The following is a 72,089-nucleotide window of genomic DNA, read 5'->3' on the forward strand; positions in this document are numbered from 1 at the left end:
ATTTTTTTACGTTCAAATTAATTAGAAATGCAAAATAAGTTTACTAGTAATATAATATTATAAATCTTTCCGAGAATTAATACTTGCATCGGAAAAGTTGTAATGGAAAAGTTGAAAATTATCGCTGATCTACGAAAAGCAATGAAATAAGAGATATTAATGGTAAATTTAGAGTCGAAACTAACTTTGAAAAATTGAATACCGTCTTCTTAAAAGATATCAACATATTAACTAATTAAGGAAAAATCATTCCTACTTATAAAAATTTTGTTTCTTTTTGTAAAAGTTTAATATGATAATATAAAATATTTTAAATGTTAAAATAAGTAAAGTAAAATATATTTTTATATATTTTTGTAATATATTTCGCAACGTTAAATGATCAAAATCAAACAAATTACGTTTGGAAATATTTAATTATGTGGATTGAACTTTACTCATACATTTATAATAAAATGAACATAGTTATTCATTTTTAATTTTTTTTTTTTACGCAATGAGCAAAGATATCAAGTACTTTGTTGTTATGGTTCTAGCTGCTTCACAAGTTCTGGAAATGATAAAATAGACCAACGCCAGCGAAAAGTCTAATCTTTCATAATTATTTTATAGTTGAAAGCTTATCAAGCTTTATGCCTGGATGGATGCTTATATATAAGTATAACTGCCAAAATGAAATGAGATCGCAAAGTGATATTTACACACCTGCGTGCTGCAATTTTGATGTATTTAAATGTCCTATAAAAGCATATAAATGTTTATAATCTAATTATCAATTACAAATGGAATTCTACAATTTATCCATGTAATAGTCCTTTCTTATTGTACGCATCCTCTAATACATACACAGTATCTTTAATCTTGATGGATTTCGTATGTCCGTGTGTGTAGGTGTGTGCGCGCGCGCGCGCTCGTGTCTGTATGAACGCGCGCACGTGTGTATATGATAGCAGTTACAGAAATACCACATAATATGTTTCATGGTTTCGATTCTTGTAAATCGAATAAAATAGCATAAGATTTTCTGTAGAATATTAAGGAGATGTGAAGCTGCTCGTGCACTGCATACAGCATTTTTCACTGGAAGAATTTTTCTTCCAATATGTCGACTCCAGATTTATTTGAATTGTTCTCGTTTAGAAAATTAAAACCGAATGACATATCCCTTAACACAGCACGCCGGTAACCACGATATACAACAGATCCAAGGTTCCTTTATCTGAGATTAAGGTCTGCTTTCTTTGTTTCCAAACTTCTTTACATGGCGTTACATTCTTAAGATTCTTTATAAGTTACAAAGCACAGAAACGCTACATGGATTATAAAAGTGTAATAGTTTAATTTATATAATCTTGAACATTTTAAATCTGTTTTCGTTGCATTGCTTGTTGTATATGTTTATCACTTGGCGCTGAACCAACTACTACTGCCATTATCTCTTTCTAAAATTTGGAAAATCCACCAGTTCTAACGAAACCTTGCTTAGATTGCAAATGTGTTTTTACTGTATGCAGCAGAAATGAAATTACATTGGCAGAAGTACCAGCTAGTTCTCCACGCCTATTTGAAACAACATTAAATCACCTTGTTAAACAATAATATATTAAATGTGAATTGGACTTTTAAATTTGAATTTATAAACATATAACAAATAAATATGTTTTTCTTACTATTTCTATCTTTATACTTTCAGTGATTTACTATGTGCTGTGATTTGATATATTGACTGCTTGATTGTAATTTACAACGAACCTTGAGTATCAAACACTATCTTTACTCTTGGTACGAGTGGATAGATCTTCGTTTTATATTCTTATATCGCATTGATTATGAAAGTATATGATATCGTTTCTATGCAGTTATGCATAAATTCAATTCCGCGTAATGCTCTAAAAAGCATCCAAGATAACAAACGGCAAAATTGTGGCGACACCATACCGACACTATATTGTCACTTCGGAGGAGTGTCAGTTGATCCGTAACCATCTGTGACTGGATTCGTTAGTTAAAATGTGAGAACGTGTAACCAGCACGTTCTAGACTAATATAAAACGCCGTAAGAATCGCGCAGCGCCAGCACCATCGTGAAACACGTGTCATCGCTCAATTCATGAATCTTCTCAGCAATGACGTTGGGTCATATTTGGTAATGGGGAATCTGTGGTTTCATACACATTAAAACCGTTAGATGTCACTAGATGTTCAACATATGAGTATTGACAGACATTTTGATAGTTGTTTTCCAATATTTATAGTTATTGAGAGAGTCATATATATTTCTTTCAACCTGTCATAAACTAAAAATATTATTTATAAAATGAAATATTACTTATAAAATAAAAATGCATGCTGTTGCGTCCCTAGCATCATCTTGTGCAGTTTCTTAAGTAACATGTTGTCATCGTATTTAATATAGCCCTCAATTGCATGAATTTGTAACGATGAATTGAGAAAAATACATATAAAATAAATGTATATATTTTTATGATAAAGTAATTAACGACTTTATCGAAAAAATCGCCGTATTGAGCTAGTTTGTAGAAAATAATTAAATCGAGTTCTTACATCTTTATTTCGTGCCGGTGTATCTATTTTGGAATCAAAGTAAATAAATTGCTTGGTTTAGTCATTTTTCATATTCGCTTATAATTTTTATGGAATCAGTTTTCCCATTAGTAAATATCAGCCTACGCCACTAGCACGCATGTAGCTATGGTCAGCTGATAGTGTCATTGCCACGACCGTGTAGCCCGTGTGCTATATCGCGGTGCATTAATAGTGCCGTGATACGCGTGTCGCCACAGTACTGAGAGTATGCCGTTACGAGAGCTGAGTAGGGGCATTGTCTTTGCACAGTTCTGCCACGGAATTCGTTCCATCTGTTGACCTTGGCGTGCCAATCGCTGGTTGTTTGGGATATTGTAGTGCATGAGGCAGACTTGTTTTCTATCATCGTCAAGGAGGTGGATTTTCACTCCCCCTTTTTGAATTTTGTTAATTACTGTTTGGAATTTTTGCCGGTTCTGTATCTCTATGTCCACATTATGGATTCTACTTACGTATGATATTTTGGTCTTCTACTTTTGTTACATGTAACATTATATATGTAATGCACTTTTGTTATTGAATGCTCAAATTTGTAATCCCCAGATTCTTTAGTGAATAAAAGAAGAAAAACCTTAAATCCAAGGGATATTATCCAAGGCCCTGCGAAGATATGACCGCTGCCATCGTCCATGGAGACGCATAGGATGGTTTTTAGGTGTGAGAAGGACCTCCTCCCCCCCTGAACACACTAAAAGAGAAGTTCAAGAGTGCAGCGGACCTGCAGGTGAGTCGTGGAAAGCGCGGCGCGCGATACGCACCGCAGTTCAAATGATCAGGAGGACACCCCCCCCCCCCCCCCTTAGAGGCACCCGAGGGGGCGAGAAGAGAAGATCCCCGAAATCCACCGATCGATGCCCCGAACAATACCGAAGCGTACAGCCTATCCCACCAAGGAGCCCTAAGGAGGATCTAGGTGATCCGAGGACCACCAGTGGATTCATTGAGCGAGCGAGTTAGCAAGCGACGAGCCGGATTTGATAAACTAGCGGTTTTGAGAACGAGAGAAAGTAAATCAGAGAGAGAGAGAGAGGGGGGGGGAGAGAGAAAGAGAGAGAGAGGGAATCAGCATTCAGGAGCCTAAAAAAGAGAGCGTGAGTCCATATACACTAAAGCGTCCCGTTTTTCCTGCCGCATTTTTGATATTATGTATTGTATTTTATATCATATAACGGGTGGTGATCCCCGGTCATTCGTGGCGTACCGCGTAACAGTTAGTAGTCCTTATTAGTAATTCCGCGTTGAGGCAATATAAAAAGAAGTGGTGAGTTCAGTATCCCGCAAACCGAATTTGCGCTTTCGTCTAGACGTAGTCGAAAGAAGGAGAATTTCGAAGTTTCGAGGGTTGTTCTGTCCCGGGTTTCCCCGGGTTGCGTAGTCCATTAGTTTTTGCTACTTCCTGAGTAGCTGGCGCCCAAAAAGTCCCAGCCTCGCAGCTTCGAAATACCCCCTGGTTAGGCAATTATCTTGTTCTTTTACTTTGCGTTGGCGAATCCGCGGAAAGTGTAAGCACGCGCATATTTTGTACACCTACCTAACACCGGATTAAAACTGTTATATACCCCTTATTACTGGTATAATTACCCCTTCTTGCGAATTGTAACGGTCACAATATTAAACATCGTAATATTAAATTTAACTTTGTTCATCATTGCTGATATAAAATTACACAGTACAAGGGGCCCATCCGTTGATGAAAATAGTTTTTTTGTAAGTGTAGGTATGTTGGACATTTGATGGTTACCTTCATTTTTTGAAATGAATTGGTATGTTCATTTTTCCGTAATACGATAGACCATTTTAAATGCATTTTCACTGTGAATAAACACTGTTCGAAGGGCATTTTAATGTTTTGGAGGATAAGTTAAACATGATAAGATTAGTATTGAAAAATCGGTTCGATTACGTTTGGTTAGGCTGTTCTTTGTGTCGTCCGTTTCAAGGTAAGTTCTCAGTTTCTCAGCTCTACGTTTAAAGCTAAGTGTGTTCCATATATCTATGTAAAGTGATGGTCTCTATCAGTTGTGACGCCAACCTATATACAGTATGTCAAGGAAGCTCGAAGGGGTTAGTTATCCAAATGCTTTAAGATGTAAAACGTACTTTAATCTAAAGCGATCTATCGTTACAAGGTATCCGCTGACGTACAACTTTTCACGGACTCGCGAACGCAAAAATAATCACCGAAACGGAGGGTATTTCGAAACTCCGAGTCTTAGTTTCTTAGGCGTCAGTTGCACAGAAGGCAGCAAAGAAATAGTCTACACGAGCCCAGGAAATCCGGGGCGGAACAATCCTCGAAACTTCGAAATGCTCCTCCTCTCGACTACGCCTAGCCGAATACACACACTCGAGTCGTGGGATACTGAAGTCACGGCTTCATTATTTATGGCCTTGACGTGGGTTTAACTAACAAGAGCTACGGGAAATTACGTAACACGCCGCAAATCACCGTGGACCGCCGTCCACTTCTCGATATAAGATACAATATACAATATGCGATACAAGAAATGCAGCATGAAAATGGGACGCTTTAGCGAATAAGCTCTCGCCATCGCGTTGCATGGATAAATAGAATCCACATTCTTTTGAAATGCAGAATCACATAGGCATAATGGAACGCATAGAAAATACTGCTTACTTACTATGAAACGCTGAAATGAGTTGCGCCATCGCATTGCATACTGCACTGGAACTCTATTGCATTGACAAGCAGTCCCATTAAAGCGCCATCTAGTTGCATGGAACTGTGGACTTCACACTCTAACGAAGTATAATATCACATAAGCATAGTGCTATGCATAGAGGATTCCATCTTACTTATATTCAACAGCTCAAATGAGATGTCCCATTGCATTACATGGAGCATCAGAAATCTACTGCTTTGTCGCGCAGACACTATAAAGCGCCATCTAGTTGCATAGAACTGTAGAATTCACATTCCTTCAAATTGAAGAAGCAGACAGGCATAACTCAATGCATAGAAGAATACAGCTTACTTACTTTGGAACGATGGAGTGGGCTGCGAAATCGCAGTACATCGAGCATTAGAACTCCATCGCTTTGAATCGTAGACACATTGTGCCCCCCCCCCCCCCTGTTGCACGGAACTGTAGAATTTACATACTTTTGAAGAGTAAAAGCACATAAGCATAATGAGATCTACGGAGCATGAAAATCTACTGACATACATCGAAGCACTGGGACTCTATTGCTTCGAAAAGCAGACATCTTAAAACACTATCCCTCTGCAAGGGAGTGTAGGGTTCACATTCTTTGAAGTGTAGAAGAGATCAACATAACGCGTTGAATTGAATATTACATCTAACATTAAACATTGAAGTGAGAAGCGATATCGAGTTTTATGAAACATTAGGACACTATAGCTTCGAAATGTATACATCTAGGGTCGCTATTCCGTTCCAAAGAAGTGTGGGAATTACATTCCTTTGAAGCGTTGACGGAATATACATAACGCGTTGCATTGGACATTACATCTTACATGAGACATAGACATAAGATGCGATATTACGATCTATGAAGCACCAGAACTCTATTCCTTCCATACCTAGATATCTACAAACGCTATTCCGTAGCAAGGAAGTGTGGGATTTACATTCTTTTGAAGTGCGGACGATGTATACATAACACTTCGCAAATAATATTATATCTTATCATAAAATATAGAAATGAGATTCGATATCGCGCTTAAAGAAGCAGTACAACTCTATTTCTTCGATACGTAGACATATGGAAACGCATTTCCTTGCAAGAAGGTGTGGCATTTATATTCTTTTGAAGTCCAGACGAGGTAAACATAACACTTCGCAAAAAGAAAATTATATCTTATCATAAAACATAGAAATGGGATGCGATATCGCGTTTTAAGAAGCAATACAACTCCATTGCTCCGATACGTAGACATCTGGAACCGCTGCTTTCTAGCAAGGAAATGTGGTATTTACATTCATTTGAAGCTTAGGCGAGGTATACATAACACTTCGCAAAGAATATTATATCTTATCATGAAACATAGAAATGAGATGCGATATCGCGTTTTAAGAAGCATTAGAACTCTATTGCTTCGATATGTAGACAACTAGAAACGCTGTACCGTTGCAAGGAAGTGTGTCATTTACATTTTTTTGTAGTGTAGACGAGATATGCATAACACGTTGCATTGATATTACTGTGACGTCCGTCTAACAATGCGGTGCCTTCTGCACCCCCGGCAAAGGGGCGCACACCGCCGGCCGCGATTGCAGAGGCTAGCATACCGACACAAGGTAACACAGAGCGATTGCCGAGCTATGGCAACCACACTCGCACCAGTGGTGTTGGACCACATGATCATGTCACGACGCGTACCTGCCACAAAGACCATTGCACGTACTATGAAGAGGAGTCCGTCCTTACGCACCCGTATCCGTACTTTACATACTGTTATAATTAAAACTATGCAAATCCTCGATTTTAAGCACACTGCACTCGATGTACAAACAGGACACAGCACTCACAAGCTAGCATATGGCATCTTATGTGTAATCCTAATTTTAGGAGCGTATTTAACGAAAATAGGAAATAAGCAGAGGGCCCGAGCGAGCGTCAGACGCTCGTCGCTCACATCGAACGCGCACGACCGTCCATCCCACTCCGCGGGACGACCGTCCGCCCCACTTTGGGGTCGAGTGACTCGCGCGCGACGCGACCTAAGGATGTCGCGGATCCGCGATCTGAGATTCAGTCTACTACGGGCCTCGTTGCAAGCTGATCATTAGACAGCTTCGATGCTTGCGGGCTATTATCCGCCTCAATCAGAAGTGTTTCTACTTCCATTCTAATTTTCAAATTCAATTCAATTCATCGAGTTTAGTTCTAGTTCCAATTCTAAACAATTAAACCTACTTTTAATTTAGTATTAGGGAAAGTACAGTGTAAGCTTAGGATTAATACAATATATACTTTGATTTTACCTCATAACTACAAGTTCAGTTATTGATAACCTCCTTTAACTTCATTCTTAACCTACGAGTTCTTCCACGAGTCAATGTGTGGGCATTCTACATTCATTCTAATCGTTAGTCGATCATTGGTAATCAGCTGGTTAGAGCGGACCGCCGCTTAGCTTCGCTGACACATACGTGAGACTCAGTGCAAATAACGTCGACATTTCACTCTCTGAACCGACAGGCTAGAGCGGATCGCCGCTTACCCGAGTCGTATCCAGTCTGCTGAAATTAGACGCGAATGTGCAGCAATCCGAAACAAAAGGCTCGACGTGTGGAAAGGAAGAATTTCCTACGCCGTCTCGTACGTGAATACGTGGGCATCGAAGCCTTATCGTCGCTTTGTTCATCCGCGAGCATCACCGAGGCTTCTCAACGTTCTACGCCGCCAACCTCATCCGGTCCAGGGCAGCCGAACATCCCCGAATCTCCACAACCCTGGGCACTCATCCTTTTGGACATTCAGCCTCGCAGTCCTTACACAGAATCGATTCCAGATTGCGATCCACGGAAGCAGAGATACCTGAGGAAAGAATATTGATTTGTTCGCTATTAAGACGACAAAGGTTGGATTTTTCCACACTTATCGCGTCCACCGTGCTCGTAAAAGCGGTCGATGTCCCACGGAAGCAACCCTGCATTAGTCGCAATTAAGCTAGCCGTTTCCGCGAATTGGCTGCGTATCGTCTCCGAGTAAAGCGGAAATATTCCACCTCTGTGACGAGACAGTTGACGTCTAGAAACGCTATTCCGTAGCAAGGAAGAGTGACATTTAAATTCCATTGAGGTGTAGCCGAGATATACAATACGCGCTGCATTGAATATTACATCTAATCATGAAGCATAGAAATGAGATGAGATATCGCGTTTTATGATAAAATACAATATTCATTGCGAAGTGTTATGTATACCTCGTCTACACTTGAAAAGAATGTAAATACTACACATACTTGCTAGGAAATACGTTTCCAGATGTCTAAGTATCGAAGCAATAGAGTAGTAATGCTTCTTAAAACGCGATATCGCAACGCAGTTCTATGTTTCATGATAAGATATAATATTCATTGCGAAGTGTTATGTATGCCTCATCTACTCTTCAGAAGAATGTAAATGCCACACTTCCTTGCAAGGAAATAGCGTGTCCCGATGTCTACGTATCGAAGCAATAGAGCCGTAGCCTTGACATCCTTCTCCCGACCGGCGATTTCTAAAATTAATCCGCCGGTCCTAGACTTTTTGGGGCGGACACTTTCCCCCCCACATCCGACAACTTCACCCTCTGTCTGGCAGCTACCATGACGTCCCTGTACGTCGACTTGCTGCCAGGCAGGAGGGTTAATGCAACGGCCACGGTTCGCGGCAGCCGCCCCAACCTCGGCTTCTCCTCCATCTTCTTCTGCATCTAGGCCTTTAGTGGTGGGGCTGGGGTCGACTTGGCCTTTTTGGCCGCTCTTGCGGCCTTTGTGCCCACCACCTGGGCCCAAGTACCTTCCTTTGCGGCACCCGATGTTGAAGCAGATGGCACGGGTGCCGCTACTGCTAGACTTTTTACTGTCTGGCGCGCCTTTTCCAGCCTCTTTGATACCCCGGCTGGGGCATTTTTTACTGCTGGAGTGGTTTTTTGTGGCTGAACTAGTGATGTCCCAGCCCGCTTATCTCCCTCCATCTTCCTCTGCTTCGTTTTCTTCTTGCTGCGCTCTGTGGCCAGTATTGAAGTGGCTTTCAAGGGATCGAGATCCTTTCTCAGGGCTGGAAGGAGCTCCCTGCGGAGCTCCTCCATTTTTCTGGTAATTTGGTCCGCCACCATATCAATTATGGCGAGCCCAGATTCCACCTCAGGTGCCGGGGCACCTTTGTGGGGGAAGGGCGGGGGTAGATTCCCTCCATTCTTCACAGGCGAGGCTGGTGTTCTCCTCGCGCGGCTCTCGAACTCCAAGTCCGCCATCACAGCTGCAGGCGGGCTTGGAGATCGTTTCTCCAACAAATTTAGTCTGCATTGCAGGCGCTTTTTCTGCACTTGCAATGCCTCCAGCTCTGCTTTTAAAAGCGATATATCGATATATTGCTGCCGCCCTCGAAATTCTTGCAGCAACCCTAAGGTCGCGCTGTATCGTCCCTTTAAGATTCTTACTCTTGGCCGCAGCCAACTCTATCTTGTCGGTTTCGCCCATGCGCCGAGGTCAGCCAGCGGCTTATTTTTCGCCAGCTGGACGAACTCGTCCATTTCCGGCACAGGGTTTGTAGACTTCCCTGGAGGTGGTGGGACCCCTGTGCCTTGGTGGATCTCGAGCTCGAGATCCACTAATTCGGCCTGTCTTTGCGCTTCCACGTAGGCCCGCTTGGCCTCAGCGAGACCTACATACTCCCCAGTTGTTGGGGGTCGTCCTTGTTTTTTCGACTTGGGGCAAGGCCTCTCAATCGAAAAAGTGGATCGCACTGATCCAATGGACGTATCCGAATCGTAGGATGCGTCCCCCGATTCGTCAACGGCGCCTTCCTGCTGAGCACTAAGTGCCCTGTCAGAGACACTGACTTGTCTCGACCCGCTAGCAATTCGGACCCTGTTGGGTCCCGCCTTCTCCTCGTGTACCCCCCTAAACCCCGGTTTTTTGAAATAAGAAAAAGACTCCATACTGTTCCCACGAGTGTGGTCGGAAGAGGACTGGGCGTGCCCCCTCGCCACGTACCGCAGCTTGAGGCTAGGGACTTTTTATAGAGGTTTATCCCCTCGCGGGCCGGCCAATGAAGGCAAGCCCCCCGCTCCGGTGAGACATGACCACCGGTTTTACGGTATTACGACAGGGGCAACACCACCCCTGCCGAGCTATGGGATCCCGGGGACGCATCCCCCCGTACCACGTCCAGAACTGGCGGTGGCTCCTGGGAGGTAGAACCAACCCCCCCCCCCCCTTGGGAGGAACCTAACCTAACCTAACCTAACCTTTTTTCTTACGCGGGGAAATCCATCATGGATACCCCGGAGTCCTGGGGGGGACTCCGGGGTTATGCCGGACTCCTACCGGCTATAAACCCCACAGTGGTCACCATTGGCGCTCCTGGGAGGGAACCGGGATCTCAAAATGAACGCTACCGGTTCCCTCCCAGCGCCAAGATCCCCATGCGGCACTTGTACAATGCCAAGTGCAGCATGGGGTCTCCAACACTTGGAGAAACATCTCCTCGACGACTCCAGGGCCACGCTGGAGTCGCCGCCACCACGGGGGAAGCTGCGTGCAATGACCATGACAGGCCCCCACCTGTCATGGTCTGCAACTTCCCCCCGGACGACTTCCCGCGCAAAGACATGGGGTATGACCACACCGAAGTGTGGTTTTCCCCCCGCGGGAAGTCGTCCATCATCTCGCGTCGCAAATGCGATAAAATTAAAACGTGTTGGAGGGGCTTATGGAGGCTCCCCCAGCCGTCAAGGTGGACGACGATTACGGATCGAGTCGCTCACGAGCCCTCTCGGCGTCCTCCTTGATCTTTATGACGGCCTCGCAGAAGGCCGTCATCGCCCGCCACGACCTCTGGTCCACCACCATCCGCTTGACGACGGTTGGCAGGGACAAGGTCGTGGCCTATAACTGCCCGGAGATCACAACGCAGCATCTCCCACGCTGGACACCACTCCAGCGTGTGCTGCGCCGTGTCTCCGGGTCCGTCACAATGGTGACATCCTCCCGTGACTTCCCTGCCGATCCGACGCAGGTACTCACCGAAGCATCCATGCCCGGTGAGCACCTGCATGGTCCGGAAGGTAAGCCGGCCATGGCTGCGGTCTACCCATCTTGACAAGATGGGCAGAACCGCCCGGCGGTCCTATGACTTCCGTGGCGGGAGTTGAGTAGCTCCCACCACGTATTCAAAACAGACCGCCGAGCTTGGAGCTTGAGCGCCTCTCTCACTAACTCTGGCGGGGCCGAGTAATCCTGGCGACCGCGTAGCTGCCTATAAACATAGGCATCCGCAGCCGCCAGGAGCTCTAACGGTGGTAGCCCCGCCAGAGTTGTCGCCGCCTCATAGGACACCGTGCGGTATCCCCTGATGACTCTGATGGCTAGCCGCCGCCAAACACTTCGCAGCAATTGCTTGCTGCGACGGCTGACCATCAGATCGTCTGCCCACACTGGAGCCCCGTATAGGGCCATGCTCGCACGATGCCCGCATAAAGGCGACGAACCCTCCCGTCTGGACCTCCCAGGTTGGGCAAAAGACGGCCGAGATTAGCCGCCATACGTTCCAACCTGGGGGCCAGTAGCGAGAAATGGCGCTCAAAACTCCAAGAGCCGTCCAGGTGGAGCCCGAGATACTTTATCCCGTCTACCACCTGGATGCCGACGTTACCTATCCGGACCAGAGGCTGGGCTAGTGACCGCTCCCCGCAAGAACGGAGGCGGCGGTTATGGTCGAGGAACCACATTGCCTCCGTCTTTTGAGGTGCTAATTCCAGACCCAGACTCCGGACCCGGGAAGCCACGAGGGCTAATCCCGCCTCGGCGCGTCGGACGATCCTCCCCGGTGTACTCCCACAGGCAATCAGCATCGTGTCGTCTGCATAGCAGACGATGCTGACGCCTGTGGGGAGGAGGATACGCAGAGCCGTGTCATACCCCAGGTTCCATAACAATGGTCTCAACACAGACCCCTGGGGTATGCCGCGGCTGATCTCCCTCCGATGGTGGATACCATATCGCCCCATGTACTCGATACACCTGCCGCGCAGGTACGACCCGATCGCCACCCACAGGTACATGGGGACTCGATGCGATTCGAGTCCCCCTGCGGATGGCCTCCCAGGAGAGGGTATTAAATGCATTGTTAATATCTAAAGATATGACTAATGCTAACCCTCCCCTGGAAGTGGCCAAGCCCGTAAGGGAGCGTCCACCGTGGACCGCCCACCCCTAAAGCCGAACTGGCACTCGGCCAGATCGGGTCCATCACGCGACAGGTGTTTGGAGAGGCGGTAAGCCACGATGCGTTCGTAGAGCTTCCTCACCTCATCCAGGAGCACAATGGGCCGGTATGCGGAGGGAGACTCCGCGTCCCGGCCCTCCTTCTTCAGGAGGACCAGGCGTCCAAAACGCCACCGAGGTGGGAAGGTCCCCGTCCTCAAAACAGCGGTAAAAAGCCGCCGAAGACGGGGACCGAGGACGCTAAGGGCCATCGCCAACGCGCGGCCCGGGATACCATCAGGACCCGGTGCCGTATTCCGGTCCCTGAGGCATTGTACAGCCCCGGCCAACTCCTCCTCGGACACCTCCAGCTCGGTGGACCAGTCACACTGGTCCACCTGCCTCGGAAAGGTGGCCAGCTCGTCCCCAAATGGGAACAACGTGCCGACCACCCTCCCGAGGACTTGGGGGTCCAACGTCTCCGTTATTGGAGGCGCCCATGATCTAAGTTTGCCGACCGCAAACTTATATTGGCGGCCCCACGGATCCTGATCCAGGGAGCGGAGGAGTCCGTCCCAAGCGTCAGCTTTGGCCCTCCTGATGGCCTGCTGCAGTTGAACTGTCAAATGACGGTATTCAGCATACAACAGTGCCGTTCGCGCCTCGTCGCGATGTCTTCGTTGGCGAGACCTCGCGTACTGGCGTCGGGCTGCAGCGCAGTTGTCCCGTAATTCTGCGATTGCAGCCGACCACCAGTACACGGGCCGCCGAGGCGGAGGCCTGGCACGAGGCATGGCGGTATTACACACCGCAACCATAGCCTCGTGAAACCACTCGGCCTCCGCCTCCACATCCACGACGGGCCGGTCGACGGCTCCGACCAGGCCACGGCGAGAACGGCCGCCATCAGGGCGTCCTCATCCAGGGCTTTGATAGCCCACCTACGTTGCTGTCTTTGTTGGTGGGGGTACGGGCGGTTAGGGGTGGTGACGGAGATCTCTATCCGAATGTACCAATGATCGGATAGGGTCTCCGTCTGCTCGTCCGCGAGCCGCCCCGTAACACGGCGTACGGCACCAGAGGAAGCCCATGAAACGTCCACGGCACTTACACCTTGGTACCGCACGCACGTACTGGCCGACCCCCGATTAAGCAATCGGAGATCAAGGCCAGCAGTCCAGGCCGTGGGCACGGCGGGCGTGGTTGATGTTCGCCTGGAGGACACGAGCACGGGTTAAGGCTAGTCCGTCCTCGTGGCCTCCCCCTGGCTCGTGCCCTCCATCAGCGCCGTCGCAAACGCGGCGCTCTCCTCCACTTGTCTAGGGGGAGCAGATGCCCCCCCCCCCCCCTTCTCCACCTCCACCACAGTCACTTCCTTGGTGGTGGTGGGTACCTTGGCGGCAACATGTCTCACCCTACGGGTGGGAGGTTTACATAGTGGCCCTCCCAGCCGATGGTTAGCCGGCCGCCCCATATCTACACATGCAATGGGGGGCAGCCGCCGAACATTGTCCCGCCCGGTGGCTGGGGGCACCACATTTATAGCAGTGGTTCCCACGGTCCACATCAGCAGTGCATCACTGCCTCACGTGACCTCTTTCGAGGCAGCGATAGCACTGCTGCGGGCCGGCTGGGAGGGCCACGACTCTAACGTCTGACCATTCCACCCTCAGATGCCCTGCCACAGCCACTTTACGTGCGGCTGTAGCCAGGGTATTGCACCTAGAGGGTGCCGAGTCCGAACGGTGAGGAACGTATGTTACCTGTCCTCACCTCGCTAACTCGGCATCCGCCTGCCGCCGCCAAGGCTTCAGCCACCTCCATAGGGGTGACTGATTCGTCCAGCCCGCTGACCCTTAGGTCAGCACGTTTCTGCGGGCAGGAGACCTTGACAGCAAAATCTGTCAAGGCCCATGCCAGCTTGGCCGCTAACATTTCGGCCTTGTCTGCTTTGCTCGCCCCGGGAATTTCTAATAAAAGGCCCCCGGTTTGGGCACGTCTTGGCCGTACAGAAGCTATGCCTGGCTCTTGTAGGCTCACGCGCTGCCTAGCCGCTCGCATTAGCTCCTGGTAGGTGCTGACGCTGGTAGGCAACAGCGTCAGCACCACCGCAGCAGCACGAGGGGGACGCCCTAGCTGCTGCCTCACGGACGGGCCGCTGTCCCTTTGCAGCAGGGCCTCGATCCGTTCGGGCAGGGGGCCCAGTTGGCTGAGCGGGAGGTTGCGGCTGCTTAGCCGCCTGACGTGCCTTCCGCTCGACCACCTGGGCCCACGTCCCCTCCTTAGCCCCTTCCTTCTGGGGAGGACCACGCGGCGGGGGTGGTGCGCCCCGCACACCGGCACCAGCCTTTGGCTGGGGTCTACTCCTGTTCGGTTGGGGGTCTGCTTCGGAGGGGGGAGAGGTTGCTCCCCGCCTTTTCAGCCTTCTTCTTCTTCTTCTTCTTCTTCTTCTTCTTCTTTCTCTTCTACCCCCCCCCCCCCCCTCAGAAAATTGAGGAGGAGAAGAAGGAGGAACGGACCCCCTTGGGGGCCCCAATTCTTGGCGAAAAGCCCCCATCTTCGCGTCGATCAGCACCTCCAACATGGAGCTAATACGCCTCATGTCGGGGCTCCCAGGTCCCCCCACAACACCTCCAATCGGTGAAAGAGGCTGAGTGAAGCCCGGGTGCTGGACAATCGCGGCGGGGGCATCCCCCGCACCGGAGTCGGCATCCGTTCCAACTCCGCCACCCGAGCCCTCAAGGCGTTATTTTCGGCCTCCAGAGCCGAAATACGCGTCGACAGGCCGTCTATTACGGCCTTGTCCTCCTGCATTGCTGGGGGGGGGGGCTCCCGTCGCTGCTGAAGCACCTGGACCAGAGCCAGAAGTTGACGGGAGTCCTCCCGCAAACGGCGGATGAATCCACCCTTGATGTTCGTGGATTTTGCTGCGATCCACTCTATATCGTTCGCTACTATGTAGGCCTTGCGCCCTAACGTAGCAGCGTCCTCTTTCCTGAACCTCCGGGCATAGTCGGCCACCTCGGGGATAGGATTTGCCGACTTGCCCGGAAGGGGGGGGGGGGAGGCTCCTTCGGGTCATGGCTAAGAAACTCGGACTCATACTTGAGCCTGAGTCTGGCTTCCTCCACCCGGAGGAGGTGCTCTTTCGCTTGAGCCAACACCATATAATCCCCCATAGTGGGTGGGGGGGTGGCCCCTCCTCTCGCGGTGCTCCCCCAACTGCATGAGGATCATCGAGTGTGTCGGCGGGGGGGGGGGGGGAGATAAGTCTCCGCGGAGTCACTCTCTTCCCCCTCGCGGCCTGATAGAGCCGACGGCGACCCTAATGGACACCGACGAGGCCCGAGATCGGCTGGGCTCGCCGGTGTCCCCCTCTCCCGCCCCCAAAGGGGCTATCTCTTCTGCCGGGACGAGGGACGCGCAGCAAGGCGCTCCCTCCTCTCGGACAGGGCCTCCAATCTCCTACGTCTCTCGGCGGTGAGTCGAAGGTGCGGTACTGACACCGCCTCACTTCGGATCACCTCCGGGAGTGCCTTCGGGGCTCCGTCTCCTCCTTTCCCTCTCCATCACTACCCCCCTTCCCTGTTTTTTAAATAAAGGCATCCATACTGGTCCCACGAGTGGGTCGGAAAAAACGTCACTCCCGGCAGAGCCGCCATACCGGAGGAAGGCTAAAAAACCCCGGGGGGCGCCAGGTACCCCGGGGTTGGTCCGCTATAGACCGATGCACCCACCGGCCACACCCAGCCGCAAGGACTGGGCGCGCCCCCTCACCGCGGACCACAGCTTGGGGCAGGGACTTTTTATAGAGGTTTATCCCCTCGCGGGCCGGCCAATAAAGGCAAGGCCCCCGCTCCGGTGAAACATGACCGGTTTACGGTAATAACGACAGGGGTCACACCACCCTTGCCGAGCTATGGGGTCCCTTTTTTTTTTAACGCAGGGAAATCCATGGTTATGTCGGACTTTTACCGACTAAAACCCTGCGGTGGTCTCTCTGCACGTCGCGGAAGATAGCCGGGAACTCTTTCGAACACTTCTAGTTATCCCCCTGTGCCCAGATCAGAGATCTTCGATCTTAAATTCGCTCTTTTTGAGCTCGTCCTTTTAAAAGGGATCTGCCGCAACCACCACGGTCGATGCCCTCGTCTAAACGAGCGTTAAGTGGCACGTGCTTGACCCAAATCTTACGCGTACCTCGCTCGCTAGACGGTCCTTGTTTATGGCCCCCCGTCGTAACACGTCTAGACGGAGGGTAGCCAAGGGTTGTCCTCTTCTTTTTGATGTTGTTTTCTTCGGCACGTGAATTCCAATTACGAAATTTATCTATTCGTAATTGTATTGAATCCGCTTGCGTTGTCTCCTTTTCTTCCTTCGTTTCCTCCGTTATTATCTTCTCGCCCGTGGCGAGGAGATGGACGGTGGCGACGAAGTTTCGCTCCCCGGTGGGTACTTTGGAGCGACTTTCACCTCGGAGAAGTGAAAGTCCCCTACCTTGAAGCGAAACGTGGCAAACGTCCACGATGCCGACCACGTAAGACTCGTCGAGCAGGGAGCGTACGCTCCCTTTCACGCTCGGCGTCTTCCTTCGCAGCCATAAATCTGTCGCGAAATAAAATTGTAGCCCGCCAGCATCTCTCGCTTTCCAGCATTTTTGGAAGAATGCTATTCAGCGAGAGATCCGCACCAATCTCCGCCACAAGGGCATGACGCAACGTTTTCCACACTGGACAAAATTCCAATATGTGTTGCGCCGTGTCTTCCTGTTCCCCACAATGGAAACACGTAGCCGTGGCCTCTTTCCCAATCTTTTGCAGGTACTGTGCGAAGCATCCGTGCCCCATCAGTACCTGCGTGGATCTGAAGGTCAGTTGTCCTTTTCTTTCTTCAACCCACTTTTCCAGAATGGGAATTATCGCCCCCACGGCCCTGTGAGCGGACGCTGGGGCGAGCTTTTCTTTCCATTTTGAGAAAGTGAAGCGTCTGGCTTCCTTTCTCAATTCATCTCTCGTTGGAGCGGTTTGGTCTTCTTGCGCCAGGTATTCGAGGGGCACGAGGCCCGCCAACAGCGTTGCCGCGTCGTAAAATATCGTGCGATATCCTCTCACGACGCAGATCGCGATTCTTCTCCACGCACTTCGCAGGAGTTGTAGGCTTCTTCTCCCCCTGCAAAGTGCGTCGCTCCACACCGGGGTTCCGTAGAGAGCGATACTTTTCACGACGGCGGCGTAAAGTTTTCTGACTTTCTCGTCAGGACCGTTCATATTCGGCATGATGCGGCTCAGATAATTTGCCGCAGCATCCAGTCGAACGGCCTGACGAGCGAAATGGCGGTCGAACGTCCATTTATCGTCGAGGAGCACTCCGAAATAACTCATCTCGCTCCCGACTTTAACTTGCGTTGGACCGATGGTAACCATTTCCTTTCCTCCACTCGGATCTCTTCTTTTTCCTTCAAAGCAGAGGATTTCCGTTTTCTCCGGCGCCATTTGAAGCCCCAGTTCTTCCATCTTCTTGGCTACGGCCGCTACGGCGATTTCCGCCCGGCAGATTGCACGCTTCCGGTTCGTTTCTATCGCCAATACCAGAGTATCATCCGCGTAGCACGTGAGATGAACTCCTAGCGGCATTGGCGATTTTAAGACCGCGTTGTAACCAATGTTCCACAGGAGGGGACCGAGAACAGATCCCTGTAGAACTCCGCGGCTTATTTCCTTCTTAACGAAACCGTTGCGACTTTCGAAGGTTATCGCTCGCTTGCTCAGGTAGTTTTCCACGACCCTTCGCAGGTATCGTGGAAACCTGTGTTCTTCGAGCGCTCTTCAAATCGCTTTCCACTCGAGGGAGTTGAAGGCGTTCTTTATATCTAAAGAAATCGCAACTGCGCCTCCCCCTTCTTTGATCGCATTCTCCGCGAGACATTTTACTTTTTGTATCGCGTCGATAGTCGATCTTCCTTCTCTGAAGCCATATTGGTTTTCATCTAGATCCGGTCCGACTCGCGATAGATGCTCGACGAGACGGTCGTGAACTATTCTTTCGAATAATTTTCCGACTTCGTCGAGCAAGACTATAGGTCTATATGCGGACGGAGAATCTTCGGGTTTTCCCGGCTTCTTGAGGTGGCCCAATCTGCCGGTTTTCCAACTTGTGGGCAGCATCCCGGTCTTCAAACACGTCGAGAAGAATTTCCGAATTCTTGTGCCGAGGATGCTGTACGCCATGGACCACGCACGGCCTGGGATTCCGTCTGGACCGGGCGCGGTATTCTTCTTTGTCATACACTTTATGGCGCGGAACATTTCCTCTTCCGAAACTTCGTATTCCTGCGACCAGATGTTCGGGTCATTCGCCGATGTATTAATCGTTGAATTTTGTATTCTGGTCGCCGACGTTGGATCTTCCGACGGGAAGAGCGTGTCGACGACTCTTTCCAGGAGCGAAGTTTCCATAGTTTCCGTCATTGGGGGCGTCCATGGTCGTAATTTATTCATTACTATCTTGTAAGGGCGCCCCCATGGATCCTCGCGCAGCGTTTGAAGAAGCCCGTCCCAGGCTCGTGCTTTCGATGTTTTAATAGCAGCTTGTAGCTCTATTTTCTTCTCTTTATAGATTTCGTAGAGCTGCTGTCTTCTTTCCGGAATGGAATTTCGCCGTCTCCGGTATCTCGTGTAATTTCTCCGTGCGATCGCCGTGTCCGCACGGAGTCTCGAGATTTCGTCGCTCCACCAATAGACGGGATTAGGAGGAGGATTTGATTTTAATTTCGGCATGCTAGCGTTGCATGCCGAGGTCAACGTCCTCGTAAACCATTCCGCCTCACTCTCTACTGTGGCCTCTTCGGTCGTTTCGTCCGGCCAGGTAGTCGCGAGGGTCACTACCATAAAAGCATCTTCGTCCATGCGTTTCAGCCACCATTTATTTTGATTTTTGGTCGCTGATCTTCTTTCTTGAATCTTCGATACGCTGATCCTTACATAAAGGTGATCCGATAAGGTCTCAGTCGTATCTACGATCCACTTCGTGACTCTACGAGCTGCGGCGCCATTCGCGAACGAGAGGTCGACCTTACTCTCGCCCTGCTGACGCACGCATGTACTGGCGTTTCCGTGATTTAGTAACTTTAAATTTGCAGAAGCTGCCCAGTCCATCGTAGAGTGGCCGCGTTGGTTCGTTCTCGAGGAGTTCCAGAGCGTTCAGTGCGCGTTGAAATCTCCTAAGACGAACGTTGGTAGGTGGGCGTGGCGTCTTACCACCCCTCCCACTTCATCCAAAAGCTGGTCGAAATCTGGCAACGACCAGCTCGGCGGCGCCTACAATTCGATTACGACGCAATCGGACCACGAAACGGCGGTAAATCCTCGCCCTTGCGCGATGAGCGTGATCGGCCGGATGCGTGTCGGCGTCGCCTGGATGATCGCGACCTTTCCTTCCGTATCGCTTATCCACGACGGCTTGTCGTGGATAAAATACGGCTCGGATGCCACCACTAACTCGACCACGCCGCTTTGTAGGCTCTCGATCATTAAATCTTGAGCTCTTGCGGCGTGATTCAAGTTAATTTGGAGCATTTGTGTAGTTTCCTTTTAGTTTCCGCGGGTTTGTTCGTCGCAGATTTCTTCACTTTCTTCTTCGTCGTGGATTTATTTTTCTCGACGACAGGTCTTGCAGGGAGAACTCTCAATTTCCCCGTCTTCTTAGCGGACGGTGCCGGTTGGCACGCCTTTCCACCAAGTTTGTGTTCGGCCTGGCATCCCGCGGCCTTGCATACAGGGCAGTTGGCGGTCTTCACCTTGCACTCCGCAGAGCGGTGTCCCGTTTCTCCGCACCTGTAACAGGCCTCGCGCCTGTCTTCGGCTTTCGTACATTTAGCAAGTACGTGGGGTTCCAGAACCTGGGTGTCCAGGAAGTACCCATCCCCACCTCCTCGTGGTGGAACCTGGGCGCCGGGCTTGCCCGGTGGCTAACGGGGCTCTGGGGCTACCATACCCAAATCGAATTCGTTTAAGACTCGGAGGTTTGGTGCATCATCGATTGCCCAAAATAGTCCGAATCCTTTTCGTAGAGCAAACATGAATTGACTGAGCAGGCAGTCTGGAGCATCTATAAATTTGGCCAAACTGATGCTTAATATTCAAAAAGGGTCAGAGTGAGCGTGTTCGCGTACACGTAGCGAGTCCGCCTCTCCGAGGTTCCCCGTGGGTACTCCGGCGGTTAGGATTCGTCCTCTCCGACGGAGTAGCTGAAGGACTCGTCCGGTGGGACAGGCGCCCTGGCACATCTGGATTTTTCCATCGCCCCTTTCAGTGACATGGCGTAACTGATTGGTAGAGGGCTGTCTACTGAGCATATACCCGTATGGGTGAGGTGGCACATCGGACCCCGTCCTGGGGCGAGATAAACAATTAGCAAGTACGTGCGGGTTCCAGAACCTGGGTGTCCAGGAAGTACCCATCCCCATCTCCTCATGGTGGAACCTGGGCGCCGGGCTTGCCCGGTGGCTAACGGGGCTCTGGGGCTATCGAATTATACCCGGACTCGGAGGTTTGGTGCATTATCGACTGCCCAAAATAGTCCGAATCCATTCGTACAGTAAAATTGAATAGACTGAGCAGGCAGTCTGGTGCATCTATAAATTTGGCTAAACTGATGCACAATAATTCAAAAAGGGTCAGAGTGAGCGTGTTCGCGTACACGTAGCGAGTTCGCTTCCCTGAGGTTCCCCGTGGGTACTCCGGCGGTTAGGATTCGTCCTCTCCGACGGAGTAGCTGAAGGACTCGCCCGCTGGGAAAGGCGCCGCGGCACATCTGGATTTTTCCATCGCCCCTTTCAGTGACATGGCGTAACTGGTTGGTAAAGGGCTGTTCTACTGTGCTTGTACCCGTATGGGTGAGGTGGCAAATCGGACCCCGTCCTGGGGCGAGATTAACAATTGGTTAGCAAGTACGTGCCCTACCTCCCAGCATTTAAAACAAATTAATTGGCGTTCTTCTAACGCCTCCACTTTCACCGACGTCCAGCCAATCTTGAGCTTTCCGTCGGTTATTTTCTTTGCCGCGGCAATGGGGCATTCCATTATAAGGTGTCCCAGACCTGTGTAGCCGATTTTCTTCCGCCCGGCGCGGATGTCTTCTTTTCGGCAGCCTCCTCCTGCGGCAATCGCCTCCACGACTTCGTTTGTCGTCAGCGAGTCTTCGATGCGATACACTCGCATGCCGACTCGCTTCAGCGGTAGTGTGATTTTCACCTCCTTGGGGGTGAAAATCCAGCGTAATTTGACGGGCAGCGCGTCCGCTTTTCCGTCTCGGTCCTCTCCCGTCACTTCCAGAATGAGGGCTCCTGTGAGGGCTTTCCTCGCCCTTACTTCGTCGATTCCGATGTCCTTCAGGCTAATCAGCCTTTTGGCCGTCGCCATAACGTCCGCGTATGTGCCGGCGCTCCCTTGCGGAAGGGCAAGCGTCACGGTGGCCGTCGAAGGATTCTTCGGCATTTTTACTTCCTTCTTTTGATGTTTGTCTTCCTGTGCCTTTTGCGTGTTTTTGCCGCCTTGTACAGGCGCCTCCACTTTCTTCGGCGCGTCTTTCTTCGTATTATCGGCCTTTTTGGCCTTTCTGCCGAGGACTTGAGTCCACGGCGTTTCTTTAGCGGTGTTATCCGCAACATTGATACTAGTTGCGGATTTTCCAGCGCTTTGGGCCGCCTCCCTGGCGACCTGGTCTTCTTGAATCTTCTCCATCCTCTTCTGGATGGAGGAAGTTTCTTGGCGCGCGGTTTGTTTTCTTGCCGCCGCCTCGTCGCTCTTGTTTGCTGGCGGGAGCGTTTTCTTCGATTTTTCCGCCGTTTTTCCAGCTTTCTTCTTCCGTGCGGCTCCTTGAGATGCGGAGCTTTCCCCGCAGGAGATTACCGTCGACTCCGTTGGCGGGAGAGTCGTCTCTTTGGGCGCGAATCGGGCTTCCGCTCGCGCCCAGAAATCGTTCAGCCGGTCGCTCACCAGCTCACCGATTTTCTCCATAAGGACGCTCAAGTCTGCGTCCTTTCGCGGTGACTTCCTTGCTGCGATCGGCGAGGAGGATCTTCTCGACAATGGTTCTTCCAACGCGGCGGGGCGCTCTCTCAGCCGCGTATTCTCCTCCTCTATTTCCTGGAGACGAATCCGATATACATTCGACTCCGTGTCATCGCTTCGTAATGGGCGCTTTGCACGCTGCACCACTTCAGTCGTCGCTCCGCATAGTATACGCGCGGCGATCCGCATTTGCCGCTTGATCGTCCCGTTCAATTGGGACGATTTCGCGGCCGCCGTCTCCACCTGGTTTGCGGCTTTTAACGCGCCAGCCGCTATATCCGGGGTGGGCATTCTTCTCGCCTCTTCATCGTATTCCTCCTGCGGAGGAATAGGGTTTGTCGATCTTCCAGAGGGCGGCGGGACGCACTCGCCATAGAGAAGCTCTCTCTCCAGAGCTATCTCTGCCTCTTTCTCAATTTCAAGCCTAACGGCTCTTTTGGCCTCGGCTAGGCCGATGTACTCCCCCGTTGTGGGGGGTCGCCCCCTCTTCGCCGATGATCGGGATGACGTTCCTGATGAGACTGTCAGGATGGACGTCACCGACGTATCGGTCTCCTCTCCCGAATCCTGGGAGATGCGTCGCTTCGTCTTTGTACGTCGTGGGAGAGGTGTCCTCTCCTGCTTCATCTCCTGGTAGTCCCGGGGGTGGATCCATCCATCTGCATCTATAACAGGGCCACTGGGGCCTGTCCTCTCCCCCTCACTCGCCGCGGTCGCGTAACTGAGCGAGGCCATGCTTGGCGCGCCAAGCAAGGCGTCGCGCGTTTTGAATTACGCGAGAACGGTCGCGCACACGGATATTTCTCCCGAGAGAAAATCAATCCGCGCACTATCGATCGCTCCCGTGTGGAAAAACCGCACTTTCCACCGGATAGTTCGCACTTAGTGTATTATCGCTCGCGCACACACAAGCACGTATCGTCTTTGTTTAGCGCACGGCCGGCCGTATAAATCCGAGTCTCTCTCACTCTCGGACCGGCCGGCTCACTCTGTCTCTCTCGCACACTGCGCTTCCTTTCTCTCTTTCTCTCTCTCTCTCTCTCTCTCTCTCTCTCTCACACACACACACACACGCTGCACTCGGTCAGAATTTCTAGAAAGTTCTAGAACTTACCGTTGCCGCGTGGTTCCCTCCGCTGAACTCGGGGTGGCGCCACCTCCGTCCGCGTTCAACGAGCGTTTTCTTCCTTTTTTGTTGTTTCTTCCCCGCGTGAGGTTGAAACAACGTTTAAATGAACACTATTAAATGTTCATCGGCACTGTGTGTGTTAAAATTCGCTCGAAAGGGGCGAAGAAAGCCTCTCTAAATGGTCCACCCCGCACGGGCGTCGTCGACGCCTCGGGCCAGGCTTGGCCCGGTGTGACTGAGTGCCCCGGGTGCGTCAAACCCGATACCACGACCTGACAAATGCCGAGTCGTGGCCCCTGAGGCATAACGGCCACCATCATGGCCCGCAGGCGCGGCGAAGGGTTCTTAGAAGTGACTTACACCCGAAGGTGGAAGCCCCCCCCTCTCCCGTGAGGAGGAACGGGGCAAACGTCTACGACGCCGACCCCGTAGGCGACGTCGAGCCCGCAGGGATTGCTTCCTAACCCGCTCGGCGGCCTCCTTCGCGACCATGACCTCCTCGCAAAAGGAGATCATGGCCTGCCAGACGCTCCCGCGACCAAGCATCCCCGAAAGGATACTCCGCAAAGAGAGGTCCGGACACACCTTCGCCGCTAACACCCGACGCGGCACCTCCCAGGCTGGACACTCCTGGAGAGTGTGCCGCGCCGAGTCCTCCGCGGCGCCACAATGGTGGCACCGCGCGGTTGCCTCGCGTCCGATTCGGCACAGGTACTGACCGAAACAACCATGTCCGGTCAGCACCTGTGTGGCTCGGAATGTGAGCCGTCCGCTGCTACGATCCACCCATCTATCCAGGATGGGCAGGACCGCCCCGACGGTCCAATGGTCGCTGTGACGGGACAAGACCTCCCGCCATTTGAACATTGTGGACCGCCGGGCCTGGAGCCTTAGCTCGTCCCGACATATTGTCTCCCCTGGCGGGGTAGAGTCCTGACGCTCGAGACGAAGACGCCTGTAAACGTAGGCGTCTTCGAGCGCCAGGTACTCCAGAGGTGGTAAACCCGCCAGGGTGGTGGCCGCCTCGTAGGACACTGTAGAAGTGTGAAGTTTCTCCGACTCGCTGACAAGGCGTCAGCCCAAACAGGGGTACCGTACAGTGCCACGCTCTTAATAACCCCACAATAGAGGCGGCGCACCCGCTCGTCCGGACCGCAAAGGTTGGGCATAATGCGACTCAAATGAATCGTAAGTTTGCCCAACCTGGCGGTCAAGCGGACGAAATGCGGGACGAAACTCCAGGAGGCGTCCAGGTAGACACCAAGATATTTAATATATTGGGCCACCTGGACGTCGGACGACCCGATTACGAGGACGGAAACAGACCATTTCCGTCTTCTGAGGGGACAACTCCAACCCCATGCTCCGAATCCGCAAGGCGATGGCCGCAACGGCGACCTCCGCTCGACGGATGGTCCTCCCCAAGTCCCTGCCGGTGGCTAGGACCATGGACCCGATACGGCTCCGCAGCGACGACCAACTCAACCATGCCACCGCAGAGACCTTGAACCTGGAAATTGGTCTGGATGATGTGACCGTGAGGAGGCGTGAACGTTAGGCCGTGTCCATGGCCTCCCCCCGGCCAACATCATCCGTGTGAGAGGGTTCATCAGCCCGCTCAAACTTATCCCCAGTCTCCATAAATGCAGATACTCCCACGTTGGAGGATGATGCGGCCGCACCAACACCCGCTGGATCCTCCCACGTTGGGGGGTGATGCGGTCGCACCACCCCCGCTGGAACAACCCGCGATGGAGGGTGATGCTGATGCACCACCCCCGCCGGAACATCCCGCGACGGAGGGTGATGCTGATTCATCACCCCCGCTGGAACATCCCGCGGTGGAGGGTGATGCGGTTGCACCACCCCCGCTGGAACGTCCCACGTTGGAGGGTGGTGCAGCTTCACCACCCCCTCAATGGACACTGAGAACCTTGCTCTTCTTTTCTCCAGGCTTTACTACCTCCTGCGCAGCCGACGACGGCTGCGCACCCTTGCCGCTTCGGCGGGACTTAGGCGGGGAGCACGACTTGCCCCCCGTTCTGTGGTCCGCGGGCCGCCCAGCCACTTTATAGATGAGGCAGGCAGGGGCGGCCGCGGTGCAAAGGCCCGCCTGGTGGCCGGTCTCACCACACCTGTAACACAGGTGAGACCGAACCACCTTCGCACTGCACCGCTGCTGGACATGACCCAACTCCCAGCAGCGGTAGCACTGCTCCGGGCGGAGTTTTAAAACCATAACGCGGGCATTAGCTCAACCCACCCGAATGCGGCCGGCAGCGACCACTTTCTTGGCCGCTGCCAGGGGGCACTGCACCCAAAGGGTGCCGAGCCCTCTAGGTGAAGACCGGATTATTCCAGTCTTCAGGTCTTCCACTCGGCACCCTCCGGTGCCGGCAATTGCCTCGGCCACCTCAACAGGGGTGACCGACTCGTCCAGGCCGAGCACGCGATGATCCGCCGCTTACTCGGCCTGGACACCGTAACGCCGTCGCCGGCAAACGCCTGCATCAGCCTATCAGCTGACCCCCATCACCAGCATCTCCTGCTAGGACCTGCAATAGACAGTTTCCACAGGTCTACGTATCGAAGCAATAGAGTTCTAATGCTTCTTCAAACGCGATATCGCATCTCATTTCTATGTCTCATGATAAGATATAATATTCATTGCGAAGTGTCATGTATACCTCGTATTCACTTCAAATGAATGTAATTGCGACTCTTCCTTGCTAGGAAGTTGCGTATGCATATGTCTCCGTATGGAAGCAATAGAGATCTAATGCTTTTTAATCCGCGATATCACATCTCATTTCAATGTTTCATGATAAGATATAATATTCATAGTGGAGACATAAGTATACCTCGTATTCACTTCAAATGCATGTAAATGCTACACTTCCTGGCTAGGAAATAGCGTTTGCAGATGTATAGGTATCGTAGCAATAGAGTTCTAATGCTTCTTAGAACGCGATATCGCAACCCATTCCTATGATTCATGATTAGATATAATATTCATTGCGAAATGTCACTTGTACCTCGCATTCACTTCAAAAGAAAGTAAATACGACACATCCTTGCTAGGAAGTAACGTATTCAGATGTCTACGTATCGAAGCAATAGTGTTCTAATGCTTCTTAAATCGCGATATCGCATCACATTTTGATGTTTCGTGATAAGATATAATATTCATTGGGGAGTGTTATGTATACCTCAAATTCACTCCAAGAGAATGTAAATGGGACACTTCCTTGCTAGGAAATAGATTTTGCATATGTCTAGTTATCGTAGCAATAGGGTTCTAACGCTTCTTAAAACGCGATATCGCAACTCAATCCTATGTTTCATGATAAGATATAATATTCATTGCGAAATGTCACTTATACCTCGCATTCACTTCAAAAGAAAGTAAATGCGACACTGCCTTGCTAGGAAATAGATTTTGCATGTGTCTACATATCGTAGCAATAGAGTTCTAATGCTTCTTAAAACGCGATATCGCAACCCATTTCTATGTTGCATGATAAGATATAATATTCATTGCAGAGTGTCATGAATACCTCGTGTTCACTTCAAAAGAATGTAAATGCGACACTTCCTTGCTAGGAAATAGCGTACGCAGATGTCTACGTTTCGAAGCAATAGAGATCTAATGCTTCTTAAAACGCGATATCGCATTTCATTTCTATGTTTCCTGAAATGACATAACATTCATTGCGGAATGTAAATGCGACACGTCCTTGCTAGGAAATAGCGTTTGCAGATATCTACGTATCGAAGCAATAGAGTTCCAATGCTTCCGAAAACGAGATATCGCATCACATTTCTATGTTTCATGATAAGATATAATATTCATTGCGAAGTGATATGTATACCTCGTCAACACTTCAGATGAATGTAAATGGGACACTTCCTTTCTAGGAAATAGCGTACCCAGATGTCTACGCATCGAAGCAACAGAGTTCTAATGCTTTTTAAATCGCGATATCGCATCACATTTCTATGTTTCATGATAAGATATAATATTCATTGCGAAGTGATATGTATACCTTGTATACACTTCAAATGGATGTAAATGCGACACTTTCTTGCTAGGAAATAGCGTTTGCAGATGTCTACGTATCGTAGCAATAGAGTTCTAATGCTTCTTCAATCGCCATAGCGCATCTCATTTCTATGTTTCATGATAAGATATAATATTCACTACGAAGTGTCATGTATACCTCGTATTCAGTTCAAAAGAATGTAAATGCGACATTTCCTTGCTAGGAAATAGCGTTTGCAGATGTCTACGTGTCGAAGAAATAGAGTTCTAATGCTTCGTACAACGCGATATCGCATCTCATTTCTATGTTTCATGATAAGATATAATATTCATTACGAAGTGTATACCTCGTATTCACTTCAAAAGTATGTAATACTTGTAATACTTCCGTGCTTGGAAGTAGCGTTTGTAGATGTCTACGTATCGTAGCAATAGAATTCTAGTGCTTCTTAAATCGCGATATCGCATCTCATTTCTATGTTTCACGATAAGATATAATATTCATTGCGAAGTGTCATGTATACCTCGTATTCACTTCAAAAAAGTGTAAATGCTACACTTCCTTGCTAGGAAATAGCGTTTCCAGATATCTACGTATCGAAACAATAGAGTTCAAGTGCTTCTTAAGACGCGATATCGCATCTCATTTCGATGTTTCATGATAAGATATAATATTCATAGCGAAGAGTCATGTATACCTCGCATACACTTCAGGTGAATGTAAATGCGACACTTCCTTGCTAGGAAATAGCGTTGGCAGATGGAGTTCTAATGCTTCTTAAAACGAGATATAGCATCTGATTTCTATGTTTCATGATGAGATATAATATTCATTGCGAAATGTCATGTATACCTAGCATACACATCAAAAGAATGTAAATGCGGTACTTCCTTGCTAGGAAGTAGCGTTGGCAGATGTCTACGTATCGATGCAGTAGATTTCTAATGCTTCTTAAAACGCGATATCGCATCTCATTTCGATGTTTCATGATAAGACATAATATTCATAGCGAAGAGTCATGTATACCTCGCATACACTTCAGGTGAATGTAAATGCGACACTTCCTTGCTGGGAAATGGCGTTGGCAAATGTCTACGTATCGAAGAAATGGAGTTCTAATGCTTCTTAAAACGAGATATAGCATCTGATTTCTATGTTTCATGATGAGATATAATATTCATTGCGAAGTGTCATGTATACCTCGTATTCACGTCAAAAGAATGTAAATGCGACACTTACGTGCTAGGAAATATTGTTTGCAGATGTCTCCGTGTCGAAGCAATAGAGTTCTAAAACTTCTTAAAACGTGGCATCGCATCTCATTTCTATGTTTCATGATATGATATAATATCCATTGCGAAGTGTCATGTATACCTCGGATACGCATCAAATGAATGTAAATGCGACACTTCGTTGCTAGGAAATAGCGTTTGCAGATTTCTACGTATCGTAGCAATAGAGTTCTAATGCTCCTTAAAACGCGATATCGCATCTCATTTCTATGTTTCATAATAGGACATAATATTCATTGCGAAGTGTTTTGTATACCTCATCTACACTTCAAATGAATGTAAATGCGACAATTCCTTGCTAGGAAGTAGCGTTTCCAGATGCCTACGTTTCGAAGCAGTAGAGTTCTAGTACTTCACAAAACGCGATATAGCATCGTTTTTCTATGTCTCATGCTAAGATGTAATATTCAATGCTACGCGTTATGTATATCTCGTCTACACTTCAGAAGAATGTAAAGCCCACACTTCTCTGCTACGGAATAGCGTATCTAGATGTCTGTTTCGAAGCAATACAGCTCTAATTCTTCATAAAACGCGATATCGCATTTCATTTGTATGTTTCATGATAAGATGTTATATCAATGCAACGCGCTATGCATATCTCGTCTACACTACAAAGGAATGTAAATGCTTCACTACCTTGCTATGGAATAGCGTTTCTAGATATTTAGATATCGTAGCAATAATGTTCTAATTATTCTTAAAACGCGGTATCCCTTCTCATTTATGTATCTCATGCTAAGATGTAATATTCAATGAAACGCGTTATATCTATCTCGTCAACATTTCAAATGAATGTGAAGCCCGCACTTTCTAGCTAAGGAATTGCGTTTCTAGCAGTCTACGTACCGAAACACTGGAGTTCTAATTCTTCATAAAAAGCGATATCGCATATGATTTTTATGTTTCATGATAAGATTTAATTTCAATGTAACGCGTTATGTATATCTCTTCAACATTTCAAAAGAATATAAAGCCCACACGTTCTTGCTACGGAATAGTGTTTCTAGTTGTCTACATATCGAAGTCCCAAAATAAAAGAGTTCCAATGCTCCATGCAATGCGATGGGTCATCCCAATTCAGCGTTTCGAATTAAGTAAGCTGCAATCTTCTATGCATAGCATTACGCTTTTCTGCTTCCACACCTGCAAGGAATGTGAATTCTACAGTTCCATGCAAAAGCATGACACTTCAAAGGTTCTTCGCGTCAAAGTAGTAGAGGTCTAATGCTCCATGCCATGCGATAGTGCATCTCATTTCAACGTTTCAAATTAAGTAGGTTGGAATGTTCTATGAATAGCATTATGCTCACCTGCTGCCACAAGTCGAAGGAATGAGAATAATACTGTTCCATGCAACGGAATGACGCTTCATAATGTCTGCGTGTCATTGCAATAGGGTTCTAATGCTCCATGCAATGCAAAGGCGCATCTCATTCTAACATCCAAAGTAACTATGCTGTAATCTTCAATGCGTAGCAGTATGCATATCTGCTTCAAAACTGTATAGGTATGTGAATTCTACAGATCGGTGCAACAGGATGGTGATTAAAAGTGTCTACCTCTGAAGGTAATAGAGGTCGAATGCCAATGCAATGTGATGGCGCACCTCATTTCAACTTTTCAAAGTAATTAATCTGAAACTTCATTGCACAGCATTATGCCAATCTGCCTCTAGAATTCAAAGGAATGTAAATTGTACACTCCCATGCAAGGGGTTGGCGCTTCATAGTATCTGCATATCAGAGCAATAACCGTTCCATCTACCGTTCAAGCGACTGTATACTTCACATTTCCTTAAAGTGTAGAAGCAGATAAGCATAATGCGATGCATAGATCGTTACTGCTTACATTCTTCGTAAAGTCGAAAGGCATCATATTGCATGGAGCAATAAAACCCCATTGCGTTGCATTGAAGACACTGCAAGACGCCACCTCATTGCAGGCAACTGTCGAATTCACATTCTGTTGAAGTGCTGTAGCAGGTATGTATAATGCGACGCATAGAGCATTTCAACCTAATTACTTTGAAACGTTCAAATTATATGCGTCATAGCGATGCATAATACATTAGAACGATACTCGTTGAAAACGCAGACACTGAAACACCATCTCGTTGCAAGGAACTGTAGATTTCACTTTCTTTTGAAGTATAGAAGCAGATCGGCATATTGCTGTGCATAGGAGATTGCAGCCTACTAATTTGGAAGCTTTGAAATAAGATGCGTCATCGCATTGCATGAAGCATTAGTACTCTATTGCTTTAACATGCAGACATTATGAATGAAATTGTAGAATTCGCATTCGTTTGGAGTGTAGTAGAAAATATGCATAATGCAATGCATAGAACGTTAGTGCTTACTTATTTTGTAACGTTGAAATGAGATGCGTCACCGCATTGCATGGAGCATTGCAACTCTATTGCTCTGAAACGTAAACACGATGAAAGGCCATTCCGTTGCAGGAATTGTAGCATTTACATTATTCTGAAATGTAGAAGCAGGTAAGCTTAATGCGATGTTTAGAATATTACAACATAATTGCTTTGAAGCGTGAAACTGAGACGCACCATCTTGTTGCACACAATATTTTTTATTACTTACGATGAATTATAATACCGACATGCTCCATCTTCTTGCAAGAAAACTTCCCAGCCGTTCACATTGACACGTAGACACTCAAATGCGACAACCCTTTTCGTGGAAATTTAGACATTCCTTTGAAACTTAGGACTGTGAAGCTGCATCGCGTTGCATGGAAATTTAGAAAGTGCTTACTATGAAACGTAGAAATGAGGAGCGCCATCATGTTGCATAGAACTTTGCATCTTACGTACTTTGAATCGCCTATACTGATAGGGACCATCACTTTACATAGATATATAGAAAACACATAGCTTTAAACGTTGAACTCAGAATTTGAGAACTTACTTTGAAATGTTGATAGCGAGGAGGTCTATCTGATTTCATTGAACTTCAGAACTTTCTTACTATGAAACGCAGGCAAATAAGGGCCATCGCGTTGCTTAAAACTTTAGAAGTTGCTTACTTCTCTCGTACTTTTAGAAGAATTTTTGATAAACCACTTACATTTCACGTTTTCAATATTTTTGTATGTATGCGAGGTGTAATCGTTTAAGTTCTTAAATGATTACTTAGTGTTGATTATTATTTAGTAACTCGGTTAAAAACGTGACTGCATAAGATTTAATCAATATGTTTATAAGCCTGTCATTTATGCAGTTATTTGTTCGTCACTTATTGCTCAAACGGCAAAGATTCTGACCATTTCAAATGGTTAACTTTCATCAATTTTCTTAAAAATTAAAACACCGTCCAACTGTTTGTATTAAAGACTGTAATTAAAGTTTTCAAAATATTTTACCTCTTATAGATCCATTCTGTTATTGAAATTGAATGTTTGATTTTTCTAACTCCTGTTTAGAACACCTTTTTATTGGAATGTTCAAGTATTTTTTATGTTAGTAATTATTGAAAATGTTTTGCTTGGTTCTCTAATTTAATATTTAGAGTTTCCTGATGAATATTTTTTATCGTTGTAAACTATATAGTTGCAATTAAAATTCTTTATGAAATAATAATAACAGAGAGGTATGTATTTTATCTTACTATTTATAAAGAAATATTAAGACTTGTTTACAATCTAATGGAATTTAATTACCTTTTTTTATTCAAATTCACAATGATAATCCTCCATAGTTCAACAATTTAGTGAGTTGTCCTCAGGAATCCGCAGCTCAGTACTTATAAAATGGACGACAAACGAACAGCCTAACCAAACGTAATCAAATCGATTTTTCAATACTAATGGTATCATGTTTAACTTATCTTGCAAACTATTCAAATGGCCTTCGAACAGTGTCTATTCACTTCCTTCCACCATTGTTTACAATACGTATGTTTCATTTACTACCAATCCGTAAGTATTATCGCCTTCCTTTACTTTTTCTAACCTTCAATGGCTTCATATTACAGGTCTTTGAACACGTTTTAAAATGCTCTATCGTATTACGGAAGCATAAACATATTAGTTCGTTTTAAAAAATGAAGGTAACCTTCAAATTTCCAACATACTTCCAACTCCCATTTCTACTGTGCAATTTTATATCAGCAAAAATTTATATGAAATTTATAGTTTCAAGGATATTTGAGGTGCTAATTATTTCTGCCCACCCTGCATATTGTTATGGATGTGTCCAACAAGGCAACGATGAACAAAGTTAAATTTAATATTACGATGTTTAATATATTTGTTTTTCTGTAATTTAGCCAAGAAACAGAGTTCACGATGTTGGAAGATGAATGTATTTGCCTTAGAATGATAAGAGCCGACGATATTGAAAGTAGAATATTTCTTTACTCTGCTGACCGAATCAATGGAAACGCTAAGTAATGTGTGTGCCTTTCGAAACAGTCAGATGCAAATTACGATACAACGTTTCGAAGAAATGGTACGTGTCACTCTTTTTTAACACGTTCACGACGGGGCGAAAATCTACTTTTTTTTGAGCGCACATTTCTTGCATCAAGCACTTATTTTTTTTAACGACTAATTTTCTGAAAGCGCGTGACCCACGAGTAGGTCACGCCGCCCCACGGAACAGTCAAGTGTGACCCACCGTTGGGTCACGCCACCTCACGGAACAGTCAAGTGTGATCCACCGGTGGGTCACCCCGGCGTGAACGTGTTAATTTCAGTTTTTTTAATCAAAGGAAATTTGATTGAAATATCCGCAAAATTTAAGGACAAAAAAGTTATTATAAACTTATGCAACATATATGATGGTGATAAAGGATAAGTATGTGGAACTGAGAATAGAAGAAGAGAATAGAATTGGACCGAAATGGATATAAAACAGGAATTTATATCTATACGTTCTATTCTATGCAAAAGCAAATATTTCAAAGAAAAAAAATGTATTACTTACAAATTACTTATGTTCGTAGGGATCTCACTAATTCAGACTTCTCGTCTTGCAGAACTAATCATTTATTTAACATGGAAAGGGGTCGAGGAATAGTAAAAGGTTTCCATATTTCATAGCCTTATTTGATACGTCAATTGGATCACGTAAAATATCGGACACTAATTCCATCTACATCTTTAGAACTTAAATATATAATTGCAACAACATATTTAATACCGTCTTAATAGCATGTTTCTAATTATTTACATCTATGCCTAATAAATATATGTTAATCAAACAAGCTGCTTTACCAAAGAGTAAAAGAATCTGAGGATTACAAATTTGAGCATTACATAACAAAAGTGCAATCCATATATAATGTTACATGTAGCAAAATATGAAGACCAAAAAGATCATACATAAGTTGAATCCACAATGCGGACATAGAGATACGTAAAAGGCAAAAAATCCAAACAATAATTAGCAAAGTTCAAAAAGGGAGGAATGAAAATTTATCTCCTTGACGATAATAAGAAACAGGTCTGCCTCATGCACTACAATCTCTCAAACATCCAGCGATTGGCACGTCAATGACAACGGATGGAACAAATTCCGCGGTAGAACTGTGCTAATACACTGCACCTACTCAGTCTCGTAACGGCATACCCTTAGTACTGGGGCGACACTCGTAACACGGCACTATTAATGCACCGCGATATAGCACACGGGCTACATGGCCATGGCAATTACACTATTAGCTCACCATAGCTACACGCGTGGTAGTGGCGTAGACTGACATTTACGAATGGGGATGCTGTTTCTATAAAAATTATAAACGAATATGAAAAATGACCAAACTAAGCAAGTTATTTATTTTGATTCCAAAATAGATACACCGGCACGAAACAAAGATACAAGAACTCGATTTTATTATTTTCTATAAACTAGCTCGATACGGCGATTTTTCCCATAAAGTCTTTAATTACTTTATCATAAAAATATATAAATTTATTTTATATATATATTTTTTAATTCATCGTTACAAATTCATGCAGTTGAGGGTTATATTCAATACGATGACAGCATGTTGTTTAAGAAATTACACAAGGCGAAGTTAGGGACGCAACAGCATGAATTTTTATTTTATAAGTAATACTAGCTGTACCAGTTCACACGTTGCTGTCTCTGAACGAAAAGGCAGTTTTAATACCTCAAATATAATTTATTAATGATCAAATGTATACAATACATCAAAATGAAAATTAACAATAAAATTACCCCTACATATATGTCATTTGAATATAACACATGTACAAAACATAGATATACATAGTTGATGGTAGAATAAACATGCTTCTTCACTTGTGATATTAAACAATATTGCAAACGAATTTCAATTGAACAATAATATAAGTAATTATTAAATATCATCATGAAATGAATGATATTTGATGATTGATGGTGAACTTTATCTTAGTAGTGCTTGTAAATATACAACATTATTTGTTTTCCTATCTGGTGCAAGAATAAATAAATTTGAAGGTTTTCCAACTCGAGAACACCCAACGTACAGATGTCCATATGAGAAGCATGGATTTACCAAATTTAATCCACATACTTGCAATGATTGTTCCTGTGCTTTGTTAATGGTCATTGCAAAGGCTAGTCGTACCGGAAACTGTAGACGTTTGAATTCAAATGAAGTATTCGTTGGTATTATGGGATTGCGTGGTAGTAGCACATGTTCCCCTTGATGTTTTCCCTTTAAAATGGTTGCCTCAATTATGTTATTTATTAATTTTTTTACTGATAGCCTAGTCCCATTGCATAGTTGCGATGGATTTATATTTCGTAGAAGGATGATTGGGGGACCAATTTTCAAAGATAAAATATGTGGTGGCATTCCTTGTAGATCCAATGAATTAAAAAATTCTGTTGGATAGTTAACTGATTCATCGTGATTGACAACAGTATCTATGGATTTATATGTTGTTTCTTCATCAGGTATTTTAATTTGAATTGTGCAGTTTATTAAATTCACATCAATGTTTTTAGCTGCCAATATAGCACGCTCACTAACCCGTTGGTTATTTTTATAATTCTGCGATAAATTTGAAAAAGCTTTGGCAATCAATTCATCAGTGGATTTTACAATGTGACAAAAGTTTTCTGGTAATGTAATACAGTGTGTGGATTGATCTATTTCCATTTTACCATTCCCAATATCTAATAATTGTTTTGTAAGTGGTTCAGAAGATTCATCTTGTTGTAATTGAACACGCATATTGGTCTTTAAAGATATTTTCTCCACATACCGCCATAAAACTGATGATTTGAGACATGCATTCAATTCATCTGCAGGTACTGAACGTGGTATAACTGGTAAAGTTTGTTGAAAATCATTAGCTAGCAAAATGAATGCACCACCAAAGAGCTGCTTATTTCCTCTCAAATCTTTTAATGTGCGTTTCAATGATTTCTTGTGTGCCATGGTGCTTTCATCCCATATTATTAAGCTGACGTGATCTTAGTACTTTTCCCATCCCAGAATATTTGCTAATATTACATGTTGGAGTTTCAGTTACCTGCATATTTAATGGCATTTTCAATGCTGAATGTGCTGTTCGATCACCGTCCAAAAGAGTTGCTGCAATAACAAATGATGCAATAGCAAGTGCAATATTATTTTATGATCTTATTCTTGCCAGAATAATTAAAATAAGAAAAGTTTTGCCAGTGCCATCAGGTGCATCTAAGAAATATAAACCACAACTTTTGTTATATATTGCATTTATAATTGTATCATATGCTGTTCGTTGTTCTAATACCAATTTCGGCAGATTAATTCAAACAAATGTTTGTAATTCATTAACATTGAAGTGCGTTTCTCGTTGTACATCACGATCGAAAATGTCATTACCAGATCTATTTAGAGTAATCATTCCCAATTCTGTCAGTGACTAGTTGACTATTGTCAAACATACATCCTCAATTAAAATCAATACCTCATTGTATATATTTGATGTACATTGAATGTTGGGATTAGCATTTAATCTACGCATGCGATGTAAAATGTCTTCGCTCATATAGTCTTTATATTTTTTCCAAAGATCCTTTGGATTAGCAGGAAAACATGTAGTTAGTATGATGTGTACGTATCTGCTGTGGTTGAGCTGTATTAGGAGCATTAGCGAGTGAAATATCCCAATGAGCATCGTTTTCCAAGAGATTTCATTTCTGGCAAGCCTCACGACATGTAGCACATACATGGCCATTGACCGTTTTTAATTCTTAGAAAGATATTGATCCACAAACATTGATTAATAATAATCATAGGTAAAATCATTCTGCGTTATTTGGATGTACAGTGTGCAGACGACCCAATGCATTTGTGGAATATAAATTAGGTGTCCTTGTACTGTTTTACCCTTTTTACGACGCTGAAATTTTCTTGTTGATGTATTCCACGTAAAATAAGTTGGTACTTCAGAGTACAGTAGTGTCCTTGCAACGGTATCATTTCTACATAATGTGAAAAATTCAGTTAATGTTGTTGGCGGTGGTGACATTGCTCTTGCACGTACATTTTTTGATGTAAAATATACACGCTGTCCATTTTCAAAATGTACTGCTAAATGAGCAACCGTTGGATATCGCTCATGAATGGAAAATGATAAAATACGCCATGCAACCTCATTACTACATATTTAGCGTCCCAGTTGATATTGGGTGATTTCATCGTTAGATACAGTTATATTTTGCAGTCCAAACACTGCCATATCGCTTCCTTTGTTCACATACTTGCAAATATATTTTATAGCTTTCACTGAATTGCAGTACTCAACATTTATGTGTGCGTTATACGTTTTTAGTAGTAATGGAGAATATGGTACTACCCAATGATTATCAACATCAATAGTATTGTTGGGTACTTTTAGTTTAATGGATTTTCCACCATCTTCGGTAGATCGTCGTCGATAGAGTAGATATCCATCAACCCCTGTAATACTTTCAACAAGTAAGTCTCTAGAATACCGCTTTGTGCACTTTCCATCTGATATGCATGGTGAATTATTATTTAGTGAGCGACATGGACCATGAATCATATTTTTTGAGACAATATCATGCAAATCTTTATCAATTTCAATGTCTGGTATTTCTGCAGAGATGATTTCATCAATTCTGTTTGGTGTTATCTTTCCCATCATCCATATTAAAATATGCGCATGTGGTAAACTACTTTTTTTGCCATTCAATGGAATACATCCAACAGCGCGTCTCTCCAAATACATAGTGTTTGACAATAAAATCTATTAAAGATTTTAATTTTTGTTTAAATACACGCGCAGAAATATCATGACGATCTGATGGTGATTGTCCAATTAATAAAAGCTCCTTCGTTTCATCCCATGCTCGGTTGCATGTAAATGTAATGAAAAAATTTGGACGACCATATGCACGAATATACGTCATTGCATCTTGTGCATATTCATGCATATGTCTTGGGCTGCCTGTAAATGTGGATGGTAAAATGACCATTTTTCCCAATTCACTAAGATACATACATGTCAACAATGTATTGATGAAATAATTGTCTATATTTCAATATATGATTATCAGCATTCTCACGAATCATCGTTTGATATGCATAATAATTCATAGCACTGACCTTTTTGTGAATGTCCACATTAGTTGTAGGGTTTCTCATATTAATATTAAAATGATATCCATCCTCTCCTTGCAAAAATAGAATGGGATATTGTAATGCATCATATTAACGATGCGTTTCTGATACTTGACGCTGGACGTCACCATTTCTACGACGAAGAATTATATCGCGAGAATTAAATTCTTCATCAACTATGACAATTGACACTTCATCGATCGTTGGTGCGTTGAATTGTCTTCGATGTTGACCAATAGGTGTTTTATCCGCCTTTATTATCACTTTGTAATCGTCAGATGGCAGTTGTTCAATGGCAGTTTTAAATAATTTAATTAATTCATTACTACTCATATTCAGTTGAAACCGTCTGTTCATTTGTTCGTCAGTATTTCCCATAAAATATATCTGAAGATATTTGTGATCAACATTTGGCAAGGGTAGTAGTGATCTAGCATGGTGATAAATTTGCCTTTGTACTTTAAATGTTGGCATATATTTTGCGCTAACGATATTCGTTGCTCCGAACGATGTCATTTGGAAGCATGAATTGTACTTGGGTATATTTTTCAAATAATTTTTGATTTACTTGTTTCACCTGATACTAAAGTTAATAATGGATCAGGTGGTGAACGCAAGTCTGCTGACTTTACTTTTCCACCTGTACAACACATACCTGGAGCTTCATTTTTAAATTTTTGAGCACCGTAATACGTACTCTTTTTATCCATTTTTCCAATAATTACACTTTGATGAAGACCGTAATTGTAAAGGGGATTGTAATTGAAACCACATGAAATCAAATCAGTATATATCGTGCGTCTTGTCTATGTTCTGCGAATTCGATTCCTTTGCTGCCTTGCTTGCCTCTGTTCGCTCGTTTCTAATGATCGAGCAAGAGCAGTGTGAACTCGATCTCTTTCTTACCTTGCTTGCCTCTGTTCCCTCGTTTCCAATGATCGAGCAAGAGCAGTGTGAACTTGACCTCTTTCTTGCCTTGCTTGTCTCTGTTCATTCGTTTCCAATGATCGAGCAAGAGCAGTGTGAACTCGACCTCTTTCTTGCCTTGCTTGCCTCTGTTCATTCGTTTCCAATGATCGAGCAAGAGCAGTGTGAACTCGATCTTTTCTTGTCTAGCTTGTCTCTGCTCACTTGTTTCTGAAGCTCGTTCTTCTCTTCTCCTTTTTGCTTGATTTGTAGATCGACCAGTGGCATTTCGCTTTGGTGGCATAACTGTGGGGTTAAATAAAACTTATTTCCAATTATTTTCTTCAGCTGGAAATCAATAATATTTTTATTTATTTACGTATTAATAATTTATTCTCGTATTAATAATTGCAAAAGTTTTTTGACTGCATTTTTGTATTTATTAGATTTTGCTGGCGAAAAATCGAACGTCAAACTCATTAATGTTGTTTTTTGTAATTTAAATTAATTTGTTGAAATCTTAAAGGAAACAATAATTGAAAAAATATAAATAAAACGATTCAATATTTTACTTACCTCGTGATTTATATTTTTATTGTTATTACAACTGTTATCATGGGTATGTTATTTTTTACAGTTTAATTTGTTTTAAAAAAGTAAATTCTATGAGTAAATTTCATGAGTAGAAATTTAATTTTTTAATTTATTCATGGTTGCACTTTTAACAAATATTACTAATTAAATGTTATTTTGATATTTTTGGGATATTTGTTCGGAAGCACCTAGAACCCCAACTCTGATTTTAAAAAATTGTCAAAAACCTTCCCGGAGATATACCTAATAATTTCCCAAATTTTCACGGCGTTTTGATGTATGGTTTTTGAATCTATCAAGTACAGACAGACAGACAGACACACATTCATTTTTATATACATAATAGATAAAATGAAGAACTATTGATACGCAATGTTCGTTGTAAAATATAATCAAGCAGTTAGTATATCAAATGACAGCACATAATAAATCACTGAAAGTATAATGATATGAATAGTAAGAAAAGCATATTTATTTGTTAGATGTTTATAAATTCAAATTTAAAGGTCCAAGTCACATTTAACAAATTATTGTTTAACAAGGTGATTTAATGTTGTTTCAAATAGGCGTGGAGAACTAGCTGGTTCTTCTGTCAATGTAATTTCATTTTTGCATGATACAGTAAAAACACATTTGCAATCTAAGCAAGGTTTCATTAGATTTGGTAGATTCTCCAAATTTTAGAAAGGGACGATGCCAGTAGTAGTTGGTTTAGCGACAGGTAATAAACATATATAACAAGCACAGCAACGTAAACGGATTTAAAATGTTCGAGTTAATATAAACTAAACTATTATACTTTAATAATCCATGTAGCGTTTCTGTTCTTTGTAACTTACAAAGAGTCTTAAGAACGTAATACAATGTAAAAAAGTTTGGAAAAAAAGAAAGCAGGCCTTAATCTCAGATAAAGGAACCTTCGATCTTGGTAATTTTCAAAACCAGAACAATTAAAAAAAATCTGGAGTCATCCCCTTGATATTCTACAGAAAATCTTATGCTATTTTATTCGATTTACTAGAATCGAAACAATGACACCTATTAGGTGGTATTTCTACAACTGCTACCATAGCCACACACACGCACACACGAAATCCATCCAGATTAAAGATACTGTGTATGTATTGGAGGATACGTGCAATAAGAAAGGATTATTACATGGATAAATTGTAGAATTCCATTTGTAATTGATAATTAGATTATAATCATTTATATCCTTTTATCAGAAATTTAAATAGGACTTTGCAATCTCATTTCATTTTGGCAGTTATACTTATATATAAGCATCCATCCAAGCATAAAGCCTTAAAATATTTGTTATAAATGTATGAGTAAAGTTCAATCGACATAAATAAATATTGACAAACGTGATTTATTTAATTTATATCATTTAGCGTTACAAAGTATATTATAAAACATAAAAATATATTTTACTTTTGTCTTTTTAATACTTTAAATATTTTATATTATCGTATTAAACTTTTACAAAAAATAACAAAATTTTTATAACTAGGAACAATTTTTCCTTAATTAGTTAATATGTTGGTTCTTTTTAAGAAGACGGTATTTAATTTTTCAAAGTAAGTTTTGACTTTAAATTGACCATTAATTTCTCTAATTTCATTGCTTTTCATAGATCACCGCTAATTTTCAACTTTCCCATTACGGCTTTGTCGATGCAAGTTTTAATTCTCCGAAAGATATATAATATTATGTTATTAGTAAAATTATTTTGCATTTCTAATTAATTTCGAACGTAAAAGATATATTTTTTTTATGAGAAAGCATTGCGAGAAAATTTTGAGAATCTATTGTTAATGTTGTACCTAGTGGTTGAGTAGGTTCTCCTCTCCCTGCCGCACCTTTTTAACTTTTTTAAGATCCAAAAACCGTGTACAAGTTTCGGTACTATTAACGTTTACGAAATTTACATATTGTAAATTTTTGCAAAAATGATGTTAATTAACTCTTGAATTATGGTTGCTTGGGCAATTAATCAGACTGATCTATGATGTGCTGTAATGTACGAAGCCTAATAAATTTTTTTTGAACATAAGGAACAATATAGTATTTGAGCTTACAGTTTTGTTAACAAACTCGCTGTTTAAATTTGTTTGGATGACAGTTAATATTTGCATGATCTTTTCCTCTGATTTATCTGTATAATTTGTTCGTTCTTTTCAATTGTCATATATAATTATTCAAATCCATATGTTCCAAGTACTCCTCTAGAAAAGAATCAGGCTACAATTTATCTTATCAATAACATTTATATTCTGTAAAATAAATTGATTTGTTTACTAAAATATAAATTATACATTGATGTATTAATTGTAAACCTTTAGTTAATTATTCACACCTGGATTACGCGCATAATGGGTAAAATTAGACATTCCTTCAGTTTTTTAATATTGCCTCATCGATTAAAGACTCATTAGTAACAGATTTACTGTTTTTGCAAAATAAAAGCGTACATTGCATCACACATTATTTCCAGCTTCCCACTATAATTTTGTGATTCTGAACCAACTAAAATCTCTATCGCAGTCATATGTATACCTGAAATAACGCGTGCCTAAGGCAATCTTAAATTGAGAGAATTATTTTTTTTAACAATGAAATTAGAAATATATATAACTTAGTCTCTTCGACAAGACTGCATTCACAGCAATACCATCATTTTCATATTCATCGGCCCTTCCAAGAGCACATATTAACATTCCAAACTTGGATATTATTATACTTAGTTTAATTTTTATCCTTAGTGGTGGGCTGATATTTACTATATGAGGATTTGTGCCTTTCTCTGAATATGATAAGCATACCTTGATATTATTCACAAGATCATAATTTTTCATGCCAATGGATTCTATGCCTGGTAGAAGTAACAATGCTAACATGATTAACCCTTTCAGCACTGAGTTGTGTGGCAAATGGTTTTGTGAGATCCCGTATGTGGCGTTCGTTGTTGTCAGACCGATGGAGTCATCTCTGTGAAAACTGCTCGAGCTTTTCGCAAATCTGTTTCAGCAGTGAATGAAGAGATGGCGAAACGTGTCAATACATGCCTACGGATGGCTTTTCCCATTAAGAATAACTTATAACATATCGATGGATGGTGCTGCCGGCGGTCGGTTACTCACAATCGGCCGACGGATGGTGCTGCTTGTGCTTAATAATCCATAAATTATTGACGACTGCTGTTACCAACAACCGATAGCGCATGCTTTCACATACAGCTGGTGCAGCCAAGAGTAGGTAACTCAAGACTTATGAACGACTGGTGTTGCCTGCGGTCGGTAGCTCACGATATAACGACAGTAGATGATGCCTGTGGTCGATAAATTATGATATAATGACGGCTGGTATTGCCAATAGCCGGGAATTCAAGAACTATCGACGGATGGCATTGTAGAGCTACCGGTAATCCATCTCTTACTTGGCTTAACGTAATCTGACATCCACTAAACTTAATTTAAATCAACCTGACTTCAGTTACACCTAATCCGACTTAACGTGCCTTCACTCAAATCTAACCCAACCTAGCACAATCTAACTTTACCTTTCTTAAACATAAACCAATCAAACCTACGCTTTCTTAAATCTAATCCAACTTAACCAAGCAACCTACAAACATTCCCAAGTATAACCCAACCTAACCAAACCTAGCGTAACCTAACTAAATTTAACATAACCACACTTCCATTTTGGGATGGAAGCAATCTCCGCAACTTTCCCAGGGATGAGGCTATGCAGTAAGCCTTCCGCAGTTATGAAGTGGCAGAGATCCGCTCCGATTGAACGTTCATTCACGTAATGTAATGTAATGATCGGCGGGTTCAATCGGAACGAGTCCGCTTCGAATACAGGAGCGTCTTCAGCTAAATGAAAGCGAACAGTCGGAAAAGAATAAAACTTTACTAAAAAATCGTATGGAAATCCGATATTTCGACGCATATCTGATATACATCTAAATAAACGCAATTCGGAAAATACAAAGGATAGGAGAAAATATTCACCAATATATGACATGTAAATCAACGAATGCAAGAGAGAACACTCTATCTCGGAGTAGCGAGACCCGGGCGCCATCCAGCAGTAATCGTATAACGCCGGTTCCGGGATGGTGCAGAGAGGAAATGTGGAGGGTAGAGAGCATAAAATAACAACATAACTAAAGAGAAGTGAAAAGAAAATCTGTGGAAACATTGCATTTATTAAGAGGAAATCCTAGAAATATCAAACAACAGATTACATACCATACCGTAAGGGCAAGGTACAACGAAATAGACGATATCGTGAGAGAAAGTAAGAAAATCGTGAAACTTAAAAAGAAAATATTAATTTAGATTGAACGAATCAATATCACTGATCGCGGCAATCTTAATGGAAAACGCGTGACTGCGAATCAGTTAGAGTATGGGATAAATGCTGGCCGCGAGTCGAGCGGCCCTAGGAGTTCCTCGCCCGCATCAGGGCATACAGTAGGGCGATGGAGGACCTGCAGCCCCCACCTCCGGCGTGAGCGAGGCTGCTTGCATATGCTACTGAGATGTGCTGCTCGCTCGCGATTCGGAATCAGCCCCATCGGATCCTGACAGTAGATTAAAGGTTGGGAAGGCGGTTCGGAGCCCTCTTTCGATGACACAAAAGGATAAGGAAATTGAAAAGTATACGAAAAGCGTATATAAAGGAGAAAAAGAAAGCCTTGGAAGGAAGCACAGACACGGAAGGAGAAGCATCAGGAGCCGAATTAAATGCAGGATAATGGGAAAGCTGCCGATAAGAATAACGCCTATACTTTTAAATAGACGAATGAGCAGTCACACATCAGACATAATGATAGATATTCTGAGCGAGGACACGGCGAAGCTAATGACATATTAGAAAACGTTAATAGAAAACATCAGGAGGAGCAACCGAGTCGCGTTAGTTGAATTTGGACAGGAATACAGTAAAGAGCTGGAGAAGGTCAAACGACTTAGAATAGCATTAACACCTTGTCCCAGCAAAGTGCTACCGAAAATAGAGAGATACTTCAAATGCCATAACCTGAGATATATCGGCAGAAATTGCGAAGAAGTCAGATATAATAAGGGAATTTGCAGAAGATGCGGATCCCAGATTTATACGATGATCGGTTTCATCGCGATTAAACTGAAATGTATCATCTGCAGCGAGGCAGGAAGAAGAAATCCGTACATCAGACACGTTACCGAAGCTTTAATTGTCCGGCCTACAGAAAAGCGTTGACAGAAAAGAACGAGAAACGAATATGGAATTGAAAGTCCAACAAATCAATCTGAACAGATGCCAAATGACGTAAGATATCATGCAGCAAATGCGAATGATTCAAGGGACAGACGTGGTAATAATATTGAAAGCACACAAGATGGACGAATACTGACATCAAGACGAGAACGGTGACGCTGCGATATGGATAACCGGCGTTAATCGAAAATGTTTCACATATGGCACCTCATACTCCTCGACTGGAATCGTTCATGCAATGGTCAAAGGAACAAAAGCTATAAGCAGCTACTTCTCGCCGAAGAGGAACGGAAAGAAATCGAAGAACATATAAACCAAATTGAGGTCAGCATAGAAAAGGTAGAGAAAGCAAACAGAATAATAATCATGGGTGACCTGAACGTTGCATAAAGCAGAAGAGTTTTAGATATTTTCAGCGTCGGACTGTCAATACGTACTATATACCTTCCAAAGTACGAATTACAAGAATAACGAAGAGAGATTTGCAAGCCTCGATGGGAAGAAAGCGAACTGGAGCCAAGAAAATATATGATCGACTTATATAATATATAGATATTTATTTTTATTTAGAGGGGATGATCTATTTTCATCCTAAGTAACTAGTAACTAAGTAAGAGTAACTAAAATATATGATAAGTGTAATTATATAAACCAATTTCAAATATTTAATTAAAACATCATGAAATGATATGAAATTAGATAGGATTTTAAATGTAATGGAGTATCTTAAGGATATATTATATTTAGCATTAACTAAAATATAGAATATGTATTAATATTTATACCAATTTGAAATATTTACTTGAAAAATCATGAAAGCATGTGGTCCAGCGTGTGGGGGATTAACGGATCGTTGCGAGGTGCATGCGGTCCAGCGAGAGGGGACTCGCGTCTCGTGGTGGGACTAGCGGCGCGTCTTTCGCGTTTAACTTATGAAATAGTATAATGAAGTAGTATAGCATGAACTTACAATTACGTGTGTGTTGCCGGTGCTGTAGGCGAGCGCGGCAAGTTGCCTGAACCCAGGGATTGATGACCGAAGTGCGAAAAGGCTCATGTGTGGAATGAGTGGCAGGCGCTACGCACGACGTTACACTTAGAAGCAGATAAGTATAATGCAATGCATAGAACATTACAAATAACTTACCTTGAAACGTTGAAATGAGGTGGGCTCTCGCGTTGCATGAAGCATTAGAACTCTCGGTTTATATATAAACTTAGAATTATTGTGAACGCAATTGTCTACACTTTCGAAAATACTGTTAACACGTTGAGTGCTACGCCGATCTTGCTATACATCTCTCTCAGGCGGCAGCGCGTGAGCACTTGATGCTGAACGCTTGACTGATGGGTATAAACAAACGATAACTTTGATACGTTGTATCTGTTTCGCTTGGACTGTTGAAATGATATAAGCAATGCATTTACATACAATGCATAAACATAAGGTAATGGAATGGGGAATGCCAGAGAGGCGAAAGAGCAAATACAAGATGAGAGTCATCGTGATAGAGCCACCGGAGTATAAAGACCTGTTGTAGCAGAGAGAATTCAATTTTATTGTGACTATTTTGAAAAAGTTTTGGTATCCATCAGCTAAAAATGTTGAGAAGACGAACAGATAGTGTCTCGTCGAGAGAGCTATTTGTACCACGCAAATGTCGGCGTATAATACCACTACCATCTTCAGATAGTGACAATTCATCTAGTAGTTCACTAAGGAATACTGAAACAAGTGATTAAAATGATTAGTTTGATCCGCGAGGCAACCAGCCAAACATTATACCTTTCTCAAGTCCCCATGGTGCCAAACGCGCTCATGAGGAAATGCAAAATTGTAGCACAATGGAAGATTTTTACATCCTCTGTGTGACGGATAAACTATTTCAACATATAAAGGAACAAACAAATATTTATGCGACACAAAGAACAATCGCTTCCAAACGTGTTGAAAAGTGGGTGCCAACAGATAAGGACGAAATAAAGAGGTTTTCTGGAGTGGTTTTGTGGATGGGAATGGAAAAGCTGCCATCTTTGTATCTGTATTGGTGTAAGGATACATTGTTTATTCAAACATTCCCGCGGAAAGTTATGAGTAGAGACAGATTTCAAATTCTGTTGAGAATGTTGCACTTTGCCGACAAAAATACTTAAATTGTGCTGTGATAATCATTACACATATAATCTTTGCATTTACACCGGCAAATCATTGGATAAAAGAAATACAGCACCCACAAATGTTGTCATGAATTTATGTGAAAATGAATTTCAGAAAGGCAATCCTTTATATACGGATAATTATTATACGATTGAGGATTTAGCAAACAAACTAATAACAAAAAGTACGCATTTGGTTGGTACTCTTCGACCAAACCGAAGAGGCAATCCAAGTAAAGTTGTGATAGCCAAACTGTGACGCGGAGGTGTCATTGTGCAAGAGAACAGTAGAGGGATTACAATCATGAAATGGAAAGTCACGAGGGACGTTATAGTTTTTTCGATCAAGCATTCTGACGAAATGAAAACTGCAATAACAAGAACAGGGGTATCCTACAAACCAAAAATTATTATTGATTATAATAAAGGTAAAACAGCGATTAATCTGTCTGATCGAATGAGTGCTTACAGCAGTCCACTTAGAAGGTCACTAAAGTGGTATAGAAAACTGGCATTCGACCTTCTTTTGAATATTGCCGTCTTTAATGCGTTACATATGTTCCAAAATGTAACAGGAAGAAAGATGTCAATTACAACATTCTGAAAACAATTGGTAAATGCTCTCACACGACATTCACATGAGGAAACGCCAATTAGGGCCTATACAAGTAGACGAATTCACAAATTTCATAAGAAGGAAGGAATGGCGCGTGAAGTACGAAAATATTGTGTTGAATGTTACAGCACAAACACAAAAATGTTCGGACGCCAGTTAGCGAAGAGAATGACAAAGAAAGTTACTACATACTATAATATGTGCAAATCACAACCACATCTTTGTTTTAAATGTTTTAATATACTTCATTAAATATTAGCATAAATTTTTTAATTGTTATTAATAATTTAACCCTTTACAATGCCGGTCTCATGCACCGATGTCGATCATACAAGAAGTTCGCTGTCAGTCCCTAAAATCCACGTTGTCCAAACGAAAAGTCGATTGTCAATCCCTGGGGACTGACGCCGCCTGAACGGAAAGGTCATCGTCAGTCCCTGGGGACTGACTTGGCACTCAACGTGTTATGCCCGGTAAAAATATTGTAATCGACGGAATCATGGTTCCATGGCGAGGACGTCACAGTTTTTGCCAATATATCCCAGGAAAGCGGAATAAATATGATATAAAACTTTGTAAACTATGTCTTCCGGAAGGATACACGCATATCATTCTTATTTACACCGGAAATAATGCAACCTGAATAGTGAAAGCACATGCGCATGCTGTAGTTATGACGTTGGAGGGTGAATTATTATTTGAAAGCCGCGTATTATACGCAAATAATTTATATACTTGTGTCCCTTTGGCTGAGAAACTTCTGCAAAAAGTAGCATTTATTTGGTACAGTAACAATTAATACAAAATTTCTTCTGCTGCAGGCCTAACGGAAACTGCAACAGAGTGGCTTTATGTATTTTCAAAATTGGAGGGGCTTTAAATCTTTATGTGGATGGATAAGAGTGGGTATGCATGCTAGCCACTTCTGAAAACCACAAATGTGTTAATGTCCAGGGTAGTAATAATAAGTTAAAGCCGGACACAGTGTTCCTTTATAACAAAGCTGAGAAGGGGTTTGACCATCCGACCAGATGTCTTCTTATCACAGTTGATTACGCAGAACAGTAAAGTGGTATAGAAAAATAGTTATCGATTTAGTATGCGGGACTTCTCTCGTCAATGCCTGCTATATACATAGAAAATGGAGTACCACAGGTATGAAAATATTAAACATCCGCGAAAAAATTATTGATTATCTCCTCAGTACAGTGGATCGTCGCAGTGAACAAACGTCATCTGAAACTGAAGCAGTGCCCAAGAAACATACATATTTTTTGCGGTCGTTCCAAGGACGCGTGAGAAAAATGAGATAACGATGTAAAGAATGTTATAGGCGTATGTCTAGAATGAATGGTAGCCAGTATGCCACGAATAAGACGATAAAAGTAAAAATCTGTTTTAACCGATGTAAGGGCCAACCGGAACTCTACCCAACATGTTTTGAAAAATTACATAAAAAAATTAAATAATTATGTTAGGTTTATAATATTAATTTGTTATGTTTTAAACATTAATTATATAATTAATGTTAAATATTAATTATAATGTCCGTTTATAATGCTGAGAATCGAAGAATAAACCTACTTTGTACTATCTACTTTGTGAAACATAAGTTCGACCCATCGTGCTACACGCCGGTCCACGAAATAGACGCGTGTGACCCACCGGAGGTGCACACTGCCTCACGGAACAGACACGTGTAACCTGTCAGTGATGCACGCCGGCGTCAACGAGCTAAACGTAGAAATTAGATGTGCCATCGCATTGCGTGGAGCATTAGATCACTACAGCTTTGACAAGCAGATAACATGAAACCCCAGCCCGGTGCAAGGAACAATTGAATTTACATTTGTTTGAAGTGTAGTAGTTGGTAAAGATAATGTGATACATAGAACATTACAACATTCTTGCTTTCGAATGTTGAAATGAGACACTCCACCACACAGCATGTAGCCTTTGAACTCTATTTCTTATAGACGTAGACACTATGTAACGCCAGCCCGATGCATTTATCTGTAGAATTCGCATTCTTTTGAAGTGTAGAAACAGATCAACAAAATGCAAAGCGTACAAATTTACAGTTAACTTATTTTGAATCGTTGAAATGGTTTGCGCCATCGCATTGCATGCAGAAATAGAACACCATTGCTTTGACACACGGACACTATAAACTGCCATCCTGTTGCATTGAACTGTATAACTGACATTCTTTTCAAGAGCTCCAGCAAATAAGCATAGTGCTATGCATTGAGGATTCTAGCTTACATTCTTCGAAACGTTGAAATGAGATGCGCCATCGCATTGCATGGAGCCTTAGAACTTCATTGCCTTGAAGCCCAGACCCTTTAAAGGTCCATCATGTTGAATGGAGCTACAGAATTCACATTCTGATGAAATGTAGAAGAAGATAAGCATAGTGCTATGAATAGAAGATTACACTTTCTCTGAAACGTTGACATGGGATGCGACCTCGCATTGCGTGGAGCAGTATAATTCTATTGCTTTTACACGCAGACACTATGAAGCGCTATCCCGTTTCAAGGAACTGTAGAGATCACATTCCTTTGATTTGTTGTAGCATACAAGCATAATGTTGTTGAAGGATAATTAAATTATCTTAATCTAAATGGTAATCAATAATTCATGTTTAAAATGTTATGTACATGGAATATTCTGAATTGCGAGCGAGACTGAATGTACGGAATTAATGAGTTTTTCGTGCGAATGTTTTAAAACGATGAAGCTGTTGTTTATTTGCTGTCTATGGAGTTATATCGAAGTTGAAAAGAACTATTTAATGATTTACAAAATCTTGTAATTGTCTTTAATTAATAAGTTTCCTACAATTTTAGGAGCTCAGGCGTGGTAATTATCAAGAAGACATTCAAGAATTAAATCGGATACGTTCTAAATATTGGAATATGATCGAGTATTTGAAGACAGAACGTCGGAGAAAATTCCATGACGGTATAGAACGTTCGAGAAGTCATTCATGCGACGCGGGTGCAGATTTGAGAGATAGCGTGAGAACGAAAATTAAACGAGTAGAGACAATTCGAGTTTAAACGCGAGTGTCAAGTGAAAATTTTCGAATGAAAAATTTGTGTAAAATCACAGTTACTGCGTTAAAGGAGGTATTAATGGAGCATAAACCACCTACTGCTGGTTCGAAAGCTGAATTAATTTCCCGTTTGATGGATGTTGACCCAGACAGAACGTGGATAGATAACAAGCTGAAAGAAGTTCGTGAAGATAATGAAGGGACTTGTACTGGTGTATCATCAAACGTGGAGTCAGCAATGAATCTACAGCAACGAGAAATTAGTTTTTTTTTAAGGAAAAAGAATTAGCAGGAAGTGAGTTAGTCATGTTGCGCCTTGAGTTAGATACAATACGAAGGAAATTACAGGTTGAGAAAAATTTGGAAAATAAGCAGCGAAGATCGACGCGTAATTTTGAAGGCGAACAATTTGATGTTGCTAGTGGCAGTGACAATATCTTGGCATTGAATAATGACAATGAGTGTAATGTTTTATCTCAATTTAGTCAGCCGCAAACGAATATTTCGGTAGTTGTACATTTACATGGTAAATATGATGGCAAATCTGGTGATAGTAAAATTTGGAAGAAACAGATAAAATTGTTGAAGACGACATATAAATTGGAAGATGACGTTGCACTATTACTTATCGGTATGCGACTGAAAGGAAAAGCAACCGACTGCTGGCAGAGCTAAGAGTTACGTTTTATCATCCACAAAGTAAAATTGAAATAAGGTAGACATTTGAAGAGCAATTATGAAAGAGGAACCAAACATTTCATGAATATTTGCACAAGAAGATCATTCTTGGAAATCGAGTACCAATCAATGACGATGAAATGCTTGAATATCTGATTGACGGCATCCCAGATTAAATGCTCCGGAACCAGGCGCGTATTCAACAGTTTACAACAACCAATCAACTTTCGAAAGCGTTTGAAAAGGTAATTCTTCGAGATCAAGGTTTGTCGAGTGTACAAATGTCAACAAAGTTTGAAAAGTGTGAAGACAATTTCGATAGAAATGAACGAAAAGAGGTGGTAAATGTGGGTAAGATAAAAGAGTTCACCTGTAATATTGTACGATGTTATAATTGTGGTGGGCATGATCATATTAGCATGAATTGTCCAACGAAACATCGCGGTGTAAACTGTTTTATTTGTCAAGAACGTGGACATATTGCGTCGAAATGTCCCAAAAAATCTAAAGCGAGTGAAGAGAGCTGCGCGACATTAAGAGTATCGTACCGAAAGTATCTCAAAAATGTATTACTTAATAGATACGAGATCGAAGCATTAATAGATTCAGGAAGTGATTCTAGTTTAATTCGCCCAGACGAGTATATTAAGCTTGGTTTTCTGCAATTACGACGCAATTGCATTTCGATGGTATAGATTCAAAAAATGATACGACATTTGGTGAATTTCAAGTAGAAATTACCATAGATGGGCACTCATATCCGACTTGTAGACAAGTAATCTCCGACACCATTGTTGGGCACAAGCTGTTGATAGGAATGAATTTCTTAAATGTAACCGATGTTAGCATTAGAGGTGGTAAAGTAAACTTTCGTCCATTACCAAAAGTAACACGCAAAATTGTTGAAAAAGAAAATATTGTACCGGAAATATTTAAAATAGATGTAACGAGTGACGTGTTAGAAGTAGATTAGCGAGTGGCAATAGAATATCGTGTTAGTAATTACAAACCGAGTGAAACCTTTGAACCTGAAATTCCAATGAAATTAATATTGAAAGGCGAAGAGTCTATATATCAATCGACGAAACGATTGTCAGCGTCGCAAAAAGAGATTGTTAATGTGCAGATAGAATACTGGATTATGGCTGGAGCCGCTTAGTTATCTACTTCTGATTATGCGAGTCCGGTTATTCGCGTTCGGAAGAAAAATGATTCGATTAGATTATGTGTGGATTATCGACAAATTAATAAGAAGATTATTAAATATAGATATCCGTTACAATTGATTAAAGATCAATTAGATTAGATAGAAAGTATACAGCATTTATTGTACCAGATGGTCATTATGAATTCTTACGAGTTCTTTTTGGTCTATGTAATTCTCCAGCAGTTTTTCAAAGATTTATAAATACCATATTTAGAGATCTTATCCGCGAAAGAACAGATTTAGCATACATGGATGGTCTGATTATTTCATCAAATGATATTGAACGTGGGATAAAAAATCTTAAAAGGGTTTTAACTGTAGCGAGCGAAGCCGGTTTAATATTCAGTTGGGAAGAATGTTGTTTTGTGCAAACTTCTGTCGGATTCCTCGGGCATGTAATCTACAATGGTTGTGTTCGCCCCTCACTAAAACTGATGCAGTCCGAAGATTTCCAGAGCCGACAAATGTTAAACAAGTACAAAGTTTACTTGGACTTATCGGGTGTTTTCGTAAATTTATTCGTGAATACCCTGTAATTGCGCAATATTTGTCTAACCTACTGCAAGCGAATACTAAATTCTGTTTTGGAGCTACTGAAAAGGAAGCATTCATACGACATAAACTTTTATTGAGTGAGAAATCAATGTTGAATTTATATTAAGTAGAAGTAGAGATGGAGTTGCATACAGATGCTTCTGCGTTAGGGTACGGAGCGATTTTACTTCAAAGAAATAACGAAGATCAACCTTTTAACCCTGTATATTATTTTCTAGAGATAAGGCAACTTCTGCTGAATCTAAATACAGTAGCTATGAGTTTGAGGTTTTAGCAATAGTAAACGCGTTAAAGAAATTAGAAATTCATTTATTAGGAATTTCGTTTGTTATTGCTATTGATTGCCGAGCTTTTACTCTTACAATGAATAAGAAAGATGTTTGTTTGTGAGTTACGCGATGGGCATTGTCGTCAGAAGAATTTGATTACCGGATAGAGCATCGTCCAAGGAAGAACATGATACATGTTGATGCACTTAGTTGAAATCCCCCACCTACGAATTTCCTAATCGATGAATCTGATGCAAGTCTTACAACACATTTGTGGAAAGCACAGGAAGAAGATGAGACTGTAATGAAACTTCGAGATTTAATACTTCAAAACAAGACGAATGATTATGTTCTACGGGGAAATTTTCTGTACAGAAAGTCTGGAGGTGATATTCAACTAGTAGTACCATGTCGGATGCAGTTACATGAAATAAGGCAAGCTCATGAGTGTGGACATTTTTCTGTGGTCAAGCCTGAAGCTATCGTACGTAAAGATTATTGGATTCCAAATCTTCGGTAATAAGTTGAAAAGGTGGTAAGAAATTGCGTTGCATGCATCTTAGCCGAAAAGATGCAGGGGAAACAGGAGTGTCATTTCAATCCAACTGGACAGGGGAATATTCCTTTTGATATATTTCATATCGATCATCTGGGATCGCTGCCATCAACAAAAAGACGTATCAGTACATATTTATAATGGTAAATGCTTTTACAAAATTTACATGGCTTTATGTCGCAAAATCTACTACTACAGCTGAAGTTTTGTCACGCCTGAAGAAGCAAGCGACTGTTTTCTGTAATCCGCGTCGAATTATTTCTGATAGGGGAACGGCTTTCACAGCAAATGATTTCAAGCAATATTCTCAAGAAGAAAATATAGAACATGTTTCAACTACAACAGGAAATTCTAGAGCTAATGGTCAAGTTGAACGTCGTAATAGAACATTCATACTGTTGTCAGCAAAATTAGCTGCACCTAAGCCCTGTGAATGATGAAAGTGTTTAGAAGTAGATCAACAATGTTTGAAATCAACAGTACATCGACGTATTGGTGCGTCACCATTTCATCTTCTCTCTGGGACACATTCACGCCTTGTAGAACATCTTGACATCCGGGACATACTTGCAAAGGAATGGATCGCACGTTTTCAAGATAAACGAGATGAACTACGACTCAAGCAAGTAAAAATATATCCAGGATCCAACAAGAGAATAGGCGAACTTTTGACAAGAGTAGACAAGAAGCTAGAATTTATCGTGAAGGACATTTAGTAGCAATTAAACGTATGCAACAGAGTCCTGGTCTAAATATACCTCATAAATATTTTGAACCGTATGAAGTTGCACGAGTTTTACGCAATCAACGATTTGTAGTTTGAAAGGTAGGGGAAGGAGAAGGAACGCTACAAACATCTATGTCAGCAAATACTATGAAATTATGGATCGAAGGAATCTATGATATTTATCTGAAATCGAAGACGATATGAATGAAGACATTCGGGCCGAATGTTCATGCAGGACGGCTGAGTGAAGGATAAAGAAATTATCTTAATTTAAAAGCTAATCAATAATTCAAGTTTCAAATGTTAGGTGCGTGGAATATTCTAGAATGCGAGCGAGAGCGAATGTGCGGTATAAATGAGATTTCCTGTGTGTTTTAAAACGATGAAGCAGTTGTTCATTAGCAGTCCTTGGAGTAATATCTCAGTTGAAAGAAACTATTTAATGATTTACAAAATCTTGTAGTTGTCTTTAATTAATGAGTTTTCTACATTATGCATAGAAGATTACTGCTTACATACTTTGAGAACTTGACATGAAATGCGCTATCGCTTTGCATGGAGCATTAAAACTCTACTGCTTTGACAAGCTGACACTATGAAGCGGCATCCCGTTGCATGGAACTGTAGAATCCTCATTCTCTTGAAGTGCAGAAGCAAATAAGCATAATGCTATCCATAGAAGATTACAGCTTATTTATTTCGAATTATTGAAATCAGGTGGGCCATTGCAATGAATGGTGCTTTATTTACTTTCTCTTAAAATGTAGAAGCAGGTAAGCATTATGCTATGCATCGAAGTATACCGCTTACTTACCTCGAAACGATGAAATGCTATGCGCCATCGCATTGCATAGAGCATTAGCACTCTTCTGTTTTGACACACAGACACCATGAAGCTCCATTCCATTGCATGGAACTGTACAATTCATATTCGTTTGAAGACCTGAAGCTGCTAAGACATTGACAGCCGTTCCCACGATAACGCGGGTTTTTGAGTATGTCACTTGAGCGCCGGCCTCGCGAAAACGCTGGTTTCTGTGTCTGACGCTTGTGCGCTGATCCTATCATGATGTGCAATTTTTTGCTGGTTTGAGTATCTTGTACATCGATTTGTATGTACTGGCCATGGTTATGTCGATCTTCATTTTTTATGCCCAAAACATAAAACTTATGCGATAGTTTAGAAACGATCAAAGTAAGAATTATTCAAGTATAAGTAGAATTAAATAGGGGTGTTCCTGAGTCTTTACTGCATTTCGGATTGAAAACTGGAGATTATACATGCAAAAGAATGGCTGTAGTTTTAGTATCGGCGTGGAAGACGAAACAGAATGTCGTACACATGGTTTCCACGATACATTCGGGAGAATTAATGAAAACAAATAAAATACACAGGAAAACTAAACAAGAACTTGCAAAACCTTATTCCGTTATAGAATATAATAAATATATGATGGGTGCAGATTTGGCAGATAATTATTTATCATATTATTCCATCGTGAGAAAAACAGTGAAGCGAACAAAGAAGACAGTCTCATTTCTTTTAAAGTGCGCACTGTTTATTGCATTTAGATTATATATTGAATTGAGTGGCAACATGATAGAATATAAATTGTCGAATACTGAAGTGTAGAAGAAGAACATCATAATTCTCTTTAAACGTTGAAACGATATGTACCATCACATTATATGGATCAGTGGAAGTCTCTTTATTTCATGCGCATTAACATCCCGATGCATGGATCTGTAGAATTCACATACTTTCGAAGTGTGGAAGCAGATAAGCATAATGTTATGTATAGAAGATTACAGCTTACTTACTTTGATACATTGAAATGAAATGCGCCATCGCATTGCATTGAGCATTAGATCTGTATTGCTTTGACAATGCTTTGACGTGCTTTAACGTGCTTTGACACGCAGCCACCTTAAAACGCCATTGAATTATATGGAACAGTATATTTTATATTCGCGTGAAGAGCTGAAGCAGATACACATAATGATGTGCATAGAAGATGACAGCTTATTTAAATTGAAACGTTGAAATGAGATGCGACACCGCATTGCATGGAGCAGCAGAACTGCGTTTTCGTAATTACGTTATGCAAAAATCATAAATCCCCATCTGGCATGGAACTATAGAATTCACATTCTCTTGAAATGTAGAAGCACTCAACAATATTGTTATGCATAGAAGATTATAACTTACTTACATTGAAAGGCAGAAATGAGAGGTGCCATTGCATTGCATGGACCACTACAGCTCAACTGCTTTGATACGCAGATAGTGTGAACTGCCCCCCCCCCCCCCCCCCGTTGCATCAAACTGTAGAATTATCAATCTTCTGAAATGAAAAAGCATATAAGCATAATGCTGTGTATAGAATATTAGAGTTTACTTACTTCGAAACGTTGAAATGAGGTGCGGTATCGCATTGCATGGAGCAGTAGAAGTCTACTGCTTTGGCATGCAGACACTGTGAAACGCGATCGCTTTACATGAAATATTCGTAATGTAATTCCTCTGAGGAGGAGCAGCAAACGAGTATAATGCATTGCATAGGGCATTACTACTTACTTGCTTTGAAACTTTGGAATAAAATGTATCATCGCGATACATGGAGCATTAGAACTCTATTGCATCGATACTTATGAATCCTATGAATCATACAATTGCATGCAATGTGATGGCGTTTCGTAGTGTCTGCGTGCCAATGCATGAAAGTTCTAATACTTCATGCAGTGCTACAGCCCATCTCTCTTCAACGATTTAAGGAAACTTATTTGTAATGTTCTATGCATTGCATTATGCTTATCTGCTTCTGCTCTGGAAAACAATATGAGTTCTACAAATTCATGCAACGGGATAGTCTTCTAAGTGTAAAGTCGTGCGTAGCGCCTGCCACCCATTCCACACATGAGCCTTCTCGCACTCCCAGCATCAACCCTTGAACTCAGGCAACCTGCCACACTCGTCTGCAGAATCGGCAACCGGCAGCGTTCACGCGACCCAACTTGCACGCGCTCACACACTCCAAGTACCGCTGTGTCACTCGAACCGACCAGTATACGTGGTTCGTTCACACCAGGCATCGCTGTTTCACTCTCATCGACGAGCACTACTGTCTCAGTCGAACTAACGAGTATATCTGCCTCGCTCGCATCAAAGATGTACACCCTCGTCTACCTCGCATCGGTGATTTCGTCCTGCTGAAAGACGCAGTCGCAGCCCATCACCTCAATGGGAACTCCTTCAATTCAGGGATCCGACTTTACCAGAACCTGTATTCTACTTATAAGCCTCTTACATACATATAAATACTATATCCGGACTAATGTATTGCTGCATATGAGAATTCATAAATCCAAGTTACACACATTAAGCCGCATGCTCCTCGCAACGATCCGTTAATCCCCCACTAGCTGGACCACATGCTTTGATGATTTTTCAAGTAAATATTTCAAATTAGTATAAATATTAATACATATTTTATATTTTAGTTGTTTCTAAATACGATAACTCCTTAAGATACTCCATTACATTTGAAATCCTATCAAATTTTATATCATTTCATGATGTTTTAATTAAATATTTGAAATTGGTTTATGTAATTACACTTATCATATATTTTAATTACGTAAAAATAGATCATCCCTTCTAGATAAAAATAAATATCTATATATTGTATAAGTCGATTATTTATTTGCTTGCCCCAGTTCGCTCTGTTTCCATCGAGGCTTGCAAATCCCTCTTCGTTATTCTTGTAATTCGTACTTTGGAATGTATGTAGTACGCATTGACAGTCCGACGCTGAAAATATCTCAACCAATTCTGCTTTACGCAATTAGCAGATATACAACCTCCTATCAACATTATGTCTACTTTTGATTTGGTTCAGTTCTCAAAGTATGTATAGTCTTCCTTCGGATTCGTCGCGATTAGGTCGTTTCTTACAGCCATTTTGATGATCTCTTCCTCTCTATGGTTGTTCTTCTTACTACCCCAAATTACCGATCTTCCGTTCAGGTCACCTGCGATTATTATTCTGTTTGCTTTCTCTACCTTTTCTATGCTGACCTCAATTTGGTTTATATATTCTTCGATTTCTTCCCGTTCCTGTTCGGCGAGAAGTAGCAGCTTATAGCTTTTGTTCCTTCGATCATTGCATGAACGATTCCGGTCGAGGAGTATATGGTGCCATATGTGAATCATTTTCGATTAACGCCTGTTATACATATCGCAGCGTCACCGTTCGCGCCTACAGTCAGTAATCTTCCATCTTGTGTGCTTCTGATATTATTACCACGTCAGTCTCTTGATCATTCGCATTTGCTCCATGCTATCTTGCGCGATTCGGCATCTGTTCAGATCGATTTGCAGGACTTTCAACTCCATATTCGTTTCTCGATCTTTTCTACTAACACCTCCCTATAGGCCGGACAATTAAAGCTCCGGCAACCTGTGTGACATACGGATTGCACCTTCCTGCCTCGCTACAGATGATACATTTCGATTTATATGCGATGCAACCGAACATCGTATAAATCGGGGACCCGCATCTTCGGCATGAGACATAGAAACGAGATGCGATGTCGCGATTTATGAAGAATAAGAACTCTATTGCTTCGATACGCAGACATCTGGAAACGCTATTCCGTAGCAAGCAATTGTGGGATTTGAATTCCTCTGAAGTGCTGACGAGAATATACATAACGCGTTGCATTGAATATTATATCTTATCATGAAACATAGAATTGTGATTTGTTATCGCGTTTTATAAAGGATTAGGACTCCATTGCATCGATACGTAGACATCCGGAAACGCTATTCCGTAGCAAGGAAGAGTTGCATTTCCATTCTTTTGAAGTGTTGACAAGCTATACAGAACGCGTTGCATTGATATCACATCTTATCATGAAACATAGAAATGAGATGCGATATACCGTTTTAAGAAGTATTTGAACTCTATTGCTTCGACACGTAGACATCTGAAATCGCATTTCCTAGGAAGGATGTGGTGCATTTACATTCTTTTGAAGTGTAGACGAGGTATACATAACACTTCGCAATGAATATTATATCTTGTCATGACACATAGAGGTGTGATGCGATATCCCGTTTTAAGAAGCATTAGAACTCTATTGCTTCGATACGTAGAGATCTGCAAACGCTATTTCCCAGCAAGGAAGTGTCGCATTTACATTCATTTGAAGTGAATACGAGGTATACATGACACTTCGCAATGATTACTATATCTTATCATGAGACATAGAAATGATATGCGATATCGCGTTTTAAGAAGCATTAGAACTCATTCCTTCGATACGTAGACATCCGCGAACGATATTTCCTAGCAACGAAGTGTCGCATTTTCATTCTTCTGAAGTGACTACGAGGTATACGTGACACTACGCAATGAATATTATATCTTATCACGAAACATAGAAATGAGATGCGATATCGCGTTTTAAGAAGCAAAAGAACTCTGTTGCTACGATACGTAGACATCTGCAAACGTTATTTCCTAGCAAGGAAGTGTCACATTAACATTCTTCTGTGGTGAATACGAGGTATACATAACACTCCACAATGAATATTATATCTCATCACGAAACATAGAAATGAGATGCGATGTCGCGTTTTAAGAAGCATTAAAACTCTGTTGCTTCGATACATAGATATCTGGAAACGCTATTTCCTAGCAAGGAAGTGTCGCATTTATATTCATTTGAAGTGTATGCGAGGTATACATGCCACTCCGCAATGAATATTATACCTTATCATGAATCATAGAAATGAGCTGCGATACCGCGTTTTGAGAAGCATTAGAACTGTATTGCTACGATATGTAGACATCTGTAAGCACTATTTCCTAGCAAGGAAGTGTCGCATTTACATTCATTTGAAGTGACTACGAGGTATACAATAACACTGCACAATGAATATTATATCTTATCATGAAACATAGAAATGAGATACGATGTCGCGGTTTAAGAAGCATTTGAACTCTATTGCATCGATACGTAGACTTCTGCAAACGCTACTACCTAGCAAGTTAGTGTCGCATTTACATTCTTTTAATGTGAATACTAGGTATACATGACACTTCGCAATGAATATTATATCTTATCATGAAACATAGAAATGAGGAGCTATATCGCGTTTTGTGATGCACTATATCTCTATAGCTTCGATACAGAGATATCTGGGAACGTAATTTCCTAGAAAGTAAGTGTCGCATTTACATTCATTTGAAGTGTAGACGAGGAATACATAACACTTCGCAATGAATAATATATCTTATCATGAGACATAGAGATGAGATGCGATATCCCGTTTTAAGAATCATTAGAACTCTATTGCTTCGATAAGTAGACATATGGGAACGTAATTCCCTAAAAGGAAGTGTCGCATTTACATTCTTTTGAAGCGAATAGGAGGTATACATAACACTCCACAATGAATATTATATCCTATCATGAGACATAGAAATGAGATGCGATACCCCGTTTTAAGAAGCATTAGAACTTTATTGCTTCGATACGTAGATATCTGCAAACGCCTAGCAAGGAAGTGTCGCCTTTTGTGACGTCAGGCGTACCGCCTGCCACCCTCATACGCTGCCCGCCACCCTCGACGGCCACAGATCAGCATCCGCATCTCCTCCAGCATCCTGATCCCCTACACGCTGGCAACCCGCATACTCGCCGCCACGGAACGTGGAGGCGACGCCACACATACGCGAGGGAGGATTCCACCCCACGCTACGAGGATGAGGAGAGCTACGACGCCTACGAACTGGATTCTCCTGCAATCACGTATCCGTACACGCTATTTTCGTACCGACGATATTAGGATAAGCACACTACACACTCATGTACATACATAAACCACAGTCACATCGAAATAAGCAAAGATCTGTAAACATGTATTTATAAATGCGATATAGATTAAGACGCGCTCACGCTCGAGCTTGCGGCCCACGCGCGTGGCTCACCGCGTAACGCGGGCGACCCCACCACGAGCAGTCTCCCCGCTCTCCGCCCATGCGCCGTCCTCACTCTGGCGCCCAGCGACTCGCGCGTCGCGCGACCCGAGGAGGTCGCGGACCCGCGGATCCGACATCAGTATCATTCTTCGATCCGAAAAGAGCAATTGGCTCTCAGGCATACGAGCCCGCAGCTCAATGCACCGAACTCATTCGCATCTCCCATATTGGAGTCTTTATTTTATTCAACTTCCATTTCTCTTATTATACATTACGTAGTAACTTAGATTTAGTGTATTAGGGTATTCAAGTAAGAATATATCTTAGTTTATAACAAGTCAAAGTGTTTATTCTGTTTCAATTACAAATTCCTTTTACATTCCATTCCACGGGTACGCTCGCGATTAGTTACTATTTCTATTTAACCATCCTCAACGGTTTTATGGCTGGACGGTTAGAGCGAACCAACGTTTAGCCGCTCTTACTTTATTTCTGTTGTGTCAAGGTATATTGCGCCTAGGTGGATCCGGTAAGCTAGAGCGAACCAGCGCTTACCCGTGCCGTGCTTTACCGAAGTGCAAGGACTTTCGATGAGCTTCGATTCTCGGGTAAAGCGTACACGACGCGCGGGGAGGAAGGAATTCATCCGTCGGCTTGCGCGTGAATACGTGGGTGGTGCACCCAAATATCCGGACAGCCGCAGAGCTCTTCCGTATCCTGCCAAGGAAGTCTTCGCCGCCGTACGTCCCGTACGAGCCTCCGAGCGCCCGATTCCAGCTTCAATACCGGTTAGCCGGGATCTGCTACCTGGCGCCTGATTCCAGTATCCATTCCGCCGTTCCAGCCGTACGCCACCGGGTCACCGATTCTCGGCGCCTACGCTACCTGGACTGAGAAAGAAGTCAATGAATCAAGAGCATCGAAAGGTAAGTTGCACGTCTTTGTACCCGGTAAATCGAGTCTTGTCCGCCGACGAACCCAGCTCCGCGCAATTCGCGTCGATTTTGGGAACGGCTACGATAAGTGTCCACGTGACGAGCGCTTTCGCGACTTCAGGGCGTGACACTTTAAATGAATGTAAATGCGTCACATCCTTCCTAGGAAATAGCGATTGCAGATGTCTGCGTATCGTAGCAATAGATTTCTAATGCTTCCTAAAACGCGATATCTCATCTCATTTCTATGTTTCGTGATAAGATCTACTATTCATTGCGAAGTGTCACGTATACCTCGTATTCACTTCAAAAGAATGTAAATGCGACACTTCCATGCTAGGAAATAGCGTTTGCAGATGTCTACGTATCGTAGCAATAGAGTTTTAATCCTTCTTAAAACGCGATATCGCATCTCACTTCTATGTTTCATGATAAGATATAATATTCATTGCGAAGTGTCATGTATACCTCGATTTCACTTCACAAGAATGTAAATGCCACACTTCCTTGCTAGGAAATATTGTTCACAGATGTCTACGTATCGTAGAAATAGAGTTCTAATGCTTCTCAGAAAGCGACGTCGTATTTCATTTGAATGTTACGCAATGATTGTCATGTATACCTCGTATTCACTTCAAAAGAATGTAAATGTGACACTTCCTTGCTAGGAAACAGCGTTTCCAGATGACTACGTGTCGAAACAATAGAGATCTAATAATTCTTAAAACGCGATATCGCATCTCACTTCTATGTTTCATGATAAGATACAATATTCATTGCGAGGTGTCATGTATACCTCCTATTCACTTCAAATGATTGTAAATGCGACACTTCCTTGCTAGGAAATAACGTATCCAGATGTCTACGTATCAAAACAATAGGTTTCTAGTGCTTCTTAAAACGAGATGTCGCATCACATTTCTATGTTTCATGATAAGATATAATATTCATTGCGAAGTGTCATGTATACCTCGTAGTAACTTCAAAAGAATGTAAATGCGACACTTCCTTGCTAGGAAGTAGCGTTTGCAGATCTCTACGTATCGAAACTATAGTGTTCTAGTGCTTCCTAAAACCAGATGCCGCATCTCACTTCTATGTGTCATGACAAGGTATAATATTCATTGCGAAGTGTCATGTATACCTCGTATTCACTTCAAAAGAATGTAAATGCGACACTTCTATGCTAGGAAATCGAGATTGCACATGTTTCCGCATCGAAACAATAGGGTTCTAATGCATCTTAAAACGCGATATCGCATCTCACTACTATGTTCCATGATAAGATATAATGTTCATTGCGAAGTGTCATGTATACCTCGTATTCACTTCAAACGAATGTAAATGCGACACTTCCTTGCTAGGAGATAGCGTTTGCAGATGTCTACGCATCGTAGCAATATAGATCTAATGCTTCTCAAAACGCGATATCGCATCTCATTTCTATGCTTCATGATAAGATATAATATTCATTGCGAAGTGACATGTATACCTCGTATTGATTTTATGTGAATGTAAGTGCGACATTTCCTTGCTAGGAAATAGCGTTTGCAGATGTCTACGTTTCCAAGCAACAGAGTTCTAAAGCTTCTTAAATCGCGATGCAGCATGTCATTCCTATGTTTCGTGATAAGATACAATATCCATTGCGAAGTGTCACTTATTCCTCGTATTCCCTTCAAATGAATGTAAATGCGACACTTCCTTGCTAGGAAATAGCGATTGCAGATGTCTACGTATCGAAGCAATAGAGTTCTAATGCACCTTAAAACGTGATGTCGCACCTCATTTCTCTGTTCCATGACATGATATAATATTCATTGCGAAGTGTCATGTATACCTCGTATTCACTTCAAAAGAATGAAAATGCGACTATTCCTTGCTATGAAATAGTGTTTGCAGATGTCTAAGTATCGTAGCAATAGGGTCCGAATGCTTCTTAAGACGCGATATCGCATCTCACTTCTATGTTTCATTGTAAGATATAATATTCATTTCGAAGTGTCATGTATACCTCGTATTCACTTCAAAAGAATGTAAGTGCGACACTTCCATGCTAGGAAATAGCGTTTGCACATGTCTTCGTATCGAGGCCATAGGGTTCTAATGCTTCTTAAAACGCGATATAGCATCTCATTTCTATGTTTCATGATCAGATATAATATTCATTGTGGAGACGTAGGTATACCTCGTATTCACTTCAAAAGAATGTAAATGCGACACTTCCATCCTAGGAAATAGCGTTTGCAGATGTCTACGTATCGTAGCAATAGAGTTCTAATGCTTCTTAGAACGCGATATCGCATCTCACTTTTGTGTTACATGATAAGATATAATGTTCATTGCGGTGTGTCATGTATACCTCGTATTCACTTCAAAAGTATGTAAATGCGACTATTCCTTTCTAGGAAATAGCGTTTGCAGATGTCTACGTATCGAAGCAATAGACTTCTAATGCTTCTTAAAACGCGATATAGCATCTCACTTCTATGTTTCATAATAAGATATAATATTCACTATGGAGTGTTATGTATACCTCGTATTCACTTCATGAGAATGTAAATGCGACACTCCCTTGCTAGGAAATAACATTTGCAGATGTCTACGTATCGTAGCAAGAGAGTTCTAATGCTCCTTAAAACGGGTTATCGCACTTCTTCCTATGGTTCATGATAAGATACAATATTCATTGCGAAGTGTCATGTATACCTCGTATTCCCTACAAAAGAATATAAATGCGACACTTCCATGCTTGGAAATAGCATTTGCAGATGTCTCCGTATCGAAGGAATAGAGATCTAATGCTTTTTAAATCGCGATATCGCATATCATTTCTATGTTTCATGATAAGATATAATATTCATTGTGGAGACATAGGTATACCTCGTATTCACTACAAAAGAATGTAAATGCGACTCTTCATTGCTAGGAAATATCGCTTCCAGGTGTCTAAGTATCGTAGCAATAGAGTTCTAATGCTTCCTGAAACGCGATATCGCATCTCATTCCTATGTTTCATGATAAGATATAATATTCATTGTGCAGTGTTATGAATACCTCGTATTCACTTCAAAGGAATGTAAATGCGACACTTCCTTGCTTGGAAATAGCGTTTGCAGATGTCTACGTATCGAAGCAATAGAATTCTAATGCTTCTTAAAACGGGATATCGCATCTCATTTCTATGTTTCATGATAAGCTATAATATTCATTGCGATGTGTTATGAATACCTCGTATTCAATTCAAGAGAATGTAAATGCGACACTTCCCTGCTAGGATATAGCGTTTGCAGATATCTCCGTATCGAAGCAATAGAGTTCTAATGCTTCTTAAATAGCGATATCGCATCCCATTCCTATTTCTCATGATAAGGTATAATATTCATTGCGAAGTGTCATGTATACCTCGTATTCAATTCAGAAGAATGTAAATGCGACACTTCCTTGCTAGGAAACAGCGTTTCCAGATGACTACGTGTCGAAACAATAGAGATCTAATAATTCTTAAAACGCGATATCGCATCTCACTTCTATGTTTCATGATAAGATACAATATTCATTGCGAGGTGTCATGTATACCTCCTATTCACTTCAAATGATTGTAAATGCGACACTTCCTTGCTAGGAAATAACGTATCCAGATGTCTACGTATCAAAACAATAGGTTTCTAGTGCTTCTTAAAACGAGATGTCGCATCACATTTCTATGTTTCATGATAAGATATAATATTCATTGCGAAGTGTCATGTATACCTCGTAGTTACTTCAAAAGAATGTAAATGCGACACTTCCTTGCTAGGAAGTAGCGTTTGCAGATCTCTACGTATCGAAACTATAGTGTTCTAGTGCTTCCTAAAACCAGATGCCGCATCTCACTTCTATGTGTCATGACAAGGTATAATATTCATTGCGAAGTGTCATGTATACCTCGTATTCACTTCAAAAGAATGTAAATGCGACACTTCTATGCTAGGAAATCGAGATTGCACATGTTTCCGCATCGAAACAATAGGGTTCTAATGCATCTTAAAACGCGATATCGCATCTCACTACTATGTTCCATGATAAGATATAATGTTCATTGCGAAGTGTCATGTATACCTCGTATTCACTTCAAACGAATGTAAATGCGACACTTCCTTGCTAGGAGATAGCGTTTGCAGATGTCTACGCATCGTAGCAATATAGATCTAATGCTTCTCAAAACGCGATATCGCATCTCATTTCTATGCTTCATGATAAGATATAATATTCATTGCGAAGTGACATGTATACCTCGTATTGATTTTATGTGAATGTAAGTGCGACATTTCCTTGCTAGGAAATAGCGTTTGCAGATGTCTACGTTTCCAAGCAACAGAGTTCTAAAGCTTCTTAAATCGCGATGCAGCATGTCATTCCTATGTTTCGTGATAAGATACAATATCCATTGCGAAGTGTCACTTATTCCTCGTATTCCCTTCAAATGAATGTAAATGCGACACTTCCTTGCTAGGAAATAGCGATTGCAGATGTCTACGTATCGAAGCAATAGAGTTCTAATGCACCTTAAAACGTGATGTCGCACCTCATTTCTCTGTTCCATGACATGATATAATATTCATTGCGAAGTGTCATGTATACCTCGTATTCACTTCAAAAGAATGAAAATGCGACTATTCCTTGCTATGAAATAGTGTTTGCAGATGTCTAAGTATCGTAGCAATAGGGTCCGAATGCTTCTTAAGACGCGATATCGCATCTCACTTCTATGTTTCATTGTAAGATATAATATTCATTTCGAAGTGTCATGTATACCTCGTATTCACTTCAAAAGAATGTAAGTGCGACACTTCCATGCTAGGAAATAGCGTTTGCACATGTCTTCGTATCGAGGCCATAGGGTTCTAATGCTTCTTAAAACGCGATATAGCATCTCATTTCTATGTTTCATGATCAGATATAATATTCATTGTGGAGACGTAGGTATACCTCGTATTCACTTCAAAAGAATGTAAATGCGACACTTCCATCCTAGGAAATAGCGTTTGCAGATGTCTACGTATCGTAGCAATAGAGTTCTAATGCTTCTTAGAACGCGATATCGCATCTCACTTTTGTGTTACATGATAAGATATAATGTTCATTGCGGTGTGTCATGTATACCTCGTATTCACTTCAAAAGTATGTAAATGCGACTATTCCTTTCTAGGAAATAGCGTTTGCAGATGTCTACGTATCGAAGCAATAGACTTCTAATGCTTCTTAAAACGCGATATAGCATCTCACTTCTATGTTTCATAATAAGATATAATATTCACTATGGAGTGTTATGTATACCTCGTATTCACTTCATGAGAATGTAAATGCGACACTCCCTTGCTAGGAAATAACATTTGCAGATGTCTACGTATCGTAGCAAGAGAGTTCTAATGCTCCTTAAAACGGGTTATCGCACTTCTTCCTATGGTTCATGATAAGATACAATATTCATTGCGAAGTGTCATGTATACCTCGTATTCCCTACAAAAGAATATAAATGCGACACTTCCATGCTTGGAAATAGCATTTGCAGATGTCTCCGTATCGAAGGAATAGAGATCTAATGCTTTTTAAATCGCGATATCGCATATCATTTCTATGTTTCATGATAAGATATAATATTCATTGTGGAGACATAGGTATACCTCGTATTCACTACAAAAGAATGTAAATGCGACTCTTCATTGCTAGGAAATATCGCTTCCAGGTGTCTAAGTATCGTAGCAATAGAGTTCTAATGCTTCCTGAAACGCGATATCGCATCTCATTCCTATGTTTCATGATAAGATATAATATTCATTGTGCAGTGTTATGAATACCTCGTATTCACTTCAAAGGAATGTAAATGCGACACTTCCTTGCTTGGAAATAGCGTTTGCAGATGTCTACGTATCGAAGCAATAGAATTCTAATGCTTCTTAAAACGGGATATCGCATCTCATTTCTATGTTTCATGATAAGCTATAATATTCATTGCGATGTGTTATGAATACCTCGTATTCAATTCAAGAGAATGTAAATGCGACACTTCCCTGCTAGGATATAGCGTTTGCAGATATCTCCGTATCGAAGCAATAGAGTTCTAATGCTTCTTAAATAGCGATATCGCATCCCATTCCTATTTCTCATGATAAGGTATAATATTCATTGCGAAGTGTCATGTATACCTCGTATTCAATTCAGAAGAATGTAAATGCGACACTTCCTTGCTAGGAAATTGCGTTTGCAGATGTCTCCGTATCGAAGCAATAGAGCTCTAATGCTTCTTAAATAGCGATAACGCATCTCATTTTGTATGTTTCATGATCAGATATAATATTCATTGTGGAGACGTTGGTATACCTCGTAGTCACTTCAAACGAATGTAAATGCGACACTTCCTTGCTAGGGAATAGCGTTTCCAGATGTCTACTTATCGTAGCAACAGGGTTCTAGTGCTTCTCCAATCGCGATATCGCTTCTCACTTCTATGTTTCATGATAAGATATAAAATTCATTGAGAAGTGTCACGTATACCTCGTAGTTACTTCAAAAGAATGTAAATGCGACACTTCCTTGCTAGGAAGTAGCGTTTGCAGATCTCTACGTATCGAAACTATAGTGTTCTAGTGCTTCCTAAAACCAGATGCCGCATCTCACTTCTATGTGTCATGACAAGGTATAATATTCATTGCGAAGTGTCATGTATACCTCGTATTCACTTCAAAAGAATGTAAATGCGACACTTCCTTGCTAGGAAATCCAGCTATCATGACCAGATATAATATTCATTGTGGAGACGTAGGTATACCTCCTATTCACTTCAAAAGTATGTAAATGCGACACATCCTTGCTAGGAAATAGCGTTTGCAGATGTCTCCGTATCGAAGCAATAGCGCTCTAATGCTTCATAAATAGCGATATCGCATCTCATTTCTATGTTTCATGATCAGATATAATATTCATTGTGGAGACGTAGGTATACCTCGTATTCACTTCAAAAGAATGTAAATGCGACACTTCCATCCTAGGAAATAGCGTTTGCAGATGTCTACGTATCGTAGCAATAGAGTTCTAATGCTTCTTAAGTCGCGATATCGCATCTCACTTCTATGTTTCATGATAAGAAATAATATTCATTGCGAAGTGCCAAGTATACCTCGTATTCACTTCAAAAGAATGTAAATGCGACACTTGCATGCCAGGAAATAGCGTTTGCAGATGTCTACGTATCGTAGCAATAGAGTTCTAATGCTTCTTAAAACGCGATATCGCATCTCACTTCTATGTTTCATGATAAGATACAATATTCATTGCGAAGTGTCATGTATACCTCGTATTCTCTTCAAAGGAATGTAAATGCGACGCTTCCATCCTAGGAAATAGCGTTCGCAGACGTCTAGGTATCGTAGCAATAGAGTCCTAATGCTTCTTAAAACGAGATGTCGCATTTCATTTCTATATTTCGTAATAAGATATAATATTCATTGCGAAGTGTCATGTATACCTCGAGTTCACTTCAAAAGAATCTAAATGCGATATTTCCATACTAGGAAATAGCCTTTGCAGATGTCTACGTATCGTAGCGATAGGGTTCTAATGCTTCTTAAAACGCGATATCGCATGTTACTTTTATGTTACATGATGAGATATAATATTCATTGCGAAGTGTCATGTATACCTCGTATTCACTTCAAAAGAATGTAAATGCGACTATTCCATGCTAGGAAATAGCGTTTGCAGATGCCTACGTATCGTAGCAATAGAGTTCTAATGCTTCTTAGATCGCGACATCGCATCTCATTTATATGTTTCGTGATAAGATATAATATTCATTGCGAAGTGTCATGTATACCTCGTATTCACTTCAAAAGAATGTAAATCCGACTATTCCTTGCTAGGAAATAGCGTTTGCAGATGCCAACGTATCGTAGCAACAGAGTTCTAATGCTACTTAGATCGCGATATCGCATCTCACTTTTGTGTTACATGATAAGATATAATGTTCATTGCGAAGTGTCATGTATACCTCGTATTCTTTTCAAAAGAACGTAAATGCAAATCTTCCTTGCTAGGGAATAGCGTTTGCAGATGTCTACGTATCGTAGCAATGGAGCTCTAATGCTTCTCAAAACGCGATATCGCATCTCAATTCTATGCTTCATGATAAGATATAATATTCATTGCTAAGTGTCATGTATACCTCGTATTCACTCCAAACGAATGTAAATGCGACACTTCCTTGCAAGGAAATAGCGTATTCAGATGTCTACGCGTCGAGGCAATAGAGTTCTAATACTTCTTAAAACGCGATATCGCATCTCACTTTTGTGTTACATGATAAGATATAATGTTCATTGCGATGTGTCATGTATACCTCGTATTCACTTTAAAAGTATGTAAATGCGACTATTCCTTGCTAGGAAATAGCGTTTGCAGATGCCTACGTATCGTAGCAATAGAGTTCTAATGCTTCTTAGATCGCGATAACGCATCTCATTTCCATGTTTCGTGATAAGTTATAATATTCATTCCGAAGTGTCATGTATACCTCGTATTCACTTCAGAAGAATGTAAATGCGACTATTCCTTGCTAGGAAATGGCGTTTGCAGATGCCTACGTATCGTAGCGATAGAGTTTTAATGTTTCTTAGATCGCGATATCGCATCCGATTTATATGTTTCATGATAAGATATACTATTCATTGCGAAGTGTCATGTATACCTCGTATTCACTTCAAAAGGATGTAAACGCAAATCTTCCTTGCTAGGAAATAGCTTTTGCAGATGCCTACGTATCGTAGCTATAGAGTTCTAATGCTTCTTAAAACGCATTATCGCATCTCATTCCTATGTTACATGATAAGATATAATGTTCATTGCGAAGTATCATGTATACCTCGTATTCACCTCAA

The 72,089-nt window shown here is 42.3% G+C and overlaps 2 protein-coding genes across 2 annotated transcripts; both read right to left on the reverse strand.

Annotated features, from left to right (window-relative positions):
* Positions 1 to 16,589: 16,589 nt before the first annotated feature.
* LOC143432239 (uncharacterized) lies at positions 16,590 to 18,141 on the reverse strand. The gene is made up of 2 exons (XM_076909012.1): positions 17,199 to 18,141; positions 16,590 to 17,113 (listed from the first exon to the last, which is right to left on the reverse strand). Exons 1-2 carry the CDS (start codon positions 18,139 to 18,141, stop codon positions 16,590 to 16,592), a joined length of 1,467 nt encoding a protein of 488 aa, XP_076765127.1.
* A 17,301-nt stretch (positions 18,142 to 35,442) lies between these two features.
* LOC143432240 (uncharacterized) lies at positions 35,443 to 36,460 on the reverse strand. The gene is made up of 2 exons (XM_076909013.1): positions 35,570 to 36,460; positions 35,443 to 35,484 (listed from the first exon to the last, which is right to left on the reverse strand). The coding sequence occupies exons 1-2, from the start codon at positions 36,458 to 36,460 to the stop codon at positions 35,443 to 35,445; spliced, it is 933 nt and encodes a 310-aa protein (XP_076765128.1).
* Between the last annotated feature and the right edge of the window lie 35,629 nt (positions 36,461 to 72,089).

The sequence above is a fragment of the Xylocopa sonorina genome, unplaced genomic scaffold (genome assembly GCF_050948175.1).
Source record: "Xylocopa sonorina isolate GNS202 unplaced genomic scaffold, iyXylSono1_principal scaffold0063, whole genome shotgun sequence".
NCBI lineage: Eukaryota > Metazoa > Arthropoda > Insecta > Hymenoptera > Apidae > Xylocopa > Xylocopa sonorina.

Excerpts from the sequence above, each read along its gene's own strand:
- LOC143432240 (XM_076909013.1), bottom strand. The coding sequence starts at position 36,460 with ATGGCACACAAGAAATCATTGAAACGCACATTAAAAGATTTGAGAGGA. Across the intron at positions 35,485-35,569 it reads AAGTATGTGGATTAAATTTG|ATAGGAAAACAAATAATGTT; the intron begins GTAAATCCATGC and ends TTCTTGCACCAG.
- LOC143432239 (XM_076909012.1), bottom strand. The coding sequence starts at position 18,141 with ATGCCGCTAGGAGTTCATCTCACGTGCTACGCGGATGATACTCTGGTA. Across the intron at positions 17,114-17,198 it reads TGCCCTTGTGGCGGAGATTG|ATTTATGGCTGCGAAGGAAG; the intron begins GTGCGGATCTCT and ends ATTTCGCGACAG.